General features: G+C 36.6%; 1 protein-coding gene and 4 long non-coding RNA genes across 6 annotated transcripts; 4 read left to right on the forward strand and 1 right to left on the reverse strand.

Annotated features, from left to right (window-relative positions):
• The first annotated feature begins 14,823 nt into the window (after positions 1-14,823).
• On the forward strand, positions 14,824-20,645 carry LOC126829800 (uncharacterized). The gene is made up of 5 exons (XR_007683529.1): positions 14,824-14,941; positions 15,360-15,522; positions 16,730-16,869; positions 18,404-18,527; positions 20,457-20,645. It is a non-coding gene; the product is annotated as an uncharacterized LOC126829800 (long non-coding RNA).
• An 899-nt stretch (positions 20,646-21,544) lies between these two features.
• On the forward strand, positions 21,545-27,577 carry LOC126830882 (uncharacterized). Its single transcript, XR_007684013.2, has 5 exons — positions 21,545-21,813; positions 22,220-22,400; positions 23,945-24,084; positions 26,247-26,370; positions 27,162-27,577. It is a non-coding gene; the product is annotated as an uncharacterized LOC126830882 (long non-coding RNA).
• Positions 27,578-33,265: 5,688 nt separating this feature from the next.
• Positions 33,266-40,295, forward strand: LOC130013965 (uncharacterized). 2 transcript variants are annotated; one of them, XR_008788931.1, is made up of 5 exons: positions 33,266-33,333; positions 33,615-33,651; positions 34,084-34,272; positions 34,397-34,672; positions 40,186-40,295. It is a non-coding gene; the product is annotated as an uncharacterized LOC130013965 (long non-coding RNA). The 2 variants fall into 2 exon arrangements; XR_008788932.1 differs by lacking the exons at positions 33,266-33,333; positions 33,615-33,651 and adding an exon at positions 33,859-33,930 and having other exon boundaries at positions 40,186-40,294.
• Positions 40,296-49,540: 9,245 nt separating this feature from the next.
• Positions 49,541-51,059, forward strand: LOC126830881 (uncharacterized). Its single transcript, XR_007684012.2, has 3 exons — positions 49,541-49,618; positions 50,308-50,396; positions 50,815-51,059. It is a non-coding gene; the product is annotated as an uncharacterized LOC126830881 (long non-coding RNA).
• Positions 51,060-54,273: 3,214 nt separating this feature from the next.
• Positions 54,274-60,728, reverse strand: LOC126830879 (phospholipid-transporting ATPase ABCA3). Its single transcript, XM_050561343.2, has 6 exons — positions 59,742-60,728; positions 59,009-59,221; positions 57,563-58,071; positions 57,043-57,230; positions 56,651-56,821; positions 54,274-54,389 (listed from the first exon to the last, which is right to left on the reverse strand). Exons 1-6 carry the CDS (start codon positions 60,691-60,693, stop codon positions 54,380-54,382), a joined length of 2,043 nt encoding a protein of 680 aa, XP_050417300.2. The 5' UTR covers positions 60,694-60,728; the 3' UTR covers positions 54,274-54,379.
• Between the last annotated feature and the right edge of the window lie 220 nt (positions 60,729-60,948).

Raw genomic sequence — 60,948 nt, forward strand, 5'->3', positions numbered from 1 at the left:
GGCCATGACGTCGTGCGAACGGCACAACATGGACTGCCAAGATGTTGTCCCGGTAGTACTGGCCTGTAACACGCCCTGCAACAACATGTAAAGCCGTTCTTCCAGCAACAGTGATGCCTCCCCACACCATAACAGAACCACCCCCAAATCGATCATGTCTGATGACGTTAACGTCTTGGAAGCGCTCGTTTCGACGACGCCACACCCTCCTACGTCTGTCCAAAAAATCAACAGTGAACTTTGACTCATCTGAAAACATCACATTGCTCCAGCGTCGATTATCCCAGTGTTGACGATCCCTACACCAACGACGTCTTGCCTGAATGTGATGATCTCTCAAATAAGGGATCACGCGAGGACGTCGGGCGCGAAGGTGACCCCTATGCAGTCGATTCCGAATCGTCTGGCCACTCACTCTCACACCAGTGTCTGTTTGAAGACGAGCGCTGATCTGATTTGCTGTGATGACACGATTTCTCAAGGCCAAGGTACGGATAAATCGATCCTGGGCTTGAGTTGTCGCCCTTGGTCGACCTGAGCGTGGTCTGTCCTGTACAGATTGTGTATCACGGTATCTGGACCATAGCCTGCTTATGACAGACTGAGAAACATTCATCGTCCGCGCCACAACCGCCTGTGTTGTGCCGATCTGTAGCATGCCAAGGGCACGTAACCTTTCATTTTGGGTAAGCCGACGCATATCAAAATTTGTTTTCTGGTCACTAAAACAATTAAACTGATGTTTCCACCCTGGAATTCAATGCCACAATGACTGTAACATTCAAAGTCAGAGTCGTGCAAATCTTGGGTTGGACCGCCATGATGATCCCAAGCATCACCTGCATTCCATGCGGTAGCTATTGGTGCGTTTGGGCGTCACATGTAACTGGAAATGTTTCTTCTGTTAGGTTCTATAGTGACTTTTTTCGTAGTCATTTGCATATTTTAGTATTATGCCCCCAAAATCAAATATCCCCTACTTTTTTTGAATAGTATAGTTTAAAAATTTAAGTCACCACTTTTGTAATACTATAGGGCCTATATATTTTAGAGGTTGTTTACGTTCCCTAAAAGATGCTCTGATTAATGTATTGAAGTAGTTAACTAGAACGAGTGACAACGAGAACTAGGCTAACAAGGATATGCCTGGTAGGTTAAAATCGGGCAAGGACATCATAGTCTGGTAATCCAAATATGACAATCCCATGTGTTAGAAACGTAGACACTCGTCCTCCTGGGTGCCCATATAAGTACACTGTGTTGAAATTCAGGGTAGCTTCTGTGCAGCTGACCAAGCAGGTAAAGGTGTACCTGGCCACTTTCCCGGGGGTCAGTACATGACTCATACACGTACCCTCTTTATAAAGAACTTGCGGGGTTTAATTTTCTTTAGGCATCATTTTGTATTCTCAGAAGGACGTTCCCACAGCCTCCTAGGCTGAGGGGCTGGGAAACACCGCCGCAAAACACAAGCTAGGAGAGAGAACTTATATTTAGCTTACATTTAATGTCATAGCTGTGTGTGTAGTTTCCTGTATATAACCGTTGTATAATGGATGTTATAAAGATAGTTAACCAACAAAGTGTTCCAGAGTTAACTGATCATATACACAACGTGAAGTCAAAGTTAGTTCCTAATTGACTGTCGCAGTCCTCGCTTTTTGGCATCCGTGACCATGATAGTCACATCGCTCCCCGTAGTGCAACACTTCAACGTTTAAAATCAAATATAGGCTACAGTCCATTCAAGTTTTCCTTGTTGCGGGGTGGGGATGTGGATGGCCGAATGTCTAGCGCGTGGGCGCTGAATCATAAAGCCTGCCATTGAGTCAACTGGCGTGATCTCGATTCCCCGGTGGTACATGACAAGCAGTGGGGTCGCCTGTCCCACCTCGTGGGGTTTTTCTTGGTCCTCCGGTTTCCCCTCTCTCAGCAAAATCGAGGGGGCACGGTTTAACCCATTCGGTGATAACAGACATGGAATGACCCAAAGCACAGATTTTGAAAAAATGTTGAGATGGCATGGGACAAGAATGGTTTTAACATATGTTAGAGACATTAGTACAAACTATAATTCCACCAAGTTTCAGATTTTTAGGTGCTCATCTACCGGGTTAATCGGCTCGAAAATACGATAATTAATGATAATGATAATGATTTATTTTTAATATAGCGATTTACATAAAAGCATATCAAACCGCTTTACATCAATATAGTAATTACCTAGTGTATAATTCAATGATAGACAGTACATAAAATCATTCTAAAAATAACATTACAAGTAATTAAAAGAAATATCAACAATAACTAGACATCTTAACCTAATACTATAAAACTCTCGAGTATGTTATATAATTTCTAGTTGCATATTTACAATGTATGGCATATTTCATAATCTTGCGGCTTCAACAATAAAATTTTCTAAAAACGTGTGTTTTCAGTGCGGTTTTGAAGGAGGCGAACAAATCTATATCACGGAGAGAGGCTGGCAGGCTATTCCACAGATGTGGTGCATAGATGCAAAAAGCGCGGTCACCGTATGCTCGTGGCGGTTTTGGTCTCATATTGTGATTCACCAGTTTTACACTATCACTCCCAGATCACGAACAGGCTGCGCAGAAGCGGCAATCCTGACATCACCAATCCTGACCTCCGTTGAGGTAGGCAGGGCTTCAGCTTTCTTGAAGCGAGAAGAAAACCACACAATTTCGGTTTTCGAATCATTGAGTGCGAGAAGATTTTCTCTCATCCACCCTCTGATCTCATCAACGCAGGCTTCGATTCGGCAGACCACGGAATAGTCAGTCTTGGCATCGCACGCGATGTAGAGCTGAGTATCATCTGCGAAAATTACCGTGTCTAAGCCGTGGCGAGTGATGATGTCCTCAAGTGGAACCATGTACAGAGCAAAAAGGATTGGTCCGAGGACCGAGCCCTGGGGTACACCATAACGTAATGGATGCTCCTTCGACACAATCGATCCGATCGACACTTTCTGAGTTCTGCCATGCAAGTATGACTCCAGCCAATCCAGCACTGGACCCCCCAACCCGAACCTCAAGCGCAGACGTCTCAGACGTATCTCATGATCGATGGTGTCGAAGGCCGCAGACAGGTCAAGCAATACAAGAATGAGGTCCCACTGCCCATTGAGAGCGAACACGACGTCATTTTGCACTCTGAGGAGTGCAGTTTCGGTACTGTGGCCCTCTCGGTAGGCAGACTGGAACTTGCCATACAACGAATTTGACTGAAGATACAGGTGAAGTTGACTGAGAGCAGCTTTCTCCAAGAACTTGTCTAAAAATGGACAATTGGAAACTGGGCGGTAATTATTTTTCATGACCTCCTTATCAAGTCCAGCTTTTTTGCGGAGGGGACGAATGACTGCTTGTTTACAGATATCTGGAAATACACCAGTAGAAAACGAAGAATTTACGAACATAACCAATGTTTAGCAATCCAAAGGATTCCAGTCTGGCGTCACATAATTGACATAGATTGACCCAAAACCCAGTTTTTGAAAAAATATCGACATGGTATGAGACAAGAATGGTTTTAACATATGTTGGAGATATTAGTACAAACTATAATTACAACAAGTTTCTGTGTTTAGGTGCTCATCTACCGGGATCTTTCGGCTGGAAAATACGAGGCAATTTTCGAAAATTTGGTGTCTGAATCCATATTCGAGGTCAATTTTCTAGTAAAGACTGATGCGTTTTCATATGTTTCCTATGTAGTACTACCGGTAATCGTTGGATAGGCCAAAATGTGGGTCTATATCTATCACTTTGTAGCTCCTGGAGCACTACAAAATCCAGAAAATATACAATTACACTAAATGTTTTTCGGTTTTCATGGCCAAGTAGCATGCGAACCGTACCACTCATCTACACAAAAAGTGCGTTAAGACTACAAAATTTGAGCTGTATATCTACACTAGAAAGGTAAAAATAAGATATCTGAAACTCGAGTAAATTATTGATACATATTTTCTTTTGAAAAGTTATCGGTAACTCATGAAACACAAATGCCCGCATCTCGGTCAATTTTCAAGCTACAGACCACAAATTTTGCACGTTTCTAGTTTTCACATGTACAATAACATATATTTTTTCCAAATTTTTTGGAGGGGGTGAATTTCCCACCCCTGCCCACTTGACATGGAATGACCCATATACAAGAATTTTTTAATGTTACAGCGAATTCTCTCAAGTGCAAACAGTTCAGACACAAATGTTCGATATTTTAAACTTTAACGACATATATTTTTTTATATAAATAATATCTTGACTTTCTAGTATCGGTCGGTTCTCTTGAAAATATATATTACTGTTTTTGTTAACGGAGGTCCAATTCACAGGTACTCTCTGTATCTGTATCAAAATCGAGTAGGGTTGCATAGATTCGCTCTTATATTACATGTTTACACTAGCGAGTATGCATAAATAGGACTAGATGACCTGGCGCCTGGTACGTTCGGGCATTTTTATGCGCGAACTCTTAGTTTTTTTTTTTACTGGCACGCGCACAGGTACTATTTCTTTTTCTTTTAACATGTACCCAAATCGGGGATTTCGTGCGGAGGTAGTTCGGAGGTAAACAGTCTGTGAAGTACAACACTTGCCACTGTACCTGTGTATCGCTAATTATAAACCGAATGTGTGAAGACGACAGTTCATACATATCACTCAAAAATTTTTCAGTACAAACTCAGTTGATTCACGCTCGATTTGCTACTAAACAAACCCATCGGTTTATTTTCTCAACAGTGTGACCCGAAGTGACCGCGGATTTATTGACCTTGTATGAACTTATCCATAGCTATATCCTTACACCGAGAGAAATTATCTAGTCTCGGTGAAAAGAACCATGGTCATCTGGTAGAAAATTACTTTTGTATTTTTTGGAACGGAAAACAGTGTTTTTAGAAGCAAACTAACCTGCCGCACATGAGGAAGTCATTATACTAATAATAAAAGGCGAGACCTCTTTTTGCGGCGCAGGCTTATCACTGAGTAGTAAACCGTCCACAAACAATAATATAGGAAGCCTAGTGACGAGTGTAGGCTATAGACTATAGGTTTGAGTCGAGATTACTCGCTTTCAGTTTACTCTGTTTTTGCGATAACCAATTATGTGAGAAATACCATACAGACATTTGGTTTTTAAAAGTTGTACGCGAACTAAATGCGTTTGTTAGATACTGACAGAGCAGCCCCGAGTCGAACAATCGCCGCCCGAGCTGTCTTCGTCAGCTAGTTTCACAATATCGTGCAATAGGTGTATTAATGTGATTTTTAGGTTTAACCCCGCAAACAATGCCAAAATAGTGTTTTCACTGCTTACAGAAAACTGAAATTTAAAAAAAGATTTTTTTATGAGGGTGACCCTCCCACACACTCCCTATCGAGCTGCCGCTCGGTCTGCGCAGCCTCATGCCTGGCACATACTGTCAACATTGTATATTTTTACGTTTCCGCCCTTCCCCCCCACAATATATATTTCACGGCTACGTTGCGACGGTACCAGCATACCCAGTTGTTGACACCCATTACATCACTCCTGTCTAACAAATCATTAAGCTGTGGTGTTACGGTGGCGGCATAGTATTTCACCGTAACACCACAGCCACTCTAACCATTCATAATACATCTAACTATCCCTTTACAGCACTTCACTCCCTACACATTTCCCCTCGTCCTACTTTCCCAAACGTCAACAACACATCTCATACATCCAGTTCGCTGATTAACCCTTGTACCACGTCTACTGGATATACAGTCATCTGATTTTAAGAGTATGTTGGCATAATTATATACCACTATAACACTTTATTTCACATTTAAACGTCTTCTAGAATGATACATATATCAGCACAGATTGTATTATTTTTTTAAAGCTGCGATGCACCCATCCTCGGTTACCCAGTGTACTCATTCCGTTCTACTCCACTATACCCTGGGTTTATCCATAGGGTTTCCACGATTTCAAATTATCTGCCCTGGCCTAGAATGTAGCTACAGTCTACGAACCAATCAGAAAACAGTTTACAAACCAATCGTTTCGCCTTCGTTTTTATAAGGGTAGATAAACATATTCATGTCCATTTACTGAATGATTTATGTAAATAATGTATATATTTATAATTTATTTATATTTAATTGTATTATCAAAATGTGTAGTATGTGTTGTTGATTTCAAATATGTATAACATCTATGTGTTTGACTTTTGTTATTATTATTACTATTCGTTCTTTGTCTGAAATATGTCATTCTGTTATGTTTATTATTATTGAACTTATACATGGCAATTTGATTTTCAATATCTTGTCTGCGATATCACGTGGACATAAAATTCCTGGAACGAACGAACGATTCTAAATAAAACTAATGACCCTACATTATTATATGAACGTCTGGTCTTCATTAACAGAGTAATAAATTGGTTGTTAATAATTACGCATTTAGAATAGGCCAACTCCTAACATTGTCCGATGAGAGCTACTTACCTTTTCCAACTTCCTTTTCAAATAACAATTTATGGGATTGGTCGATAAAAAAAGCTCAATCATCAAGGGCGGATAACTTGAAAACGTGTCTCCCCAATAGATTAACCCAGGGTATAGTGGAGTAGAACGGAATGAGTACACTGGGTAACCGAGGATGCGATGCACCAGAAGGTCAATAAACATTTCCTTTTATTTGAATTTAACAAAGATAGGGACAGAAAAATATTCTTTAGACAGTAATTAAACATGTATTATGCAAGCGCTAAATATGCCCTGTGTAGGTCTTTCTTTAGGCCTGAAATATTATCTAAATTGTTAATTAGACATTAATTAACTTAGCCATGATCAACTCTCGATGCCATCGTTAGCTTTCAATATTTAGTGGATTTTAATACATTTTGTGATGGATAATTTAACGTAAAATTGGATAATCGAGACTGTGTTCATTATCGCACCAACGTTAGTAATGGCGATCGAGGCTAGCCTAAAATTGAATCGCTAATATCTCGGTTCAGAGTGAAGTAATTTGACTGAATTTTCAGCATATTATGTTTTCATTATTATCTACTTTTTAACTATTATAGCCAGAACTGTCAGCTCTTTGTCTAATCTTACCTAATGCCCCTTTAAGACGATTAAAGCAACAATCTTAGTTATTATTCATGTTTTAATATTTGACTCAAATGTATTCTTTAGATAGATCATTAGATCAACAGATGTGATATTTGACTGAAATATATTCTTTAGACAGAGAAAGAGAGGGATAATGGGGGGGACTAACATATAGAAAGTTACAGAATTTTAAATGACCATAGCTTACAGGTTTTTATATTGTGCATGGACTGAAGTCTATATTTGCCTTTTAAGCCAGATTATTGTTCCTCAAAACGATTAAGTGCGAAGGCTGTCAGCATAAGATGAGCTTTAATGTGCACAAAAAATCAAAATAATAAAAAAATCATTCTCAATATTCTAAGATTTTAAAATATATAAACCAGATCATTATATATTTGAACGATGTATCATAATTAGTCAAATATGGCGTATTGTCGATAGATTCAAGTTTGAATGGATTACTGTAATTTTTTGGAAATAAATCTCATTTTGTTAAGTGGTTAATTGCGTGGAGGTTTGGGGTTATCAACAACGATAACGTTGTTCAATTAGATTGGCCATATCAATAATTAAACACTGACAGTTAATAATATAATTTTACTGATATTAAAAGATTACATTAGCTGACATACACTGGGTTATAATAACCTACCGTGTTTTTTTTTATAAAGATATGATCCACATTTCCGTTACATAATTTGATCATGAAGTGGGTGTGTATAGTTTGTTGATAGTTATATCAGACTAATATCGTTAGGCTTCCATTAACCTGAAATATATTTAATGGTAGAATAATCAGCCCTTCTCATCATGCAGTCTGGTCGTGGATTTGCAACTTGTTATTCATTGAATTACTAGAATGTTATAGAATAGAATTGATTTGGCATTTTGAGACTATGGGGATATTGTTGTTTTACACTGCGAGTAGGTAAATTTTTACCAGACGGTGGAATTCCCACCTACTCTTCTTCGTATTCCAACTGCAAGAGGATCTTTATCGAGCAATACCGGACACCGTTTTTTCATCCAATTCAAACAACTAGACATAAATTTCTTATCACCCCTGCACACCCAACTCCTGACAAGCGTCACAACTGGGTTTTAAAACTCTCGATAGTTTATGGGCTGATATTAAGTTGGGATAGCCCTTGTTCGGTCTTTACGGCGCACGGAACAACCTTCTTTACTGGGTCTCGTCCATTGTTCACATTACTTAGATACAGATAACAGAATAAGGTCGTAATAGGTGTACTTGATCTGATCAGATTATCATAACCCGTAGTACTTAGTATTATGTAAACCGTGAACGATATCGGTGTTATCAATTTAGGATATTTATGAAAGAAGCAAATGAATTTGGTATGTTTGCAAAGACGCCTGTGTCTACCCCTATGATATTCACCATATGTCTTAATGGGTTTATTTTATTCAATCAATAAAAGGATAAAACAAAAACAAAAAGAATCTCCGAAATTTAGCTTATTTTCTTTAGCTATATACCAATCAATGCTCAACTTTCGGTTTGTTTATCCAGACAAATCTACGCAGCGGACACCTTGTATAGTGATCCAGTTGGTCAATTGTCAAGTGCTTACCCACCATTGAAACACAACACACGTAACATGGTTTTACAATAATCCGATTGTGAGAAAAGTTAAAAAGAATCACATGTCTATAATATTATAACTTCACTTTATCGCATAAAACCTCACACCCACGCATATTATAAGATTAGATTTTAAGAGAAATGGCCACTGGAATTTCATTTCAAACATCGGTGTTTGTTTGGTATTTTTCCTCGGGTTCAAATTATTCTATTTGAGCATTTTATGAAAAAAAAAGAAAGAAAAACTATTAAAGCTATAGGTGTGATGACGGCCAGCAACATTTGTATGAAATACAGTATTAAGAGTTCAATGTTTTTCGTCTGTCTGATTTAAATGGTAGCGTAAATACAAGTTACTGACATTTTGAATACTCACCACAAGTTTTGTGTATGGCAAAAGCGAGGCTTTAACATTGCGTTTGTCAACGACTTTCACAATTCGCGAGGAGCCCGTATTTTCTTTCACTTTTATACATTTGATCTGGAAATTGTCAATAATATTTGATGTTTCAATCTCATACATTTTCCAATATTGTTTTTTAAATATTTGTATACACTGACCTCATAAAACAAGTATAGAGAGGGTACACTTGTGGAAATTCGGAGACTATTATAATTCCAGTATCCTACTACGCCACAGAGACTACAGACTAGTCGCCGTCCTCTTAATTATTAATATATATATGTATTTCAGTAGGGTAGCTGGACGAGCGACATTCCAAGAGTGGACGCGAATGGATGTGGTCTCTTCACTGTTAAAGAGAATTCGGTGATTTGGTGACAAAATGATGACAAGTGACACCGAAGGCACATGTAATAATAGTCCGAACACATGTAACTTATAACGTCACATTTGGTCCACGTAAAGAAGGCATGGGTTGTAAACTCTCCTTGTCATATTCGCAGGTGAAACCTCTGAAGTGGGAAGCGGGCTTGAAAAAGCACAAAGACTCTTCTCGGCCCACCCTAGGATTCGAACCCGGGACATCTAGGTTATGATTCGCCTTCAACACCATGAGGATTTCGAGCGATAGCTCGTCAAGGTGACTGTTCGTGAGATCACCGAGAAAATATGATTTTGTAATTAACATAGTAGAGAGTAATGTGACGTTGTTATGCAGTTGAACATGTGCATGTGTTTATTCTGAAAATATAGCACCTGAAACGTAAAGTAAGTGTATTGTGAGGAAGAAATGCGAAACTAAATCATCGTATTAATCATCTGTTAATAGAGCCACAAAAGAAACCATGATTATCTTTTCGTACACAAGACAGATTTAATAGAGCTTTGCTCTAGCGATGCACCCTAAACTCGGTTGTACTTTTTTAAAAAAAACAAACAAACAAAACAAATGCAATGCTCTGACGTCATGAAAATTCGTCAAATCAATTTGACACGCCCTTACATAATGAACGAACGGCATTTCTATTGGAATGAACTCACTAATTAAAGCAACTGACGTTTGATTGAGGTGAAATTACCATATTATATATATGTCGGGTAAATTTTAATGTGTATCTTGGCAAATCTCAGAGCAGTATTCACACACCGAAACTAAAATAGTATGATCGATGTTCAAATCTTGATGTCATTGTAATTAACGTTTGAGGAAAAAAAACCCATGAACTACCCAAACTTTGAATATTAGATCAACGTTACTTATGGTGTTGGATAAATATAACCTACTCCATTGGATGTTGCTCAAAAACTGGACCAACTTGTTCCAAGTTTCTGCAACCGCGCCCGGCTGATAATAGGATGATTATAAATTAAACGATCAAAATGATCTTGTGATTTACTTTCCCTTTGCTGAGCCAAAAGAGATAAAGCAGTTAAAGACAAATGTCTAGTTAAAGATACTTTCAGAGGAAAATGACAGTGATGTATGATGCCCAAACCAAAAAGTTCTTAAAGCAAACACAATGTCATGATAAATGGGATTCTAAGAATAATATCGCCGCCTTGGCATATTTGACCGGTATTTAGAAAGGAATAGGGGTTCGTTTAAACCTCTGGGATACGGAATAACTCTCAGACTGAAGATTGTATCTGAATAAACTGTTTAGTTTTAGCGTCCCTGGCACATACTGTCAACATTGTATATTTTTCCGTTTCCGCCCTTCCCCCCCCCCACAATATATATTTCACGGCTACGTTGCGACGGTACCAGCATACCCAGTTGTTGACACCCATTACATCACTCCTGTCTAACAAATCATAAAGCTGTGGTGTTACGGTGGCGGCATAGTATTTCACCGTAACACCACAGCCACTCTAACCATTCATAATACATCTAACTATCCCTTTACAGCACTTCACTCCCTACACATTTCCCCTCGTCCTACTTTCCCAAACGTCAACAACACATCTCATACATCCAGTTCGCTGATTAACCCTTGTACCACGTCTACTAGATGACCTGGCGCCTGGTACGTTCGGGCATTTTTATGCGCGAACTCTTAGGTTTTTTTTACTGGCATGCGCACAGGTACTATTTCTTTTTCTTTTAACAAGTACCCAAATCGGGGATTTCGTGCGGAGGTAGTTCGGAGGTAAACAGTCTGTGAAGTACAACACTTGCCACTGTACCTGTGTATCGCTAATTATAAACCGAATGTGTGAAGACAGTTCATACATATCACTCAAAAATTTTTCAGTACAAACTCAGTTGATTCACGCTCGATTTGCTACTAAACAAACCCATCGGTTTATTTTCTCAACAGTGTGACCCGAAGTGACCGCGGATTTATTGACCTTGTATGAACTTATCCATAGCTATATCCTTACACCGAGAGAAATTATCTAGTCTCGGTGAAACGAACCATGGTCATCTGGTAGAAAATTACTTTTGTATTTTTTGGAACGGAAAACAGTGTTTTTAGAAGCAAACTAACCTGCCGCACATGAGGAAGTCATTATACTAATAATAAAAGGCGAGACCTCTTTTTGTGGCGCAGGCTTATCACTGAGTAGTAAACCGTCCACAAACAATAATATAGGAAGCCTAGTGACGAGTGTAGTAAGTAGGCTATAGACTATAGGTTTGAGTCGAGATTACTCGCTTTCAGTTTACTCTGTTTTTGCGATAACCAATTATGTGAGAAATACCATACTGACATTCGGTTTTTAAAAGTTGTACGCGAACTAAATGCGTTTGTTAGATACTGACAGAGCAGCCCCGAGTCGAACAATCGCCGCCCGAGCTGTCTTCGTCAGCTAGTTTCACAATATCGTGCAATAGGTGTATTAATGTGATTTTTAGGTTTAACCCCGCAAACAATGCCAAAATAGTGTTTTCACTGCTTACAGAAAACTGAAATTTAAAAAAAAAAAAATTTATGAGGGTGACCCTCCCACACACTCCCTATCGAGCTGCCGCTCGGTCTGCGCAGCCTCATGCCTGGCACATACTGTCAACATTGTATATTTTTCCGTTTCCGCCCTTCCCCCCCCCCCCCACAATATATATTTCACGGCTACGTTGCGACGCTACCAGCATACCCAGTTGTTGACACCCATTACATCACTCCTGTCTAACAAATCATAAAGCTGTGGTGTTACGGTGGCGGCATAGTATTTCACCGTAACACCACAGCCACTCTAACCATTCATAATACATCTAACTATCCCTTTACAGCACTTCACTCCCTACACATTTCCCCTCGTCAGACTTTCCCAAACGTCAACAACACATCTCATACATCCAGTTCGCTGATTAACCCTTGTACCACGTCTACTGGATAGATAAAGAAATATTGTATCAGAGGATTTTCCGTCATTCATTTACATTTATTAATATCTGTATATAATGCAATATAATTTTATTAAACTTAACCATGAAAATACACTAATGCGATGTGCTGGTTATTTTAACCATGATAATACTATAATACTATGTGCTGGTTATTTTAACCATGATAATACTATAATATTATGTGCTGGTTATTTTAACCATGATAATACAATAATACGGTGTGCTGGTTATTTTAACATGATAATATTATAATACTATGTGCTGGTTATTTTAAACATGATAATATTATTGTGTACTATATGCTGAATTGGAGTATATTTGGGAACGTTGTCATTATAATAAATCATATCTTCCTATTATCAAAAATAGAATTCTGGACATCTTTAAACAAAAGTGTACTGAAAATATTTTTCAATCAGGTAAAGCTATACTATATCAGCATATTATTTCTCATTTTGATCTTCGGTATTATTTAAGAAAACCTATATATATAACTATCAAAGATTTATATGTAGAATGCGTTTATCTTCCCACAACTTGAATGTAGATACAGACCGTTTCGAGGAAATAGAGCGTGTAAATAGAATTTATAGATCATGTAATTTCAAAGAAATAGACGATGAATCCACCATATTATTACATGTCCACACTTGTATGCTTGCAGAAAAAAATCTAACAAATGAATGATTTTGACTCATACCGTTCATTTACCGACAAAAAACGTAATGAATACGATCTGTTCTCTTTAAATATAATTATATAACAATGTTTAATTTGCATAGGTTTATTTATATGGTAGAACGGCGTTTTACAATAAGCGTTATATAGTCACACATTATTAAATTCATTTTTTTGTTTGTATCTTTCACTTACCAACCACAAACGAAATGTACATTTTAGGTATTTCTCAATAACAATATGACCAAACAATTATATATATTTGTATATTATATTTATTTATTGTATTTTATTATATGTTTATATTGTATCTGATACCTCGTATATCTTTTTAAAAAAGTAGATATGTTATTATAACTATTATAATACGATGTTATAGTTATTTTAAAGGAGCTAAATCGCTAATATTTGGGACCTAGAAATTGACTCAAATGGGTCGCAAGGCAGATAATAATGTAATATGAATGTATATAAATTGATTTATTTTAAATCGTTTCTGGTTTTACTGTAATTTCTGATCAGTTATGTTCGGCGAAATACGCCAGAAGTCTCAATCTTATGGCAATCCCTAGTGCCTGGTTATTCCAGTCTACACCGATAGTATTTATTGCGCATGCTCTCCAGATAAGAATATGAAGTCACTGTTTGACATGACTTGTGGAATATGTCTAGCCTCGTTCTTCGAGTCCCTTTTTACAAATGGTGCTGAAACGCATTTGGTACACGATATCCAATACTTCATAATTCATAATGATATAAAGCAGATATCGCTCAACAGTGCAATAACAGCAGTAAAGTTATCTGTAAATTGTATTACTTACTGCAAATAAAAATGGAAAGTATGGGTGGGTGGGGTGTTATAAACAGGTTTGTCCAGGATATTTGGACGTTTGTAGTTCTTTAAAAACATATCACAGAGGCTAAGATAGTTGCTTAGGACGTGAATAAAGGGTTGTTTAAGAGTCTCCCATTACAGAAAAGATAGGTGCACATGCACACCCTTATTAAATCAAGTTGATATTTTCTATTAGACGAGGGTCTATTTTAGAGGGCAATCCATATCAACAGGAAATATTCTCATTCTCACTATGCATGGCACTCCCAACTGTAACCCAACCCCATGTTTTTATGTAGGTCAAATATAAAATTGGATATATGGAACACTATATTTTGACCTGAGACTATATATGACAAAGTGATCTGTTTGCAATATCTTGAAGTGTACTTAAAAAAAGACGATATACACTAATCTGTTCGCCATTTAGTGGGATATATCAGTTATGCAAATTAGATTGATAGTGACGTCACTAGGGATCAAAAGGTCAAAGAGTTTACCCAAAACCCTATGACATGGCAATTATCTTATTTACCAACTATACCACATTACAAAACCAAGTTGATATTTTCTAGTACCTATTAACAGCAAATATTCTCATTCCAACCATGCAATTAGCAAAAATAAAATGCACGTGTTATTTTTCACTATTGCCTGTGAGGGCGAGATAAACAATATAACTTTTTTTATATTTTATTTTATATATTTGTATGTGGGGAATATTCCAGAAAAGGGGCTATAAATCTCTACATTTATTTTTACTTAACTGTTATCGATAAACTGTAGCACTTCATGACACATAAGTGACCTTAGTGTACATGTATATCTTATCCCTCTAGATCTGAAGATAAAAACAGGAGACACGTAGTTTATTGTTAGTTTAGTGTGAACTGTTTCAACTTTACGATGAATCTCCAAGTATTATGGGCCCTTACCGGTAGGTGTCATTTCTGATCTATGTTACCAGTAAGGTTTTGTTTAATTCAGTGAATAAGGCGCGGGCTCACTGATCAGAAGGTTCAAGGTTCGTTAACGTTGTTAACCGATACAGCTCTCCGGTATATTCCAGGTTGGCTCCTCCTTGTCCGTGATATAGGCCGGGTGAGGGGGCCGACAACCCCATATGTATGTTTAATAAGGCCTGACACGCCCATATCTATATTTGCTAAGGCCTGACAAGCCCTTATTTATATTTACTAAGGCTGCGGAAGACGATTGTTGTCAGTAATCAGAAAACATAATAGGATGATGTACAATGTTTGCAAAACTTAGATTCTTAATGGCTTGTGTACAGAATGTGTGTCTATATAGGTGTTTTCGAGAATGTCACTGCTAACATATGTTGTGTATTTCAGGCATATTGTCAGTTGTTTTCGTGAACGCCGATGTTTGCGATAACCAATATACACAACATGCAGCTCTCCAGAGATGTTTCGACGATGAAGGCATTGATTATGCTATACCTTTAGCCACTGAACAGCTGAAGGACGTAGTATTAGATACAGGTGCCGTGTGCAAGTAGGTTCTCACGAAATGAAATTGAAATACGACCACTACGCAGATCGAACTCGGAGTCCCAATTTTATGCAATGGCACACCCTGTTCCCAATAAATTACTTATTTTATCGTAATGACGACCCCATTCTGAGTACTTTATAAAGCTTATCTTTTGATAGGCCGTAAATGATAAGAAATTCATAACCATTGCGCAATATAATTAAAATGGATTATAATATCGTTGGGGTTTTTTCCCCTTTGTTTTCGTGGAAACTTGCACTTTTCTATAATCTTATCAACTTTCTATCACTGACATGCTCTGTCAAACGGTGTGCTATCGGGACTGGGTGGTGGATGGCCTAATGGTTAGCGCGTGCGCGTTATATCATAAAGTCTGTCATTGAATCAACTAGCGTGGTTTCAATTCCCCGATTTTTACGTGACAAGGAGTAGGGTCGCCTGTCCAATCTCGTGGGTTTTCTGCTGATCCTCGCGTTTCCTCCCACTGTTTAAAGACACCTACGCGTAGGCGAATTATTGAAATAAAATTGAACAATATGTTAGTCCCCAAATGACCTAGTTTGTGCTGAGTGATCGTTAAACCCCCTCTCTCTCTTTCTCTCTCTCTTTATCTCTCTCTCTCTCTCTCTCTCTCTCTCGATCACTCTCGATCACCCACTCCCTAGAAACGCTGCATGGACATAATTTCACATTGGCTGACTCAGAGACAAACTAACAGGTTGTTTTTTATCAAATTCATTGCACAACTTGACCAGTGTTCATCAGGTACCGCATTCTTGTGTACCATGACCGCCATACAATCACTACTTATAATTTGGTTGGTTAATTGGTTCACATGATGTGACTGGCGATCTCAAATAAATATGTCAGATGTCTTTGTAGTAAACCATCAGAAATAAAATGAAATTGACATCTGATTTTATCAGATTGAGTCATCACATAACATGGTGTCTTTGAAATGTATCTTTTGCTTTTGTAAAGTTCTTATACTGTATCATGGTCGTCGCCAATGGACATATGAATTTGAAAAATAAACCCATAAATTCATGTACGAGACACCCATGTGTACTCGCAAATGCCCACCACCACCCTCATCTAATGGACGCCCACGTGTTATTGTGTCCTATAGGTGTGACCGACCGACTGAATGACGGACAGACAGATAATAATATTACAGGTAAAAAGTTGAATCTGTTCTCTGTTACAGTGATTCAGCAGCTTTTATTCGGTCAGGTTTGTGTGCTTCTAATATCAGCAGATCCTGTGCTCCCAAGGAAGTGGCCCTTCTAGTCCCAACTTCTACGGAGTACACCAAATCTATCAATTATCTGTGTAGTCATTTAACAGGTAGGTGCAGATTATCCAGGACCGGCTATTACACGCAACCCGATCTCGCTTCAGTTAGGGTCTATCGATCAAATCTAATACTTTAATTATACCCGCCAGGCATAATAATATATGTGGGGTAACCTTTTCCTCCGATGAGCTCAACATGTTGAACAAAAGTTGGATAACAAATAAAATAAGATTTTAAACATGCCAGCCCTTTTCTCTCAAGTGTAAACAGTTCTGATACAAACTTTCAAAATGTGTTAGATTCTTTAAAGTTTAACGACATACAGTTTTTATACGCCCACATTTTCATGTGGACGTATATTGTCGCCGCCCCCTGTCCGTCTAGACGTCCGTCCGTCCACAATTTGTTGGTTGACACGCTACAGGTCACAATTCCTATCCGATTTTGTCGAAACTTGGAATATAGGTTCATCTCCAACAGATCTCGGTTCCTGTTTATATTGGTATGTATCGGATCGAAACTTCATGTGTTATGGCCCCTGATTGTACGGAAAAGCACGCGTTTAGCTTGTGAACACTCTAGAGGTCACAATTGTTCAACAGATTTTGATGAAACTTGAAATACATGTTTATAACCCAATGATCTTGGTTCCTTTCGATATTTGCGCATATCCGATCGTAACTTCCTGAATTAAAGCCTGTGGTCCCTCTAGAGGTCACAATTTTTATTCGTTTTTTAAAAGCGTTTAAATGTATCGCCGTTACACCCTAATGGCCGATGAGCTCGAGTTTCATGAAAATGGGACCAAAAATAGTATAAAAGTATGTAATACCAAGGTTGTGGACTCTAGAAGTCACAATTTTATCCGATTTTGATGAAACTTAAAATATATCTTTATATCCCAAATATCTCAGTCCATTTCGATATTCTCGCATTTCATACCATAACTTCCTGGATTATGGACCCTAATTGTACGAAAAATCGTCTTTTTTAGCATGTTCCCTATCCATCTCTTGCAAAATGTGGGCGTATCTTGCCTGGCAACCGCTGGTTTATATAAAGAATGCCTGGGCTGTCTAGTATCGACCAGTTCATTCACTGCTTTCTTTAGCCGGCTGTCCAATTCGCAGATACAACCGAGGGGCCTTTGCACATGAATATAGATGTAAGTCTTTGTTCTATTTTTGAGAGTAGGGCTGCAGGCATAAACCAGAGATTTGCTCTTTATGTTGAATTTTTACACTAGCGAGTCGGTATAAATAGGGCTTGATAGATAAATAAATATTGTATCAGAGCATTTTCCATTATTCATGTAAACATTTTCGCGATATGAAAAATGGCCATTAATATCTGTATATAATGCAATATAACTTTATTAAACTTTTAACCATGATAATACTATATACTGAATTGGGGTATGTTTGGGAACGTAATTAAGCATTACAATACGACGTGATGATGATTTTAACCATTATAATACGATGTGATGGTCATTTAAACCATTAACTTGTTGTCTGATGGTTATTTTAACCATGATAATGCTATGTCATATTTAATTTAACCATGGATAAATCAACATTACAGAATTAAAACCCGATTGTATACAAAGCCATATGGATGATGTCAAAGCATGTGCATTAAAAGAAGTATTAAAGAATTCAACTGATGCACCCGATTTTTCCAAGGATTACACGAAGGCACTATGCATGTAAGTGTTGCTTTATTTCTGTTTACCTTTCATTTTTATAACCATTTTAAGACCATAAACATGCATACTGTACTGTTGGCTTGGAGCAAGAATGTCGTAAGTGACATTTTGAAAAAATGGAGAAAATTGCATTTAAAGATTTAAATGAAAATGACTATTTCTTGTCATTATTTATTTACTAATGAGATTCATATCTCTGATTTATAATACATTTCGAGTGCTTGAGTGTTGTCTGGCCCTTGTATAAATTTTTGGCTCATAGCCAAAATTCACTTACGACATTTTTGCTCCAACAAATTTCGGCCTAGATGTTTGGTGCAAAATTGTTGTAAGTGCAGGAAGTAACCCAAAACTCACATTGGAGTCAATAAATAAAAGATAAATAGACTCGACCAAATACATTTTAATATTAAGAATTAATATAACTATTATAATATCATATTTTGGGGAAATATGAACAAGATAAAATCTATTAACAAATTTTGGCCTAGATGGTTGGTGCAAAATTGTCGTAAGTGCAGAAAGTAACCAAAAACGCACATTGACCCAATAAATATAAGATAAATAAGCTCGACCAAATACATTTTAATATTAAGAATTAATATAACTATTATAATGATTATGACAGCATACTGTTAATGACCTCATAGCCTATGTGACATTGATGTTCTATCGTGAAATCAAATTCAGCTTATAACAGTCTGGTAATGAAAAATGTCACTTACGACATTTTTGCTCCAACCCAACGGTATATTTGCATAATACACTAATATTGGGAATCAGAATCTACATCAAAGTAAAAGAAACACTGTATACATATTGTAATAGTCACCAGGACCACTAGGCCAACGTATGTAAGCCGGGTGTAGACTTGGTGTTATTATTAGGAGAAGCGCATGTATATTGGACCACCTTAGAACTCACATCAATTTCGTCGTCTTTTTAAGGTAACAATCAATGATAAAATCATACAAGATACAGATCTCATTTCTTTTTTTATATACTTTGATGGCCTCTTCTACATAAAGATCTGACCAGTTGTAGTAGGGGGGGGGGGGGCGCGTCAGGGATCATACGAGCGACTTTTGACCCTATGGCGTCAGACATTGATTTATCAATCAGCGTTGGCGTTTCTAGTGGTTTACGCCAAGAATTCGCTATAACAGACCGTTTCATTGGCTAATTCCTCCCATCAACTAGAACGTCTATATATAAGAACACTTCCAGATCCTAGTGTTGTGAAAACAAGTAAAACGAAATTTTGAACTATAAAAAACGAAACGAAATAGTATCTGTGTTTTAATCAGATTGCAGAATTGTTTAGCATCAATTGTAGCCCAAAATGGAATTTTCTTAAATTCCGATTGGTCGAAAAGTGGCGTCGACTGAGTATAACAGTCCTCTAAATTCCCTGGGCGAATCACTGCGAATGAATATATTTTGGATACTAGAGTCTCTTTGCAGTGACAAAAAATTCTACACCACAATACTTTGTTCTAATTGACAAAATATAGTGCCCATAATCTAATAAAACACTCATTTTACTTTTCTTTTAATTAAATAACGCGAATGTTCGGAATTGACAATGGAGTGTATGGACATTTATCGAACATAATATTCAATTTATTTCGAACCTAGTCACTTAAATGCGAGGGAGTGTTATGTTATTACGTCACGGATGTTTTCATTGCGTTTTTACGTAATTAAAACAAAACACACCGACCGTCAGCTATCGCGAAAGAAAGAATTTTAAGAAAAATGTTAAATAGTTTGGGCTACAATATCGATAAACACCTCCTGTTTAGAATTTAGACGACTGTTATTGCCCATTTGATACCGCTTAAATCATTAGAGACCGAGATCGCGCAAATGAAAAATATTATACATATTTATATATAGTAATTAACTTAGACTGTTTTGTATTTGCAGGACCTTCACTATCAGTAGTGTCTGTGCCAACTACCATCTTAGAGATTGTGGTCTACGCTCAAGGCTAGTCTACAGAACTTATAATGAATATATCTTACCGGATGCTTGTCGAGATCCTAGTACTATTATTGGTTAATTAAATTTAAAATCACCGATGTAATTGGGATCGAATCTCTCTTTCTAATAAAGTCGGTCATTCTCTGGAATCAGTTCTAAGATTATTAACGTGTTCAACTCTGACACAGTCCCACACGTGGATAAAATGAACATCTACCCCAGCAAATATTTGAGTGGTGAAGTTTAATGACCTCATTCTGTCTAGTGTTCGATACCTACCACAAGCTAGGGGCGCGAATAATCACCCACTTTTCATATCTAATACTTCATAATTCATAATGATATTAAACTGATATTGCTAAACCATGGGCCTTATGTATTATAAGGTCCATGGATAAGGTCCATGGCTAAACACTACAATAATAGCAATTACCTGTAAATTGTATTACTTACTCGAAACAATAAAAACGAAAGTATGGGTGAATGGGGAAGTTATAAAAAGGTTTATCCAGGTACAAGTTGGTCACTTATCAAGAAGCTTTTGGCGTTTGTAGTTCTTTAAAAAATTGTCACAGAAGTTAAGGTATTTGCTTGGGACAAAAAGCCTCATATACAGAAATACACCTAGTCTGGGGCTAAAAATAAACGCATACCTCTTATTAAATGGAATTGGTATTTTCTAGACGCCGTGGGTCTATTTTAGAGGACAAACCATGTTAACAGCAAATTTGATTTCCCGCAATGTATGGCAATCCCAAATGTAACCCCACAACCATTATGTTTTTATATAGGTTAAATATAAAATTGAATATCTGGAACACCATTTGAACTCTACTTAACCTAAGACGATGGACACCAATCTGTTCGCCGTTGAGTGGGCTATATTTTAGTATACCGATCGTGCAAATTAGTTTACTCAAAACCCTGTGACATGACCATTATCTTTAATGTTATTTTTCCAACTATACCACATTACAAAACCAAATTGAATTTGCTAGTCCCCGCGAGTTCTGGGTGTAGGAAAAAAAACATGTTAACAGCAACAATTCTCATTTCCACTATGCATTTTGCGTAAATAAAATGCACGTATTACTTTTCCTTATTGCCACATATGCATGGACTTATCTGGAATGTTCTACACAAACAGCTGTAAGTCATACCGTACACCTGATAAACACTATCTTATCTAAGATATGATCTGTTATGGAACTCATGTCGCAATTCAACAATATACACCCTGTTTCACGAAGAAGAACGATTACTCTAACTATGGCTTCACTGGGATCACTAGAATTGCTGGGTAAGAGTTTGACTCTATTCACTTTACAACTTGAATTGTACATTCCATTTAGAAAATTTGTACTGTCTGTTTCGTATTCCCAGGGCATGACATCTGGTCCATTTATCTCACCTCGTGTGTGTTTTCCATTGTTCCCCACAATAAATTTTAGTCCGGCCAGGCCACATTGAAATAATAGAGCTCCAATGCTCCATCATAATTTCACTAAAACTCGCCCAAATCAACTTGATGTAGGCTTCTGGCTATGGATAACTGGTTGTTCCTCTGTTGCAGTACTTCGAAGTGCGACTCGAAAACAATTCATTGCGTACGCCTACGATTTAATTGCACAAGTACTTTGTAATGTGTTAATAATACTACTTAAGCACAATTTCCTCTATTTAACGAACTCTATTATTACATTTAGTTACAGTGCTGCTGTGTTCATTGAATATATCACTATGTTACGTATGTGACAATGTGTACAGCGAACACGCTGCTAAACAACGATGTTTTGATGACCGAGGCATAGACATTGCTTTACCACTACCCGGTCGCCAAATTTCCATATCTGATGATAAGCCGAAAGATTTTAACTTGATGTGCAAGTACGTGTTTTTATGTTATCTCTTCTTAAAGCAGTGGTTCCCAAACTTTTTTTGCCAACAGCACACTTTGGAACACATGAAAATAGCGGCACACTTGGCTAAATATATATGATATATATATTGAAATTTGCAAAATAATAGATGGCATACAACCGTAGACACAGACTAGTCATAGCCACTTAGAATGACTCAAACTAAATAAAGAAAAACACCGCTATGAACTTACTTTATTAAGTGTTTCGAATTTCATCAGTCAAATAGCTGGCTTCTTTAGTGACAAATTGTCTTAGTGTGCCGTTCAAAATTTCGCGGCACACTTAGGAAGATGTCGCAGCACACCTGTGTGCCGCGGCACACTGGTTGGGAATCACTCTCTTAAAGTAAATGTGTACGCTTTTAGTGTGTCACCAATAACAGGAAGATTAAATTGAAAGTAGATTAACGTTCAAGGCGACATTAAAATATCAGAAGGGCGGATATGGTGTGAAGTAAAATGACTCAGAACATTAACCCGATTGATGTGTGATACATTGAAATCGGAGAGTATGAACCGAAGAAGTGATTAACTCATAATATAATTAAATGCTCACTGCACGTCCAAAGTGAATACTGAGTATTATGATAAGAATTAGTGATTAATTAACTAACTAATAATAAAATTCATGTTAACTGTAATTGGCGACTGATGAAGTGATTAATTATGTGATAATATAATTAACTGTATGTTACCTTCAATAGTTCAGTTCTGTACTTCCAATTTGAATACTGATTATTACGATAAGAAGAGCTATATTAATTCATGTTAACTATCAGTTGCGATCGAAGAACTGATTAATTAACTGATAGTATCATTAAATGATAACCGTACTTCCAATTTGAATACTGAGTATTATTACATTAATTCATGTGATTGTCCTTCAAGGTTTATTACTTTTAAAGATACATTGTCACGAAAGTATTTATCGGTGGTTATTTCCAATAGTTTGGTATATATGGAAAGTATAGAGGCCAAATCTTACAAGAAAAATACTGGATTTCCCGAAAAATACCCATGGGGCGAGCTCTTGGCAAAAATGTCAGGGTGTCACTAACTGGTAATCCGACGGCTTATGGTGTGCTAGCTTGACTGAGGGAGCGGTTGTTATATCTTTATCAATGGATAGGTGGTTTGGGGATCATTTATGGGTGTAAACGTATAACGGACTCTGCAATTAAACGGCGGAAGCAGACGTTGACAGAAAATAATTCAATAATTTACTTAAGCCTCAATATGTTTGGTAAATGGACAGTACGTAATGACAAATAAAATCTGAAAAATGGAGCCTCCCTCAATCAGGTTAGGTGACAAACATGGCTTATAAGAATAGATATTTTTATAGCTTGCGGTATCTCCCCGCGAATACAAAGTTTTTAAAGAGATTTAAAGCACTTTCTTCATAGATGAATTACTTTGAATATGTTCTTAGTCAAATACTCGTATATCATCAAATCAAACAGTTTGAACGCGGGAAACTATCTTTAACGAATCTATTTTCTGTTTTCAGTAACTCAGATGTCTACGCAGAAGCCTTGGTATGTGCTGACAATATAACCAGATCGTGTTCAACAGATGAGTCTACAAAATTGTTACCGTCCCAGAAACTACAAGCAGAATCTGTGTCGTATTTGTGTTCCCACCACCAGGGTAAAAGAGTTTATGACCTGTACATACATACAATCTAATTAAAATTAGATTACAATTTGATTAGCTTATTTTATTATACGCCCACATTTTCATGTGGACGTATATTGTCGTCGCCCCTGTCCGTCCGTCCACAATTTGTTTTGTGGACACTCTACAGGTCACAATTCTTATCCGATTTTGGCGAAACTTGAACTATAGGTTTATCTAAAAATATCTCGGTTGCTTTCGATATTGGCAGGTATCGGATCAAAACTTCATGGATTATGGCCCCTGTTTGTACGAAAAATCACGTTTTTAGCTTGTGGACCATATAGAGGTCACAATTTTAATCCCATTTTGATGAAACTTGAAATGTATGCTTATAACTCAAAGATCTCGATTCCTGTCGATATTCGCGCATATCGGACCGCGACTTCCTGAATTATGGCCCCTGATTGTACGAAAAATAGTGTTTTTAGCTTGTGGCCCCTATAGAGGTCATGATTTTTATCCGATTTACAAAAAAACCCGTATTATTATATCACCGTTACACCCTAAGGACGGCTGAGTTCAAATTTCGTGAAAATCGGCTCAAAACTGACGGACAAAATGGCCGCCCTTCGTTCCCAAATAACGTAAAAATATGGTATATCAAGGTTGTGGACCCTATAGAGGTTACAATTTTTATCCGATTGTGTTGAAACTTGAAATATAAGTTTATAACCCAAAGATCTCGATTCCTGTCGATATTCGCGCATATCGGACCGTAACTTCCTGAATTATGGCCCCTGATTATACGAAAAATCACGTTTTTAGCTTGTCGACCCTATAGAGGTCATAATTTTATCCGATTTAAAAAACGTTCGAATATATCACCATTACACCCTAAAGATAGTTGAGTTCGAATTTCGTAAATATCGGATTAAAACCGACAGACAAAATAGTCGCCCTCGTACTCAAATAGTGTAAAAAATATGGTATATCAATGTTGTGGACCCTCTAGAGGTCAAGATTTTGATGAAACTTGAAATGTAAGTTAATAAGCCAACGATCTTGGTTCTTTTCGATATTCGGCATATCGGATAGTAACTTGCTGGATTATGGCCCTTGATTGTACGAAAAATCGCGTTTTTAGCTGTTGGTCCTTGTAGAGGTCACACTTTTTATCTGATTTAAAAACAAATGTGTGATTATATCACCATTACACACTAAGATCATGGATCCTTTTGATAATCGCGGATATCCGAACTTAACTTCCTGGATTATGGCCCCTGATTGTTCGAAAAATGGCATTTTTAGCTTGCGGATTCTCTAGAGGTCACAATTTGTTTTCCGATTTTAAAAACCGTTTAAATATTTCACCATTCCACCATAATGAAGGTTGAATTCAAATTTCGGGAAAATCGAAATGAAACTGCCCAACAAAATGGCCGCTCTTCGTACGCAAATTGTGTAAAAGTATGCAATGCAAAGGTTGTCGACCCTCTAGAGATCACAATTTTTGTCTGATTCTGATGAAACTTAAATCATATCTTTATATCCCAAAGATCTCAGTCCCTTTTGATATTTGCGCATTTCAGACCGTAATTTTCTGGATTATTGCCCCTGATTGTACAAAAAATCCCGTTTGTTTTAAGCTTGTTCTCTATCCATCTCTTGCAAAATGTGGGCGTATCCCGCCTGGCAGCCGCTGGTGTGATATTTAAATAACCTTGTAAACTAACATTCTTTATATCGGCACTGAGTTCTGAGGTGTAATGAAATGTGGTTTAATGTCCTTCTTTTCTGCACTCACTGGTCTAATCGGGACGGGTGTGCAATGGGAGAATTTTGCCCCGACTGCCAATATTGTTATTTTACGTGCACGCCAAAGTGTACACGTAACCTCCCTTTTACGTCACATCAAAGCGACTAAATATTGTTCCTGGCCAGGCCATCCGTACTGTACCACTGGGCGTGATCTTCAAGGTCGGTTATCTTGTACAGTGGTTAAAGAAGCTTTTCTTATATCACTGTGAAACAGTTTGCCATTATCACTCTAACAGAACAATAAGAAATGAGATACGGGTTATTTCTCTCACTCATCAGAAGATACGAACCATTTCTCTTTATGTATAGGATAATGATATTGCCAAAAGTCAGATAATTTTATACGAATTATGACAAGAAAACTATATTTCCAGATCTGGACATGGATTGTATCAGAAGGCATACATGGGATATTAGCAACTGTACAAAACTGGAAGTAGCGAAGAATGATTATAATATACAAAAATATGGAAATGATACACTAGCAGTTGTTTGTTTGTAAGTACCCTGAGCACAAGTCACGTTCTGCACTCCCCTGTGTGCTGGGACTCCAACACCACCAGTTACGCATACGGTTGTTTAATTGTCCAAGCGGAAAAAAGAGTGTTTCGGTACAAAATATATGATTTACCTTTTTGGGCTCAAACTGCATTCGTCCATCCGTCTGCATGTCTGTCGTTTTTATTTTTTTCCGCAATTTTTCACATTTTAACTTGAGATAATCGCACGGCCGTAACTAGCTCAGAGTAATGATCAAGTTTGCGATTTGATTGAATTACGGCCCGTTGTCGAATTAAAATCCAATGAGAATTCTGTTTTCCACAAATTTTGTTCTTTTAGGAAACTTTGAGATATTCCATTGAAATTTAATACAATAATGTATTCTGTTTTCCGGAATTATTTGAAGTTCAACGCTGCGATATGTGATTGTCATTTATTCTGACTCTTATAGATAAACGGAGGACACATTTGTCGATTCACCAGTAGATTGCATCACCTTTCACGTCTCCAATCTCGTGGGTTTTCTCCGGGTCCTCCGGTTTTCTCTCACTGCTAAAGACCCCTACGCACAAGCAAATTATTGAAATAAAATTGAATCATATGTTAGTCCCGAAATGACCTAGTTTGTGTCGCGTGGACGTTAAACTCTCTCTCTCTGTCTCTCTCTCTCTCTCTCTCTCGAAATTCTCCCAGAATTGTTTGTTAACAGTATTATTATTTCTTTATTTGGGGTTATTTTACCACACTCTGTGCTTGCTAACTGCAAATTATTTAATTTTATTTTTCAGAGTGCACGCCATAACAAATAATTGTGCGAATTATAATCTAAGAGTCTGTGGATTCAAGACGAGGGTGACGTATGATAGATACAATCGATTTTTGAACCCGGAAGGCTGTAATGAACCACATCCACTGGTTGGGTAATATATGCCACGTGCGTGGAATAAAAAGAAAGACATGACATTTATATGATTTACATAAAAAAAATGTTTTGACTGTATAATGTTTCTTCTTTACGTACTTCGAGCCATACGTGTATATAAGAACCCCTGGCATATACTTTTTAACATAGTCTTCTATTCAACAAACTTACGACCACAATATAGATAAAAAAAGGTATTATCACTCGAACCAAGAAAGTAAATGTAATTGATTTCATCTATATATAAAAGATAATGTTAAATATAAGCTTCCAGATTTAATTCATAAAAATATAGTTATTGTGTCTCAAGTAATTAGATGGCATCGCTATTGGTAATAAAGGCGTATTTCACATTTTGATAAATGGCATTGATTTTCGAACAACGTTTGGTTGTGATAACACAGGTGTATTCCAAGTTTCACCAAACTCCATTCAATAGAAACAATGTTATTGCGTTTCAAAGAATGAGGCTGATGTTCGTGTGATGGTGAAAATGAAGATCTTTATTTATAGGATTGATATTCTTTTCTAGTTTCTAGTTCAATCTAGTTGCACCATTTGTAGATCTTTCATTTTATTTAGTTATACTGGCAATATTAATTTTGTATCTACCACATGTTTGTCGTCACTTTCCGTTTCTTCACGCGCTTGTTACACATCTCCCGTAGCAATGATCTCTGTGTTAAAGTTATATTTGGGATGTATTTAACCAGTTCTATCACATATTTTATAATGACTGACACCAATATTGTCCTTTAAGCTGTGACTAAATGAGCGAGATCATAACATAACTTGCCTGAATCCGATTCAGGGGCAAATAACTCATCTTAAAACAATTCTTTATCAGGGCCCTGTTTCTTGAAATCTTAACTAAAGATAAAATCCAAATTTTAGTAGATACTTCAATTTTGATTGGCTAAGCACTAGAATCTGCCTAATTTTATCCAATCAAATTACTAAAATTTGGATTTTATCTTAGTTAAAATTTCGTGAAACAACCCCCAGTTCTTTAAATACTCGTACTTTGATCTCGCTGACTTGATCACAATTAAATATTGAAAGAAGTTTTCACGTTACTGGCGCCTGTATGCAAAATTGGGGGTTTGGAGCTGAATGGTATTTTTTCGAAGCCCTTGACGGATTAAATCGAAACTGCCATCAAAGGCCTGGAACCCACCCTAGCAAGGTCTACGCGAGTAATGCCCTTTCTAGCGACTGAGACAGGGCATCGGCATTCAAAACACGTGATGTAGATGGCGACATGGGTTTTACCAGAGTTGGTGGTATCATATTTGCAGAAATCCAGTACAAACGAAAATGTGGATTTCATAGATTTTACAATTTAAGGCAGAACATGTAGGTAGTACACGGTAAATTACTGGCGTAGGGAGAAATCAAGTCTATTGAGGTGTGTGCGTGTGGGTCCTATATAAATAACTATATGGCCACAATCACCAATGATTTCCCCATTGACTTTAATGTTAACTCTCAAATATGTGCAATAAATATGAATTGTGGTTAAAAAATAGGCCTTGATGAATGAAAACAATGCTATATTTGTTCTTTAAATGGCATTTAGTAACTGGATAGAGTAACAACAAAACACATACTTATGGAAAACAGCTACTAGTGTATTTAAGGCGACGTTTCGTAGAGTATGGTTTCGGTTAGGGTGTTGTATTTTGTCTATATATATTTGCCTCATACCTGTTTTACTGTATTAGCTTGATAACGTTGAGAGAATACTCTACGAAACGTCGCCTTAAATACACTAGTATCTGTTTTCCATAAGTATGTGTTTTGTTGTTAATGCTATATTTGGTCTATAACAAAAGGGTCACAGAATACACAATTTTCACAAATTTGGGAATATTTCAATGTTGACAACATGTCATTTTTTTGTTACCGTTAAAGGTTCATGTCGGCACCAGAAGTGACATAATTATACCAAACACTAAAATTTTGACAATTCAGTACCACTTTTTGAAAGCAAATTTTATTTTTTTTCAAATCTGGTATAACGGAAAAGGTGCGCCCTTTAAAGGCGCACAAAACTTCGGGCATTTTCGATTAAAAGGTGAAAAAAAGTGTAAAATTACGCTATTTACAACACATTCAGCGTATTCATATTTTGAAATATTTCTTCGTAACTTTCATAAACTCGTAGGAATAATCCATACGAAGTGAATGTATGTGAAAATTAATTTGTTATATGCGCAGTTGGCGAGAAATAGGCAATTTTCCATGCGTCACTTTTCACGTTATTTTACCTGTATATAAAAGAGTAGGCCGTAGTGCCGCTGTCCGGGCAAAATTTCCCTCATAGCACACTGTATGGCGTATGCCCGTCTTCATTAGCCCAGGTTAGGAGCAGAACAGTAGGACGTTAAACTCCATTTCATTTCATTTCATTTTCAAGTCTCAAAATGACCGAAATATTATTTTGCTGTGATGTTAATCCCAATTCCTTCACCTTCGTTATTCACCAAAACCCGGCAGATAATGTAAATTCGTTAGAACTTTACTGAACTTGTTCATTTGACATTAAGAAGACTTTAATCTTAATTCCTGGTGTTTTCTCCACTTTATATCTTAATTTTTTTTTAAAGTTTGCAAGCACAATACAGAAGTGAGATCTAGATGGAAGTTTTTAAAACTTGATGAGATTGTTCATTAAGGCATAATAAATAACCCGGTCATAAATTGCGGTATCTGTCCGTTAACATTTTGGCCGTTGTTTGCTCAAAATGTAGAGAATTGGTTGTTCTAGATAGGGGAAGTAGGAAGTGCTTGGAGTATTCAATTATTTGATTAAATGTTGACTGCGCGTGCACTAGTTCCATACGTGTTTTGAGTAAAACATTAACAATTACATGTTAAAGCGATTCACGTGGTCAAGCTATCCCTAAATACTTAGATTAGTATATTTGGATACCTTCAGTATCGGGTAAATCTAAACTAAGACATCATTATTCTGTAATGAGAAGCCTTATTATATAGACAGACTTTAACTTTGATATGACTATTATATTATATTATGAGGGGGTTGGATGGCTGAATGGTTAGCGTGTGCGCGCTGTATCATAAAGTCTGTCATTGAGTCGACTGGCGTGGTTTCGAATCCCCGGTTGTACGTGGCAAGGAGTAGGGTCGCCTGTCCAACCTCGTGGGTTTTCTCCGGGTCCTCCGGTTTCCTCCCACTGCTAAAGACCCCTACGCGCAAGCGAATTATGTAAATAAAATTAAACCATATGTTAGTCCCGAAATGACCTAGTTTGTGTCGAGTGGACGTTAAACCCCATTTCTCTCTCTCTCTCATATTATATTATGAAGGTGAATATACGACCTTGGCTGAAATTGAAGACGAAATATTAGTTGACGAGTCACTTACCTCTCCGTTCTTTAGGGTGACTGCTGGGTGTTTTTAAACCATTTTAAACAAAATAACCTGATATGTATGAAATTAAATTTGTAATCTTTCATTAAAACAACCAGGACAACATACCATTCCTTTTATCCCCGGCATAATGTGAACTCATATGCCGTCATGCTCGTTTTGTGTGTCCGTCCGCTTTTGTTTCAGTGTTTCTGGATGAAACTTTGTATAATTGCGAGTTGCATGCGGAGCAGATTCCTTTTGCTGTTTAGACTTTTTCAATATTTTGATTCTAGTCCTTCTGCATAATTTAGAGTTGGGTTAATCTGGGAATTCGTGTCGTGTCCAGGGCGGACATCGAGAGCTGTTCAATTCGCAACAAAAGCCTTTCGCGCTTTAGACCTGTCTGGCCTTTTTGTCTCTTAATCTGTTTAATGAATCAAATTATACTTAGTCTAAAGTGTCGTTTCCGGGACCTATCTCAAGAACCAATGCGTATTTCTTTACGGAACTTTCTACACATAAGAAAGTAATACTGAAGTGGTCCCTTTTGCTATTAAGTATTATGTGCCTTATTATCCGTTTCCTTGCATAAAAATGGACTTTGTCTAAGCTAGGGTGGGCGTTGTTTCTACACACAACAATCGAGTACTGACACAATAATATAACTCTCCTTCCAATCTGATTAAAATACAGATCTATATTTCGTTTCGTTTTTTATACTTTCGATGGCCTACACTACACAAAGATCTGACCGGTTGTAGCGATAGGTCGCGTCAAAGGTCATACGAGCGGCTTTCGTCCCTATGACATCAGACATTTGATTAACCAGTCAGCAATGATGTTACTGGTGGATTACCCACAGTTCCGTGCAAAACACGCCTAAAGCTCGACGCAACAGACCGTTTCATTGGCTAATCCCCCACACCACCCAGAACATGTCAATGATAACAACTCTTCCAGATCCTAGTGTAGTAAAGACAAGTAAAACGAAATTTTGAACTATAAAAACGAAACGAAATAGGATCTGTGTTTTAATCAGATTGCTCTCCTTCTAATTGAGCTAAAATGTTCTAACTTTATGTTGATGTTTATCAGCTGAATGTTGTAAATAAGCAATTTCATTGATCGAAGCTTTGGGACACGATAATTTTGATTTTACTTTAGTGAGAATGATAAAATTTGATGTCTAGTTTCAGTACACCCATACGTTGACTAGCGTCGATAATGAGCATTTTCTGCTCAGTACTGCTCAGGGTACTGTAAGCAGATCAATAAGCAATTTGACTGGCCGAGACTTTGGAGCGCGATAACTTTGATTCTATTAGAGTGAGTGTGGTGAACGCGGGTGTATGCTTTCACTACAACAATGCCTTCACTAAGTTAGATACTGAGTAATTTCTGCCTGGACTACCCTCAATTCAAGTACGATAGGAGACTGTACTCTTTATTCATATAAATAATGTGACGCACAAATAAATAACACAAAGTCAATAAACATATCATTTTTAAGTAATCACAATAGTATTAAAAACGTGTCTAGCTATATTATAAGTACACTGAAAAAACACTTGTGTTGGATCTTAACACAAGTACTTGTGTTAAAACTAATCTACACAAGTTATGTGTTGTTTTGCATTGCATTAACACAAACTTGTGTCGATTTATAAAATCTTGTGTTTTTTTCATATCATTAACACAAGTAATGTGTACCTTCCAAGATTTGTTTTCTTTTTAAAAAAAAAACTCCATACAAAGTCTGAATTCGGGAGTCGTCAAGTTTTAAGAAAAGTAATAAAGGGCTTAATTCACATCTCGAAAATCACATGCTGTTCTTCACTGGAAGGTGTGAGTACCAATTAATCAGACAATTGCCAGACAGACTTGAATGTTAATTGATGTTAAGTTGTCTGTAAAGTTAAAATGTCTGTCTTTTTTTATTGACCCAATAAACTGATAGATCAAATGAATATATAGTGTACATGTGATTTTCAGCACCCTGGTGTTTTCGAAAATTGATTCAATGTACAATGAACAAAAAAAATGAGTAAAACTCTTAATAATGTAATTGGTTGATGTAATCGAAATTGGACAGTATTGGTTAACTGAAAAGTAACCAATCAAATTTAATTGATCATCCACTTGTATCTCATTATCGACTTATTGATATAATGGTTCTCCAAGTTATCTATACTTTTTGTCTGCGATATCACTTCGGTGGAAGCGGACGTAAAATACAACTAACTAAGAAGAAGTATCTATACTTTAGTCATTGCGACAAATTCTTTCTTTGATATTATATCAGCGACATTCAGTTAGATAGATGTAGTGAAGTTAGCATCAACAGGGTGCTTTAGCCGTGATATTTAAAAAAAAATTATAATGGTCACATAGAATACCAGACCGCAGGTTTGTAAATTTTTACAAAAAATAAAACCGTGTATTTAATTTAGCATGTATATATTGCTTCTATGTATATAATAATTCGTTTCGTTTAAAACAGTCAGATTTAGAACTACTGCCACTGACTGCACCGGAAGTCTATTTATGTAATGGCGCCACAAATTTTTTTGAAATCGTGCTTAATTATTATTAGCTAATCGGCGCTACACCGTTGTTCAAATACTTATAATTGCAAGAAACCCCCGACTAGGACCAGCAGGTAAGAATCTGTCTTGATTTTATAGTAATACCCGGTTGCAATTATTGGCCGCCATCTTTGATTTTTATAGACGTTCGGGCAAAAGGAGAAATGTATATCCAGACATGGACTATAGCTAGATACTAACTTTTGTGTTAGTTGTTTAGTTGAAATGTAATCTTATTTCTGTAAAAGAAAAAAACAACAACAAACAAATCAGCCTTTTTTTTATATCAATGTCATCAATGTGTAGGCCTAATATTAGACTTTCAATGATTCAGTTTCGTTATTTTTTTTTCCAGTCATTGATGTTAGCATGTACTACACAAAGAAAAACAGGTAACAGAATTTCATTTCCTTTTAATATATTTTTTTAATAATGGCCAATAATTGTTATTGTATGTAACACGAAAAGTATTTATCTCTGTAGAGAGAGGGCGAGTAAATGGGGTTTAAAGTTCACTAAATTCACTTGTTAAAAACTATGCCATTCATTTCCTTGTATTAAATTGGTCGAATCAAGTAGGTCCATGCTATATATATGTCCTAGAATCAAGTAGGACAGGTAGTCTTCTTCCGCCCTTTTTCTGAACACTGTCTCATTCTATTGCCATCTGTGTATGTTGTGTTATATTAATTCTGCATAATTAACTCTAGTTAACCTAGTTAACTCAATAATATTAAATGAATTTAATATATAAATAAATAAATAAAATATAAATAAACCAATAATATATTTGTAGTTTAATATGTTTTATCTTATCATTACAGGCAAAGCATGAAGCCAAAGGAAATGTTTTTACCAAGGCATGTTCCTCAATAGCGGAGAGAGTTTTATCCAGTGTCGGTTCTGCAGAAGAACCCATTCATAGCAGACCACCCATTGCAGCACTTGTAAGGTCGCTATAAAGAACCCGACAGACTCTGCGACCAAAAGATCCCACTGACGTGTCGTCAAGCGTAAGTACTCATGCAATTAAATACCCATGTATATAAGAATTTATTAACATGTAATTAAATGTACAATTTTATTTATTTATCAACATGTACTTAAATGTACTTTTTTATTTATTTTTTGTTTTAGCTTGACGAAGATTTCATCGATCATAGTGCACCGGGATTTTATCAAAAAAGAGTAAAAGTTGGGGAAAGGCGCCATCACATTTTTTGTACTGATAGACAGATGCAACTACTCGCACGCGCAAAAACTTGGTATATGGATGCAACTTTTCGGGTGGTGAACAAGCCATGGTCTCAGCTGTTTTCCATACACGCCTTCATTAAGACTGGAGAGACCACCCGACAGTCACCATTGGTGTTTTGTGTAATGTCGGGTAAAAGCCAAGACGACTATTATAAGGTAAATAGCACTTACTGATTGAATTACTATTAATAGTAAAAAAGGACTATTATTTGGGACCTTGAAATTGTCACAAATGGGTCGCACTAACAGCGACATTTGTTTCAGGCATATTAATTTCATCGGTGACACGTCTGGTGTCATGTGAATGCAACGACAACAGCCTGGTTGATTGATTTGTTGATTGGAGTTCAGATGTCTACATTAAAATCGACCACTTTCAGGTTGCCGTATTCACGGCCAGGCAAGACCGACTTGAAATTTCTAGAAATTTTTCTGGGGGAGACAGGCCCCAACAAATCCCCCGACGGTGCGTTTCACGACTTTGGCGCAAGACGGTGACCTTGAAGAGACGTCGAAAACCATTTAATAGACATAGTAAAAGTCATATCTTACGAGATTATCGCTGGTCTTGTCAGAAAATGCTATTTTATATATGATCAGTTTGTGTTTGAAAAATCTTATTATTTATTCTCCCACCATTAAAGCACACTAAATACGAAATATCGCTCTCAGAAACTTCATGGTTTCTTTTGCAATTTGTTTGGGGTAAGACGTTATATAAATAATATCAATCTGTCTACCACACAAATTTAACAGATACAAATGCATGTTATTCCACAGGTAGACAGACAGGGCCTCCTTTGAAGGGACTCAGTGAAGGGAGTTTGGTTTAGAGTTTGTCTGACCCCTTTGAATATTTGCGTCTCATCTCCAATGAAAACAATCATGTTGCTCTCATGCTGTTCTCAACCAGAATCAAACATATATCGTACCTGAGATTTGTTAGCATGTTCCACACAACCCAACATTTATCGGCACCGGGATTAAGGGTGTATATCTTTGTTTCTAACGCTTATTGGGAATACGCCACGGAAACTACAATAAAAACTTATTTACAAAAACATTCTAAAGAGGGAAAACTGACATATTTCAAGCTTTACTGTATTTAAAGAAATAATTTAAATCAGCCGGCTGAAACCCCGTCTCCGCTATTTGTTCAGTCATTCTTTAGGTATAGTGCCAGTTTCCACCGACAATGATATTGCAAACAAGTGTCCAATCTATAAAAGCATACATTCCTACAAAATGTTTCTTTAGTCAAGTGAAACAATAAATTCATAACTATGCCAGGGTGTGGTGAGTAAATTCGTGGTAACGTGAATAGGCTAATGTGACATAGAACAAGGTCACATTGATGTTGACAAATACGTAAGACGATATGAACATCAACTAAAAAGATATGTAATGTGATTCAGCTGCAAGGTGATATATGCATATATGCAGCATAGATAATTAAAACTTCTATTCAAGTAACACCAACTGTATCTATTTATTTAAGTCTTACGTCGAGCTGAATACATTTTATGATTTATTTTCATCTATTGGTGGTTAACAGTGTGTAACTAAAAACTAAAATTGGATCTTATTATTGCCAATGATATAATGTACATGTAATAGCAAGTGTATATATATTTTTTGTTCAGTCTGTACACAGTAACATATCTGAGAACCATATTATTATCATTTCTGCCCAAGGCTCCCTGTGCCTTATAGTTAGCTGTGATACAAGGCAATTACCAATTTTCCATGTTCTTGGCCTGAAGAAATAAAATAATAAAAGTCAAGTTTTTATTATTATGCAAGTGGAAAAATACAATTATTCATAGTATGATTTGAATAAATACAACTGATTTGAAGTTGGAATTATTATTTGTCTAAGATGACTGGGCATTTACAAATTGAAATAGCTACTCTTCAATAAGAAAATACATGAATATTTTTCCCAATTCACCTGGATTTTATTGTAGGTCTTTGTACGTGAAATAGCTTTATTTAACGTCCGCTACCACCGAAGTGATATTGCAGAAAATTAACAAATTCGGATTCCCTTTTAAAGGAAATTGACTGCACTATTGCTGGATTGTATTATATAGGTCATGTCAGTTTTTTCAAAATGGCGCCCAGAACACAAAACAAACATTGCAATTCAGGGCTGACTGGTGTCGAGGCTGTATCCTAAGAATGATTTTTTGAATATTTAATCACACAGAAACACAAGTATGCACATGCAGTTATGATATAATATTAAATTAGCTTACCTCAAATACCTCGAAATATACTGTTTGGTCAGTTTGTCCGCCCGCTATATTTCTATTGGTCACACATACTTCGGCCAATTAAAATGGACGTATATTTTGTTATAACCGAAACGAAAAATTTGCGTTATAAATAGTAAACGAGCTTGATTGACAGACCACTGCTAATGTTTTTTCGTGAAACGGTATAACTGCAATCAACACACGGCCGCCATTCTCGATGATTGACAACTCACATTTTTCCTCATCCACCAAAGAACCGTTAGGTTTCTTTGAACATACTGTAATAACATTGGGATTATCAGTTAATCAGCTTTAATTATCCCGCTTTGATCGTTGCCATTTCTTATATTTTCCACAAAAACACTTTGCCTTGTACGCACTAATTTATCAGTTGGTATTGCCATCTACGACAAGCATGTCAACGTGCAGCTCACGGATTATCGTAAACAATTTCTAGGGGCTTGTAAAAAAAGATTGCATGTCGTGTAAATATTTATTTTGTTTTTTGTGTAGTTCATTTTCAAATAAATTCATCAGCATATTATTCGTTTTAAATAAATATAAAATTTTTATGAGAAACGATGATTATCAAAGAACCGTAAGTGCAACTAATGTTTTATCGTTTGGTTGAGCCTTTTATTAACCACGTGTTTCATGTTAATAAATATTTTCTTTCGTGTTTTGTTTGAATTGGCCTATTTCTAATAAATTATCCCGAGTCCCAAACGTCGTTAACCCGAGTCCCAAACGACATATACCGGAGTCCCAAATGACGCGAGTCCCAAATGATGTGAGTCCCAAATGACATGTAATCAACCTAGAGTTGTTGTTAGTGTTTGTCGGATAGATCCTTTATACTTACTGGCGCTAGGTAATTTCGAGGCTAATATTGTTCAATTTTATTTGAATGATTTGCTTGCGCGTACCGTAGGAGTGTATTAGAAACAGTGTTTGCGCAGGTTCGAGAACGGCTGAAGAACATATAAACACTTTAATGAGTCTCGAACATGAGAGAACGGTATCCATGGTAACAAGATGAATTAAATTCATACAATCTGTTACGATAACTTGTTTAGTATTTACTTCGCTATTAAGCATAATTTTGATAAATTATGACACCGTTTTACTCCTTTTCAATTCTTTGGATGACGATTACATCACCTTTTGATACGCCCTCGTCCGTAGGTTTGTCCGTCGTCTACAGAACTGATTATTTTAAAATTGATATGTTGTTTATTTTAATGAGATGAATCCTATTTAATTTCTTCTGGAGTTATGGCCCTTGTTTCACTTTGTGAAATTCATTTGAATCTTTTAAATTAGTGAAACGAAGACGTCTATTAAATTTCTGCGATTTCTGTGAATTATGTCTAGAGTTGTGGCCCTTGTTTCACTTTTTCGAACTTTGTGAACGCACGAACAACAAAATTATCATCCGATTTGTATGAAAATTGTATGCATTATTTAAATTAGTAAAACACAAAACAAAAAAATCTGTCAAATTTCAACAATTAAGGCCCTTGTTTCAGTTTGTAGAACCTTTGTAAACCCACAAACGACAAAAATTATAATCTTGTATGAAATTTTCATGTAAATGCCCACATTACCTACAAAAGAATGAATATGCGACAATCCCTGTTGACTGCGCAAACGATTAAACTGCTGTGGGCATATGTTTCGTTGCCTGGCAACCTAACTTACTTCATGTTATAATGGCCACATACTTCATCCAATTTTCGAACGGTATTAAACTTCTAAATTAATAAATGCACCCATGATGCTGTTTTCTCAGCAGTTATCGATGCGTCGACCTTTGTAAACCCGCAAACGACGAAAATTATAATCTTGTATGAAATTTTCTTGTAAATGCTCACATTACCTACAAAAGAATGAATATGCGACAATCCCTGTTGACTGCGCAAACGATTAAACTGCTGTGGGCATATGTTTCGTTGCCTGGCAACCTAACTTACTTGATGTTATACTGGCCACATACTACATCTAATTTTCGAACGGTATTAAACTTTTAAATTAATAAATGCACCCATGATGCTGTTTTCTCAGCAGTTATCGATACGTCGCCCATGTTTGTTCTCCCTCACACCAGCTATGAGGTAGTGTGGGATTTGAGAACGGGAATGTGTTCGTGAACGCATTCCAGACTGCTCAAGTCCGACAAGAACCCATTCTCCGTCCGTTCTCTGCACCGGAACACTGTTTCAAATACACCCTAGGGGTATTTAGGAAAGGGAGGAAACCGGAGGACCCGGAGAAAACCCACAAGGCTGGACAGGCGACCCTATTCCTAGTCACATTCAAGTGGGGAATCACATAATAATGGCCTATTTCAAATAAGATATTTGCATATAAAGAAAGTAGGCTGACAGCCTCTTTCAAATGTGATATTTGCATATAAAGAAAGTACAAACTTAAATCGTCAGTGCTGGATAAACTAGCCAAAGGATTTGGCTGAATCAATTGGCGCTAAACTTCACCTAGTTTATCCACTGACATACGCCCCAATCAAACATGTTTGATATATTTGGCCGAATTGTATTTGAGTGGTGTGTCCGCTTCGCCGAAGCATTCGTCTGATTTTAGAATTCATTAGCCAATCACCGCTCATTCATATCGAGTGGGTATCGCAAACTAGCAGTCGAACTGTGACACGGGTGCTACAGCCAACAAATTCCAACTACCATACTATCGGCTTAAATGCACGCCAATGGGACCTCAGGTTTTGTGTTCCATTGAAACGACTAGAAATGAAATGAAATGGGGTTTAACGTCCTACTGTTTTGCTCCGAACTGGGCTAATGAAGACAGGCATACACCACACAGTGTGCTATGAGGGAAATTTTGCCCGGACAGCGGCACTGCGGTGTATCGAATTCCAACTGTCAAGGGATCTTTTACGTGCACGCCAACGTGTACACGGGACCTCGTTTTTTCATTTCATCCGAATGACTAGACAGCTGTCCTTGTCAGGCCCTCCGTCCTGCATCACTGACAAGGGGGAACCACGCCGGGAAATCTGGGTGAACTTTCTCGGCCAATGCAGGGATCGAACACCCGACCTCCAGGCTAGCGAGCCAGCGTCTTACCCACTTAGCCACCATGACGACTAGGCATGGAATCCATGCTGAAAAATTCAAATGAGCTTTCTCGGTCAACACTGGGAGCGAACCCGCAACCTCCCGGGTACCAAGCCAGTGCCTTACACACTAAACCACATGACTCTCTTCTAATTACTGTGACAGTCCAGTCACATGACAAACAAGGGTTATTAAAACAGATTTTCAAGGCTTGGGTAAGATCTTTGGGATTCAAATGGTTTTAGATATCACACAGTTTGTATATGGTAAGGTATCTTAAACAGTTTATTACATGTCACATATTCATATTTTTCAGTTTCCATATTAGATGCCATAGCAAATCAAAGATCATATAATAAAATAAGTCAAAAAACCCAAATATGGAAAAAGAAAGAGCTGAAGAAATGGTGATTTGAGCACCTATGCTTTCTCATAAGTGTTTATGGAGGGTGAGTGTTCAATTCTAATAGAAAAGATTGTTGTTATGGTATTTTAGAATCTCACCATAATGTGTTTGGCACAATATATCCCGGTTGGAGCTGATGTGACATAAACCTCCATTTCATTTTATTGTTTTGAAATTTAAAATTCAGTTTAGTATAGTAAATTTGTACACATACATGTATGTGCACAAACAGAATCTTACTTATGTCCAGATACATGTAGATATGACTGTCTCATCTGTGGGGGACCACGGTGGCCAAGTGGGTTAGACACTGGCTCGCATATTTTAAGGTCGCGGGTTTGCAGTAAGACATTGCAGTACGGAGGACTGGGCTAATGAAGTTGGGCATATGCCATACAGTGTGCTACGAGAGAAATTTTGCAGGGTACCGTGACCTTAAGGCCTTCTCTTGTATCAAATTCTAACTGCCAGGGGATCTTTTACATGCACACCAATGTGTACACGGGACCACGTTTTTTTGTTCAATCTGAATGACTAGACAGCTGTCCTTGTCAGGCCCTCCGTCCTGCATCACTAACAAGAGGAAACCACGCCGGAAAATCTGGGTGAACTTTCTCGGCCAATGCAGGGATCGAACACCCGACCTCCAGACTAGCGAGCCAGCGTCTTACCCACTTAGCCACCATGACGACTAGACAGGGAATCCATGCTGAAAAATCCAAATGAGCTTTCTCGGTAAACACTGGGAGCGAACCCGCAACCTCCCGGGTAGCAAGCCAGTGCCTTACACACTAAGCCACATGGCTCTCTTTTAATTACTGTGACTCTCCAGTCACATGACAAACAAGGGTTATTAAAACAGATTTTCACGGTTCAGGTAAGATCTTCGGGATTAAAATGGTTTTAGATATCACACAGTTTGTATATGGTAAGGTATCTTAAACAGTTAATTACATGTCACATATTCATATTTTTCAGTTTCCATATTAGATGCCATAGCAAATCAAAGATCATATAATAAAATAAGTCAAAAAACCCAAATATGGGAAAAGAAAGAGCTGAAGAAATGGTGATTTGAGCACCTATGATTTCTCATAGGTGTTTTTGGAGGGTGAGTGTTCAATTCTAATAGAAAAGATTGTTGTTGTGGTATTTTAGAATCTCACCATAATGTGTTTGGCACAATATAGCCCGGTTGGAGCTGATGTGACATAAACCTCGATTTCATTTTAATATTTTGAAATTTAAAATTCAGTTTAGTATAGTAAAACTGTACACGTACATGTATGTGCACAGACAGAATCTTACTTATGTCCAGATACATGTAGACATGACTATCTCATCTGTGAGGACCCATGGTGACCAAGTGGGTTAGACACTGGTTTGCATATTTTAAGGTCGCGGGTTTGCAGTAAGACGATGCAGTACGGGGGGCCTTACAAGGACAGCTGTCTAGTCGTTCAGATTGAACAAAAAAACGTGGTCCCGTGTACACATTGGCGTGCATGTAAAAGAGCCCCTGGCAGTTAGAATTTGATACAAGAGTAGGCCTTAGGGTCACGGTTCCCGGCAAAATTTCTCTCGTGGCACACTGTATGGCATGTGCCCAACCTCATTAGCCCAGTCGAAGCTGAACAGTAGGACGCCAAACCCCATTTCATTTCATTTTTTTCATTTTGTCTCATCTGTGACAAAGCAAACCAACACATTACAATACAATTTAATTAAATTAAAACTTTCGTCTATTTAAATATTGAATCGATTTAAGTCAACTAAAACATAGTATGTTTTTTTTCTCAATTAACTACATCAGAAAGATCAAGACAGTTGGAAATGGATATTCATATTATGGAAACTTTTTCTCACAGAGCTTGATAATCAGGTAAAATGTAAGTAACATACATATTTGTATTTTTAATCATCAACTAGTTCTATACACTTGATTGGTAATCTAGTTATTCTTCTTGGGGCAATGCCTAGGACTCTCCTATTCAAGTCTTGGCATTCTTGATTTTCTTCAAGTTGTGATAGACCCTATGTGTATTTTTACAGTAAATAGCAGTATAAAAATGGACAATATTTTACTTTTCAAATAGATTTTAATAGGTAATATCCAATTTGTTGTCGATGGAAATAAAATATAATAATCTGCCTGGGTCTGTTACTGGACAAGACACAATAAGTGTTACCCAAAGATGAAACAAAATAGAGACTCAGTCTCGATGTGGCAAAATAAATTGTTTATTTAAACATTGTGAACCATAAATAGTAAGAAAGTGTTCTTATTGCCTACTTTTTATTTTTTAGGCTGGAAGATTATTTGATGTATGATAACAACAAGAGATCCCAAGCATCAATTTATTTTATAATTCTGGAAAAGAATGCATTTGACCCAATTTTTGAATATTTTTTTTTGTTTTTACTGTTAAATATTCATCCCAAACACAATTAGATTTTAATTCTCTACAGAAATTTATGTATAATATAGAATGTAAAGTGACATATAAATCACTTAGAATTTGGTCGGAAATCCAGTTGAAATTTCTCGGCCAATGCACCCACTGAACCACAGTGGCTCCTCCTTGCTTTTGACTTGTGATTATTTATATATATTTTGTACATATTATTTAATGTTTGCGATTTTCTCGGCCAATGCACCCACTGAACCACAGTGGCTCCTCCTTGCTTTTGACTTGTGATTATTTATATATATTTTGTACATATTATTTAATGTTTGCGATTTTCTCTGATATTTTTTTATTTTTCAATCCTGTAATCTTGATGCTTTGCTCCTTTTATGTACAAAATATTCATTTTGTTTGAGGAAAAGGTTCTACATCATTTTATTACTCCTGCAAAATAGTGCATTTTTCTTTTGTTAGTTTTCTGTGTATGCTAGTTATTTCTAGATGCCTCACAAATCACTTGTAATATGACTTTGTAGCACTTTTCAGTTTCTGAAAGTATTTCAATTTAGTGCATAATTAATCAAATTAGGGCTTGGTTTGGATGTTATTAAATTTAGATATATTTGAATTATATATTTTTGGGGTATGGGGTAGGGATCTTTCTTTTCTCAGTTCTTGTTTTCGGGTAAAGAAAAAATTAAATAGCTATTTTGTATTTTGTGATGTGGGGGGGAGGGGGGCAAAGTATAACAAAATTTTTATTAGTATTAGAATTATATCTCTGTTTTTCTGTTAACATTTCAAATGATGTCTATTTAGTTTTGATTTGGTGGTGTTAATTTACTTTTTCCTATCATTTTATGAATAAATGATAATTTAACAAATAAAATTATTGTTACCTCATTTATCAAACTTTACAGGTTAAACAGAGCAAAAGGGGTGGGGGGCTGCATGGGAAAGATTGCTAAATTGAGGGAAAATAAAACACAAGTTTTTGTTGGTGGTTATACACAAGTTTTTATGAAACCACACAAGTTTCAGAAATTTCAACACAAGTTTCAGAAATTTCAACACAAGTTTCAGAAATTTCAACACAAGTTTCGACACAAGTATTGTGTAGATTTTCACACAAGTTTCAACACAAGTTTGTGTTGTTTGGTAAATTTTAACACAAGTCTTGTGTTGTTTCAACATTTAACACAAGTTTGTGTTGTTTCAACACAAGTTTGTGTTGTTAAATAGAGACACCTAACACAAGTTTTTTTTCAGTGTATAATGTACTTGTAAACCCGTGCTTAAAATAAATGGCCCGTGTATCTAAAAGACAACGTAAGTTATTGGCTAAAGAAATCAAATTTCCAAATAGTTCTGCTCATTATTAAAGCCCCGCAGTAGCTAACAAGAACTCGTAACAAAGGACAATACTTCTATGAGTTATTATTGAACACGCTTCTTTCTTTTAACTGGACGGATAACCAATACAAATTTCAGAAGGATAGATTAAAAAATGTAGTACTGTATATTATTGTAACGTTATAACACGATTTCATAACAAAGGGATATAACTTCGCAGTTGATATTTCAATTGGATAAACAACCCATGTCAATGTCTAAAAAAATATATGAATTATTGTAGCCGCTATATGCAGTAAATGATAATAAAATGTCTATGTGGTTTTATATCTCGGTAGGTTAAAAAGTGTGTACAATCTAATATAGAATATTTAACAAATATAACACAATTTAAAATTATACATCTTTGGTTCATCTCATCGAAGCAAAATATCTAATGTTTGACATACATTGAATATTATTATTAGATAAAAATGGGCAAAAACTATGACAAAGCATTAACACAAACAAACTTACAGATGGCTGCAAACCATGATATGTAATGTGGAATATTTTGAAATTAAAGTCGTACATTATGGTCGTCGATCCTAATGATGCATTTTTTCCGGACAATATCTGACTTTCCACACTATAAGTTATTCCGATTGATTATTTTAATCAAGTAAGAAATTAGAACCGACTTCTCAAGGCTTGGATTCAATCTGATTTAAGAGGGGGCCATCTAAAGTTAGACTACATCAAAAATGTATAGGTAGCGCTGGCTGGAACGTTCGTGACGTCTTGTTAGTTGTAATTAACGTGCTTTTAAAACGAGTAAAAGGCGTGAGAAGGGAAGTAAGCCAACTACGTAGTACATGTATATGATCAAGAATTTTATGTCAAGGAATTTTAATTTTTACCCCCAATTGTTTAATGTTGCAAAAGAGGAGAAAGTTGATTGAAAATTATGGAGGGGCTATATTAACACAAATTTGTAATTTGTACTTATCATATGTCTAAACTTGAGATGTTTAATATCAAATTTGGATTAACATTGACCAGACATTCTTCACCTTTTTATACGTCCACATTCATAATGTGAACGTATTATGCCGTCGCCCCTGTCTGTGTGTGTGTGTGTGTGTGTGTATGTATGTATGTGTGTGTGTGTGTGTGTGTGTGTGTGTGTGTGTGTCTGTGGTTCGCCTACAGGGCGCAATTCTTCATGGATTTTCTTCAAACTTGGTATACTTATTCCTTATACCCCAAGGAAGATCCCTATTGTTTTTGGTGCATGCCCGACCCCCCGGGGCAGAGCCACGCCCATTTCTAGTATTTGTTTGTTTGTCGTCTACAGGCCACATTTCTTAACTAATAATCTTGAAACTTTGCATACACATTCTTTGTACCCTAAGGAACATCCCTATCGTTTGGGGTGCATGCCCAACCCCCAGGGGCAGAGCCACGCCCATTTTCTTTTCGTGTGTCTTTGTGTCGCCTACAGGGCGCAATTCTTACTGGATTTTCTTCAAACTTGGTATACTTATTCCTTATACCCCAAGGAAGATCCCTATTGTTTTTGGTGCATGCCCGACCCCCAGGGGCAGAGCCACGCCCATTTCTAGTATTTGTTTGTTTGTCGTCTACAGGCCACATTTCTTAACTTATAATCTTGCATACACATTCTTTGTACCCTAAGGAACATCCCTATCGTTTGGGGTACATGCCCAACCCCCAGGGGCAGAGCCACGCCCATTTCCCATTTTCTTTTCGTGTGTCTTTGTGTCGCCTACAGGGCGCAATTCTTACTGGATTTTCTTCAAACTTGGTATACTTATTCCTTATACCCCAAGGAAGATCCCTATTGTTTTTGGTGCATGCCCGACCCCCAGGGGCAGAGCCACGCCCATTTCTAGTATTTGTTTGTTTGTCGTCTACAGGCCACATTTCTTAACTTATAATCTTGCATACACATTCTTTGTACCCTAAGGAACATCCCTATCGTTTGGGGTACATGCCCAACCCCCAGGGGCAGAGCCACACTTTATATACTTATTCTTTGTACCCTAAGGAACATTCCTATCATTTGGAACATCCTTATCATTTGGAGTAGGCCCTACATGCCCAACCCCCAGGGGCAGAGCCATGCCAATTTTCTTTTTGTGTGTCGCCTACAGGCCACAATTCTAAATCGATCATCTTGAAACTTAAAATACATATTCCTTATACCCTGAGGTTGGTCCCTTTTCTTTTGGGTGCATGCCCGATTTTGGGGAGATAACTCCATTTAACAATGTCAAACTCCATTTAACAATGTCAAACTGACGTGATATGCTTTAAATAGTTGTCACCCATGTAACATTCGGGTTTTTGTGAGTGGTTTCTGAGAGCCTTTGTTCAACTTATTTTTCAGAACGCTTTGTAAGTGTTAGAAGTATTTATACCGGTTATTTGTTGACGTTTCAAACCACCGTTTTCTCCCCCTTTCCTCCCACTGCTAAAGACCTTTTGGTACTGCAATGACAATGTCTCTCTCTCTCTCTCTCTCTCTCTCTCACACTAAATAAATTATAAATTCATGTAACTGCAAGTACATGTGCGTTTTCAGGATGTACATTTTTAAAAAGTCTTATGTTTGGGTGTCATTCGTTATTATAATTTAGTACCAAATTTATTATTAATAATTTTTTACTAATATTCTAATCTATTATCGGGTGTCAGTAGTTTAATTTAGTTTAATATTTCTGATCAAATAAAATCATTAATTTGTAAATTTTAGTTCATATATTTCGTAAAACTTTCGATAGACCTGAAGTCATAACCTACTATGTGTTCTAAAATCCAAATAAAACAATATTTCTATGGCAGTAATCAAATTTGGGAGGTTCATTGTCAAATCAGGAATATCCCTTGAACTTATAGGTATGTTATCTTGGAATTTGGCATACGTATTCCTTATAGCCTATGGACGGCAACTATTGATTTTGGTGCATGATCCGACCATCTTTGGCAGTTTTTGTTAATATTTTGTCTGTAAATACTCTAAAGGTTGCAATATATTAACAGACTTTGATCCAATTCGGCATGATCCATCATAGGGTTGTACCTATTCATATTGATCCATGTCCAACAGCCAGGGGCAGAACCACGGCCAATTTTTGTGTTTGTTGTCTACAGGCGGGAATTCTGAATGGATCATTTTGAAACTTCGCATATTTATTCATTTTACTGTATGGATAGCAACTATTCATTTTCGTGCATGCCCAAACCCCAGGGGCGATGTGGTGCCCAAACCCCAGGGGTGATGTGGCACCTATTTTTTGTTTATATTTAGTCTGTAAATTTGGCAAAACATACCCAACGCCTAGCCTTCTTTGCCTCTTGTCATATTACAGTCGTTGCAGCCATTTCATACTTCATTCTCTTCATATTTATCAAAGTATGAATGTGGACGTATATTGCAGCGGTAGCGATGCTCTCGTTATTAATAGTTTTGTAGTTTGCAAAGGATTTAAAAATATCAGAGAAATGATATTTTTGTATCACTATCTAATAGATTTACAAAAAGAAAGAAAAATAAGTTCTATATTAATAAATTATCTATCAATAATAATCATTATTAATAACAAAAGCAGAACAAAGCCGTTCCTAACAACAACAGATGCGTTTAAAGCAAGTAGTTTTATCTTCACGTGGTGGAATTTGTTTCCCAGCAAAAGCCAGAAAGACTTGTTCTAAAGTTGTCTGATGAACAGCATAATCTTCTACTAAATATTCCCCTTTCGATTCCTCCATCACATCAAATACACCCGCTAAAGGTATGTTGTTATTTGGCCGAATTGTATTTGAGTGGTGTGTCCGCTTCGCCGAAGCATTCGTCTGATTTTAGAATTCATTAGCCAATCACCGCTCATTCATATCGAGTGGGTATCGCAAACTAGCAGTCGAACTGTGACACGGGTGCTACAGCCAACAAATTCCAACTACCATACTATCGGCTTAAATGCACGCCAATGGGAACTCAGGTTTTGTGTTCCATTGAAACGACTAGAAATGAAATGAAATGGGGTTTAACGTCCTACTGTTTTGCTCCGAACTGGGCTAATGAAGACAGGCATACACCACACAGTGTGCTATGAGGGAAATTTTGCCCGGACAGCGGCACTGCGGTGTATCGAATTCCAACTGTCAAGGGATCTTTTACGTGCACGCCAACGTGTACACGGGACCTCGTTTTTTCATTTCATCCGAATGACTAGACAGCTGTCCTTGTCAGGCCCTCCGTCCTGCATCACTGACAAGGGGGAACCACGCCGGGAAATCTGGGTGAACTTTCTCGGCCAATGCAGGGATCGAACACCCGACCTCCAGGCTAGCGAGCCAGCGTCTTACCCACTTAGCCACCATGACGACTAGGCATGGAATCCATGCTGAAAAATTCAAATGAGCTTTCTCGGTCAACACTGGGAGCGAACCCGCAACCTCCCGGGTACCAAGCCAGTGCCTTACACACTAAACCACACGACTCTCTTCCAATTACTGTGACAGTCCAGTCACATGACAAACAAGGGTTATTAAAACAGATTTTCAAGGCTTGGGTAAGATCTTTGGGATTCAAATATCCCGGTTGGAGCTGATGTGACATAAACCTCCATTTCATTTTATTGTTTTGAAATTTAAAATTCAGTTTAGTATAGTAAATTTGTACACATACATGTATGTGCACAAACAGAATCTTACTTATGTCCAGATACATGTAGATATGACTGTCTCATCTGTGGGGGACCACGGTGGCCAAGTGGGTTAGACACTGGCTCGCATATTTTAAGGTCGCGGGTTTGCAGTAAGACATTGCAGTACGGAGGACTGGGCTAATGAAGTTGGGCATATGCCATACAGTGTGCTACGAGAGAAATTTTGCAGGGTACCGTGACCTTAAGGCCTTCTCTTGTATCAAATTCTAACTGCCAGGGGATCTTTTACATGCACACCAATGTGTACACGGGACCACGTTTTTTTGTTCAATCTAAATGACTAGACAGCTGTCCTTGTCAGGCCCTCCGTCCTGCATCACTAACAAGAGGAAACCACGCCGGAAAATCTGGGTGAACTTTCTCGGCCAATGCAGGGATCGAACACCCGACCTCCAGGCTAGCGAGCCAGCGTCTTACCCACTTAGCCACCATGACGACTAGACAGGGAATCCATGCTGAAAAATCCAAATGAGCTTTCTCGGTCAACACTGGGAGCGAACCCGCAACCTCCCGGGTAGCAAGCCAGTGCCTTACACACTAAGCCACATGGCTCTCTTTTAATTACTGTGACTCTCCAGTCACATGACAAACAAGGGTTATTAAAACAGATTTTCACGGTTCAGGTAAGATCTTCGGGATTAAAATGGTTTTAGATATCACACAGTTTGTATATGGTAAGGTATCTTAAACAGTTAATTACATGTCACATATTCATATTTTTCAGTTTCCATATTAGATGCCATAGCAAATCAAAGATCATATAATAAAATAAACCCAAATATGGGAAAAGAAAGAGCTGAAGAAATGGTGATTTGAGCACCTATGATTTCTCATAGGTGTTTTTGGAGGGTGAGTGTTCAATTCTAATAAAAAGATTGTTGTTGTGGTATTTTAGAATCTCACCATAATGTGTTTGGCACAATATAGCCCGGTTGGAGCTGATGTGACTTAAACCTCGATTTCATTTTAATATTTTGAAATTTAAAATTCAGTTTAGTATAGTAAAACTGTACACGTACATGTATGTGCACAGACAGAATCTTACTTATGTCCAGATACATGTAGACATGACTATCTCATCTGTGGGGAGCCATGGTGACCAAGTGGGTTAGACACTGGTTTGCATATTTTAAGGTCGCGGGTTTGCAGTAAGACGATGCAGTGCGGGAGGCCTTACAAGGACAGCTGTCTAGTCGTTCAGATTGAACAAAAAAAACGTGGTCCCGTGTACACATTGGCGTGCATGTAAAAGAGCCCCTGGCAGTTAGAATTTGATACAAGAGTAGGCCTTAGGGTCACGGTACCCGGCAAAATTTCTCTCGTGGCACACTGTATGGCATGTGCCCAACCTCATTAGCCCAGTCGAAGCTGAACAGTAGGACGCCAAACCCCATTTCATTTCATTTTTTTCATTTTGTCTCATCTGTGACAAAGCAAACCAACACATTACAATACAATTTAATTAAATTAAAACTTTTGTCTATTTAAATATTGAATCGATTTAAGTCAACTAAAACATAGTATGTTTTTTTTCTCAGTTAACTACATCAGAAAGATCAAGACAGTTGGAAATGGCTATTCATATTATGGAAACTTTTTCTCACAGAGCTTGATAATCAGGTAAAATGTAAGTAACATACATATTTGTATTTTTAATCATCAACTAGTTCTATACACTTGATTGGTAATCTAGTTATTCTTCTTGGGGCAATGCCTTGGACTCTCCTATTCAAGTCTTGGCATTCTTGATTTTCTTCAAGTTGTGATAGACCCTATGTGTATTTTTACAGTAAATAGCAGTATAAAAATGGACAATATTTTACTTTTCAAATAGATTTTAATAGGTAATATCCAATTTGTTGTCGATGGAAATAAAATATAATAATCTGCCTGGGTCTGTTACTGGACAAGACACAATAAGTGTTACCCAAAGATGAAACAAAATAGAGACTCAGTCTCGATGTGGCAAAATAAATTGTTTATTTAAACATTGTGAACCATAAATAGTAAGAAAGTATTCTTATTGCCTACTTTTTATTTTTTAGGCTGGAAGATTATTTGATGTATGATAACAACAAGAGATCCCAAGCATCAATTTATTTTATAATTCTGAAAAAGAATGCATTTGACCCAATTTTTGAATATTTTTTTTTGTTTTTACTGTTAAATATTCATCCCAAACACAATTAGATTTTAATTCTCTACAGAAATTTATGTATAATATAGAATGTAAAGTGACATATAAATCACTTAGAATTTGGTCGGAAATCATAAAGTATTTAATAGGCATAGTCTAGAAACCAAATTTTAGATCAAATATACCCAGAATTACAAAAAACCTTGACCTACATTAAGGTGACTTTCCCTTGCTTATGAAATGAAATAGGGTTTAATATCCTACTTTTCTGTGTTATTATGGTGATTCTGCCCTACAACCTACTCTTATATCAAATATTTCAACTGTCAAGGGTTGTTTAAAGGGAACCCAGGAGGGCCGAATGGTTAACACACGCACATTGGATCAGAAGGGTCTGTCATTGAGTCAGATAATTCAATTGTCAAGGGTTCTTTAAAGTAAACGCAGTGGGGGTAGTTTCAATTCTGGGCTTATACCCAATTATCCCTTGCCATGTCCTACACTACTGACGTGTGGGAACTATGTCGGAAAATCCAGTTGAAATTTCTCGGCCAATGCACCCACTGAACCACAGTGGCTCCTCCTTGCTTTTGACTTGTGATTATTTATATATATTTTGTACATATTATTTAATGTTTGCGATTTTCTCTGATATTTTTTTATTTTTCAATCCTGTAATCTTGATGCTTTGCTCCTTTTATGTACAAAATATTCATTTTGTTTGAGGAAAAGGTTCTACATCATTTTATTACTCCTGCAAAATAGTGCATTTTTCTTTTGTTAGTTTTCTGTGTATGCTAGTTATTTCTAGATGCCTCACAAATCACTTGTAATATGACTTTGTAGCACTTTTCAGTTTCTGAAAGTATTTCAATTTAGTGCATAATTAATCTAATTAGGGCTTGGTTTGGATGTTATTAAATTTAGATATATTTGAATTATATATTTTTGGGGTATGGGGTAGGGATCTTTCTTTTCTCAGTTCTTGTTTTCGGGTAAAGAAAAAATTAAATAGCTATTTTGTATTTTGTGATGTGGGGGGGGAGGGGGGCAAAGTATAACAAAATTTTTATTAGTATTAGAATTATATCTCTGTTTTTCTGTTAACATTTCAAATGATGTCTATTTAGTTTTGATTTGGTGGTGTTAATTTACTTTTTCCTATAAATGATAATTTAACAAATAAAATTATTGTTACCTCATTTATCAAACTTTACAGGTTAAACAGAGCAAAAGGGGTGGGGGGCTGCATGGGAAAGATTGCTAAATTGAGGGAAAATAAAACACAAGTTTTTGTTGGTGGTTATACACAAGTTTTTATGAAACCACACAAGTTTCAGAAATTTCAACACAAGTTTCAGAAATTTCAACACAAGTTTCAGAAATTTCAACACAAGTTTCAGAAATTTCAACACAAGTTTCGACACAAGTATTGTGTAGATTTTCACACAAGTTTCAACACAAGTTTGTGTTGTTTGGTAAATTTTAACACAAGTCTTGTGTTGTTTCAACATTTAACACAAGTTTGTGTTGTTTCAACACATGTTTGTGTTGTTAAATAGAGACACCTAACTTGTGTTGAAAACAACACAAGTTTTTTTTCAGTGTATAATGTACTTGTAAACCCGTGCTTAAAATAAATGGCCCGTGTATCTAAAAGACAACGTAAGTTATTGGCTAAAGAAATCAAATTTCCAAATAGTTCTGCTCATTATTAAAGCCCCGCAGTAGCTAACAAGAACTCGTAACAAAGGACAATACTTCTATGAGTTATTATTGAACACGCTTCTTTCTTTTAACTGGACGGATAACCAATACAAATTTCAGAAGGATAGATTTAAAAATGTAGTACTGTATATTATTGTAACGTTATAACACGATTTCATAACAAAGGGATATAACTTCGCAGTTGATATTTCAATTGGATAAACAACCCATGTCAATGTCTAAAAAAATATATGAATTATTGTAGCCGCTATATGCGGTAAATGATAATAAAATGTCTATGTGGTTTTATATCTCGGTAGGTTAAAAAGTGTGTACAATCTAATATAGAATATTTAACAAATATAACACAATATAAAATTATACATCTTTGGTTCATCTCATCGAAGCAAAATATCTAATGTTTGACATACATTGAAAATTATTATTAGATAAAAATGGGCAAAAACTATGACAAAGCATTAACACAAACAAACTTACAGATGGCTTCAAACCATGATATGTAATGTGGAATATTTTGAAATTAAAGTCGTACATTATGGTCGTCGATCCTAATGATGCATTTTTTCCGGACAATATCTGACTTTCCACACTATAAGTTATTCCGATTGAATATTTTAATCAAGTAAGAAATTAGAACCGACTTCTCAAGGCTTGGATTCAATCTGATTTAAGAGGGGGCCATCTAAAGTTAGACTACATCAAAAATGTATAGGTAGCGCTGGCTGGAACGTTCGTGACGTCTTGTTAGTTGTAATTAACGTGCTTTTAAAACGAGTAAAAGGCGTGAGAAGGGAAGTAAGCCAACTACGTAGTACATGTATATGATCAAGAATTTTATGTCAAGGAATTTTAATTTTTACCCCCAATTGTTTAATGTTGCAAAAGAGGAGAAAGTTGATTGAAAATTATGGAGGGGCTATATTAACACAAATTTGTAATTTGTACTTATCATATGTCTAAACTTGAGATGTTTAATATCAAATTTGGATTAACATTGACCAGACATTCTTCACCTTTTTATTAATAGTTTTGTAGTTTGCAAAGGATTTAAAAATATCAGAGAAATGATATTTTTGTACCACTATCTAATAGATTTACAAAAAGAAAGAAAAATAAGTTCTATATTAATAAATTATCTATCAATAATAATCATTATTAATAACAAAAGCAGAACAAAGCCGTTCCTAACAACAACAGATGCGTTTAAAGCAAGTAGTTTTATCTTCACGTGGTGGAATTTGTTTCCCAGCAAAAGCCAGAAAGACTTGTTCTAAAGTTGTCTGATGAACAGCATAATCTTCTACTAAATATTCCCCTTTCGATTCCTCCATCACATCAAATACACCCGCTAAAGGTATGTTGTTATCTGGGATCTGGAAATGCGCGTAACCTTGGTGATCATCAAACACAATGGCCGATGGAAAATTTTGTTTGATAAATTGTACGAGTGGTTCAATTGGTGACGTCACTCCATCCTCCTCATTTGTTTTCATTCTACAGATCAATGTGTAGCCCTGGCCAAATTTATTCTTTAAATGTTGTGGACTTCCTAAACACTTAAATCTTCCATTAACCATAATGGCTACCCTTGTACACAGGGCATCACATTCTTCCATACTGTATAATAAAAACGACAGGAAATGAATGTTGTAATTAAATGGGTGGGTAGCAACATATCCTCGGTAGAGAAGCAGCCACTAGTACAATTCTTTACAGGAAAAGCAACGTAGCGATGGTAACCTTTATTATAATTGTCTAAAACGACATGAAAGGGATTGAAGAAATTAGATTGTATTAGAAAGATTTGTTCGTTAAATTAAAAGTATAAGGGTATTCATTAAGTGAATAAATATGATGTTTATATCGATTAAATAAAACTAAAACTGTATTCATTTAATATGTTCATTAAAAATCAATTCTAAAACTTATTTTAAGGGATGTGCGACTTATGAATGAGAAAAATTGAAGGAAGGAAAGTCTACCACCGAGAAATAAACGAATTATTCAAGGGCAATTCCCATCTCCGAAATGCCGTTTAATATGTTCATTTAAAATCAATTCTAAAACGACTTCTAAATGAGAAAAAGAGAAGGAATGTCTACCACCGAGAAATATATTCGAATTACATAAGGAAAATTCCTATCTCCGAAATGCCGTATACAGCTTTCATTTAAGCAAAAGTCCAACTCAAATAAATAGGAAACAAGATGACTAGTCATCAACATCCCGCGCCCTTGCACTTGTTTGGAAGAAATAAGGAAAAATAACTTGTTTATGCTATTGGTAATCAATATAAAAATGTATCAGATTTCGCAAACAGTGTCACTGGTCCTAATATTGTGGCCCTGTTTAGTAGATATTGCTCTCTATTTCTGAAAACAAATGACTGATTGATATTTACTAGAAGATTTGAGATAATTTATGACATTAAGCTCTGGTTTTAAAAATTAGACATGACTACATAGAAAATAGAGCTATTTTGCAAGTGGAGGGAACTGGAGCTTTAGACAAATCCCATATTCCGACACATGGAATATCAATTCACAGAATTTCATACTCTGATCACAGTAGCTCGGCAAGGCAGGGTCGCTACTCCCTGTAAGGTTTGCACAACAACTTTTGCCTACCTCAATTAGCTGCTGTATGTTAAACAATAAACTTATACATCAGAAAATAAAATACTATAATAGGTTAATGTTTGTACAAAGTTTCAAAAAGATTTCTTGAACAGATAATAAAATATGCTCCAGAAACAAAATCAGGATGGAAGGCTGGATTTCAGAAAATAAAATAATGGGTAAAATTATTTTAAAGGTATCTTGAACAGTCAAATGTGTTTCCATGGAAACACATAAAATTATCAAATCTGAGAAATTCAAAATAAGTGCCATGAAGATATCTTGAACGATTTATGAGATATGCTCCGGAAACAAAACTGTACACCAAAAACTAAGTAAAATTTGTTTCCATGGAAACACACAAAATATCAATCCCAGAAATTCCTAAATAGCAAAAGGCACAACTTCTGTAACGGGTTGATGTGTGTGCAAAGTTTCAGAAAGATATCTTGAACGGTTTATGAGATATGCTCCGGAAACAAAATTGTACACCAAAAACTAAGTCAAATGTGTTTCCATGGAAACACAAAAAAATATAAATCCCAGTAATTCCTAAATAGCAAAAGGCACAACTACTGTAATAGGTTGATGTGTGTGCAAAGTTTCAGAAAGATATCTTGAACGGTTTATGAGATATGCTCCGGAAACCAAATTGTACACCAAAAACTAAGTCATTTTTGTTTCCATGGAAACACACAAAATATCAATCCCAGAAATTCCTAAATGGCAAAAGGCACAACTACTGTAATAGGTTGATGTGTGTGCAAAGTTTCAGAAAGATATCTTGAACGGTTTATGAGATATGCTCCGGAAACAAAATTATACACCAAAAACTAAGTAAAATTTGTTTCCATGGAAACACAAAAAATATAAATCTCAGAAATTCCTAAATAGCAAAAGGCACAACTACTGTAATTGGTTGATGTGTGTGCAAAGTTTCAGAAAGATATCTTGAACGGTTTATGAGATATGCTCCTGAAACAAAATTGAACACCAAAAACTAAGTCAAATTTGTTTCCATGAAAACACAAAAAATATAAATCCCAGAAATTCCTAAATAGCAAAAGGCACAACTACTGTAATAGGTTGATGTGTGCGCAAAGTTTCAGAAAGATATCTTGAACGGTTTATGAGATATGCTTCGGAAACAAAATTGTACACCAAAAACTAAGTCATTTTTGTTTCCATGGAAACACAAAAAAATATAAATCCCAGAAATTCCTAAATGGCAAAAGGCACAACTACTGTAATAGGTTGATGTGTGTGCAAAGTTTCAGAAAGATATCTTCAACGGTTTATGAGATATGCTCCGGAAACGAAATCGGACGGACGGACGAACCCCATTTCAATATCCCTCCCTAACTTCGTTCGGCGCGGGATAATAAAGTTGAATATTACCTGTGTGAAGTAAGTATCAGTGTTTTTCCACTATCCCTGACTTTAGATAAAACAGTCCACAGTTGACGTCTGGCCTTGGGATCAACACCGCTTGATGGTTCGTCCAGTAAAATAAAACCTGGATCACCAATTAAGGCTATAGCTGTACTCAGTTTACGTTTATTACCACCGCTAAATAATTGAATATAAGATACTTTCTTTAAACAAATAAAATGTATATTAAACTTTTGTCAAAGATATTCCAACATAACTTTTAATGCACACTAAGACACGAAAAAGGGTTATATTAACTGAATTCAGCTTAGAATTGGAAAAAGTCGTTTTAGCTTCAAGAACGCAGTTTTGACTGGAATGGGGCGCAATCCTAATGATTAATTTCTTAAATAACCTACCTGTAAGCTTGAGTCAATTTATTGGCATGTTCCTTCAACATCAATATGTCAATCAAACTATTAACCACGCCCTTTAGATGGTTTCCTGGTATCCCTTTCAGTCTTCCATACATATACAATGTTTCAACTCCGGTCATCTGATCTATCAGAGCATCGAACTGAGGACAGTACCCCATATTTTCCTGTACCTATAATATAAAGATACATTTTCATTTAAATGACGGAGTACAGGTGGTCAACTCTCATAGATAAACTGAAATTTTGAGTTCACACCTTCTTAGCAAAACTTTGGCACTAAAATATACGAAACCATTGTGCGCAAAATCACTATCTCTACACAGTTTCTGCTGTTTATAAGAAAAAAAAGAGATCTTTTGAATATTAGATTTGATGTCGTTCAATTTCAAAAATGCGTTTCCATGCGTAACCATATCTATACTTTCACTTAATTATAATAATACATTGTGCGCAGAATCGCTATCGTTACACAGTTCCTGTCATCTATAAGAAATAAAAATACCTTTTGAATACTAGATTTGATATCGTTCGATTTCAAAAATGCGTTTCCACTTGTAACCATAACATCACCGGTTAACATTTTAAAAGTTGTTGTCTTTCCTGCGCCATTTTGTCCAAGAAGACCGAAACATTCTCTGTCAGGTATCCCCACACTAATATGGTCAACGGCAACAAAATTTCCATATCTTTTATACAGACTCTTCAATACAAAGGAATCTTTGGGTTGATCCATGTCCATATTTTTAATCCGATCAATTTCATTGGCTACGTCACTGTCCGTCTGCGGTTCACCCAAATTGGTGTGGGATTGACTTTGTAAGGGTTCAACTTCATCTGAATTAGGGCGAACCTTGTACCAGACCTTCTGTGGTAGTTGCGCCTCAATAGTTAAAGTGATGAAGAAAAAGACTAATGATTGTACAACCAACAGAAGAACATTTTTTCCTATACCAGGGCGATCAAAGGAAAGATAATTATCCGAATAATAATAACACAATCCACCGCAGGTATCTGTAACACAATTTACTAATTATTATTCTAAGATCATAATCCCATAATCGGAAACTGCAGTGGCTGTTTATTTCGGGGTGATCTGGTTTGGGGTCTGAAACAATGGAGCACCAACATGTCATTAAATTACTTTTAGATAGACCAAGCTTCGATGTATTCAATATATTTTAATTTAGCCTGAAATAGTGTAAGGCCCCAATCTAGATCACTCAAAACAAACTAATTCTCATGCATACCAACAAAAATATCCATTATGACAAAGTTTTTCTACCAGCAAGAACTAATTCCAAAAGGCAATGTCGGCGATGAACAGATTGTACTATCAAGCTCAAGCTCCACAATTGACAAAGGGTATTTGGGGTTTAGTAAGCATAAAATGTAACTTTTAATGCGATTGTAGTATTTGACAACAGTTTTAATTCATCGATGGAAAATAAATTTGTCCGATTTGTAGCTTTGAATTACACACAAAATAATTTGTGATTTGTAATACTTGGTGTGCATACCATAATTAAATCAGGGGTCGTGGTGACACAGTAAGTAAGACGCTGGCTCGCTCACACAGAGGTCTAGAGTTCGCTCCCGGTGTTGGCTAAGAAACTTATTTGGGAATTTCCCACGTGGGTTCACTTGACAGTGAATGGCGCAGGGCGGGGGGCATGACAAGGAAATTTCTAATCTTTCGGGTGGCATGCACGTAAAAGAACCCTGAACAGTTGGAAATCGAAATAAGATTAGGGCGTATTGCCACTGTCCGGGCAATATTTCAATCATAGTACCCTGTATGTCATCCATTATCCCAGTCGGTGCAGAAAAGTAGGACACTTAACCCGATTTCATTTCCTTCATTATAATTATACCACTATTCTTTATAGCATGCTTTATACTATAATTAAATTATTATATCACTAATCGTTAAATCATTTATACCACTAACCTTTACAGCATGGGTTAAACCTGATACCGTCACATGGTGAGGAATTGGCGCATATTTTCAAGTTATTATAATTATCCACAATATTCATGAACGCTATACCAAGATTAAACTGTGGGAACGGCACACTGAAAACATATTCTAATATATCGGCAATGTCTTGAGTTTTCAGGCTTGGAATTCGTAAAATAAACACCGCCATCACTGTAATTAAGCCTACAAAAATAATACAGATCAATGAGAGAGAGAGAGAGAGAGAGAGAGAGAGAGGGAGACTTAACGTCTACTAGCCTACTGACACTAACCAGGTGATGTCGATTGTTGGTACGCCTGGGTCGTTAGCGTTGGCAGTAAACCGGAGTGTCCCGTTGGGTTATATAGAATCATGGAACATATGGTGTAAGAAGCATGCAACACCAACCCAGTCCATATCTTTTAAGAACGGGTCGAATATACCTTTTATTTAAATAATTTGTAATTTGCTTGTGCGCTGGTGTGGTTAGCTTTGGCAGGAATTCCGGATATCCCATAAGATTAGGTAGGAACGGGTTATATGATGTAAGATGCACGCGTTAACACCTATCCTGCTACCAACTTTCTAAAAAGGTCATCAATACTTGCGGAAAATTCTGCTTATATTCGTGGCACTTTTTGCCTGTTCAAATTACGACAGAAAATCAGTAACTAAATGTGATTTTGCTACTTAGAAATATTCCGTTGATTAATATAAATTTACCTGAAAGTACATTCAAAATTAAAATGGCTGCCATTCCACCAGGAGGCGTGTTAAACAGAAACTGTAGCATGTAGACACATGGTATAACAGCCAATCCAAAGACCAACAATACCAGAAATACATACGATAAATTGGAACCTGATACAAATCCATCAGTCCCAAAACTAGCAAACACTATCACAATAAGTATGCATGGAATCAGGTAGTTGATAAAATCCCACGTGATATTAGACAACCAATAAACGAGCGTTCCAACGCCGCTGACTTTCTGTAGATGTTTTGCGCCAACTTGTCTTTCTTTAATGAGGAACACCGATAAACTACTAGCTAAAAAGCACATCCCGAACACTAAACATAAGGCTACCGTAAAACCGCTAGTATTTGAATTGAAAGCCGCTTCTTCGGAATATGTTTTGACATCTGGTGGCAAAGGATGATTTCGAGTTGTGATTCGCACTGTATCGTCTCCAAAAACCTGTCTAGCTAAAGCATTCATCATAAATGATACACTTATAGGAGGAGCGTGGTATGGTAGACCGTTATAGAAACCTTTAATTGACGTAATCGTGGTATTTATAACAGAAAAATCCGCACCTATCACCATCTTGTTATTGTATACAGCTGTTCTCAGTTCTTTAGCTTTGTCCACGAAATATATCGAAAAATTTTGAGCTTGCTGTGGTGTTAGACGCTCAGCTGTCTCCCCTGCTCCAAATAGCCCACCGTATTTATCAGCTAATTCGGTTGTTTCGGTCGAGTTAACCGACTCTCCATAAGCACTTATTGAATCACTAAATGGTTTCAAGTCAAAAGTCAGAGATGGTTCTTGTTTTTCGTCTTGAGAGCTGCTATCGACGGCCAGTGCAATGATCGTGGCTAATACTGGAAGAAGAATCTGAAATATGGTAACTACTTTGTTCCTCCAGGTATGGATAGCTTTCTTAATAAACATAGCATAAAACCTGTACAACTCCAACTGAAAACCCTCAGCTCTCTTGAAACCTTTATTAAACGCTGAAATATAGGAGGATAAAAACGAATGACTTTCAATAAACAACATATTAATAGATAAATGCCCAATTCGACCGGGACCCAAATTCGATGGCCTACAAGTACATTCACAGAGTCATGCTGGTTATTTGATACCACTGGGACGAACATACGCACGTACATCTTTGATTTTATTTATATAGATTAAATGATATTA

This window comes from Patella vulgata, chromosome 8 (assembly GCF_932274485.2).
Source record: "Patella vulgata chromosome 8, xgPatVulg1.2, whole genome shotgun sequence".
NCBI classification, from domain to species: Eukaryota; Metazoa; Mollusca; class Gastropoda; family Patellidae; genus Patella; species Patella vulgata.

What these genes read in the sequence shown, in the direction of transcription:
- LOC126830879 (XM_050561343.2), bottom strand. Translation starts at nt 60,693, where the DNA reads ATGTTTATTAAGAAAGCTATCCATACCTGGAGGAACAAAGTAGTTACC. An exon ending in AATTTTGAATGTACTTTCAG is followed by an intron (nt 59,222 to 59,741) that starts GTAAATTTATAT and finishes TTATTTTTGTAG; the next exon opens with GCTTAATTACAGTGATGGCG. An exon ending in AAATTGACTCAAGCTTACAG is followed by an intron (nt 56,822 to 57,042) that starts GTAGGTTATTTA and finishes TCAATTATTTAG; the next exon opens with CGGTGGTAATAAACGTAAAC.